At 49.2% G+C, this 66,657-nt stretch overlaps 2 protein-coding genes across 5 annotated transcripts; both read right to left on the minus strand.

The window, feature by feature from the left end:
- Positions 1-3,225: 3,225 nt before the first annotated feature.
- On the minus strand, positions 3,226-40,464 carry ZBTB44 (zinc finger and BTB domain containing 44). 4 transcript variants are annotated; one of them, XR_004550316.1, is made up of 7 exons: positions 40,344-40,464; positions 22,955-24,024; positions 18,633-18,717; positions 13,873-14,036; positions 11,151-11,451; positions 8,384-9,345; positions 3,226-7,941 (listed from the first exon to the last, which is right to left on the minus strand). XR_004550316.1 is itself a non-coding variant. In XM_034069533.1 (6 exons), the coding sequence occupies exons 2-6, from the start codon at positions 23,970-23,972 to the stop codon at positions 9,063-9,065; spliced, it is 1,851 nt and encodes a 616-aa protein (XP_033925424.1). In that variant the 5' UTR covers positions 23,973-24,024; positions 40,344-40,464; the 3' UTR covers positions 3,226-9,062. The 4 variants fall into 4 exon arrangements, 2 of the variants coding, with proteins under 2 accessions (XP_033925424.1, XP_033925425.1); XR_004550315.1 differs by having other exon boundaries at positions 3,226-6,982; positions 7,877-9,345; XM_034069533.1 differs by having other exon boundaries at positions 3,226-9,345.
- Positions 40,465-47,294: 6,830 nt separating this feature from the next.
- ADAMTS8 (ADAM metallopeptidase with thrombospondin type 1 motif 8) lies at positions 47,295-60,087 on the minus strand. The gene is made up of 9 exons (XM_034069521.1): positions 59,482-60,087; positions 53,309-53,548; positions 53,000-53,132; positions 52,504-52,671; positions 51,418-51,716; positions 50,652-50,835; positions 50,236-50,408; positions 49,986-50,161; positions 47,295-48,554 (listed from the first exon to the last, which is right to left on the minus strand). The coding sequence occupies exons 1-9, from the start codon at positions 60,085-60,087 to the stop codon at positions 47,822-47,824; spliced, it is 2,712 nt and encodes a 903-aa protein (XP_033925412.1). The 3' UTR covers positions 47,295-47,821.
- Between the last annotated feature and the right edge of the window lie 6,570 nt (positions 60,088-66,657).

The raw sequence follows: 66,657 nt of genomic DNA on the forward strand, positions 1-66,657 counted from the left end.
TTAGGATGATTTTCACCCTAGGTTTGTGCTCACTTGTGAACTAAAAAGAGCCTGACCTGAGCGTTTTCCTTCGCTCTCAAAACCAGAACAAGGCAACCCAAAGCCATCCCTCGTTGTTCTGTCCCTGTATTAACTTCAACTCAAGCGAGGGGGCAAGTTGCGTAACTGTTGTTTGTAACTGCTGTCACGTCAGCCCTGAAACCGATCCCTGCAACACTGAGGTTATCCAAAAGGGCTTTGTTGTTCTTCTCGTGTAGATCTGGGAAGACGAAGCCCTACCCTGAAGAGATGTTTTGGTTCCCGGAGCTCTGTTGCCTATTAGCCCTGTGCTTGGGTGTCTGTGCTCTCCAGCTTTGTTTCAGGCAGCGCGAGGCTGTTTATGCACAACCGGTTCTGTGCATCCCACTAATACACAGGCTACAAAACACCCTGTGCTGAGGCAGAGGAGTAAACTTGCCCAAGTGGCTACGCTCCTAAGGAGCCATTGAAACACGTTCTTTTGGGAAAGGCAGTTTATTGGAATGCTTTAATGGGCTGGGATTAGAATTTATCTGGCTCTTCTGAAGCGAGGGGACTGTAAGTGATGTAGCACCAAACCCTGAGGGACCATTTCTCCTTATGCCTGCCTCAAACAATGTCTTCTTCACTTACACACACACAAAAGGGATCCTGGAGGTGAGAGTCACCTCCTCCATGAGCCCACAAACACAGAAGTACACTCACCTGGGAGATGTCTTCCCTGTCTCCAAAGGATTCGGGTGATCCATTTCCAATTCCTATTTCCAATGCTTCTAGTCCCTAAAAGGGGCATTAACCATACAAAAGGCAGTTGTACCGGACACCACATCCCCAGTAAGGAAGCAGCAAGGAAAGAGTTGGTCTATTGATGTTTTTGGATGGTTGTTGTCCAAAATTCCTTCGGAATGAGCACATAGATAGCGTGCGTGCGGGCACGTGCGTGTCCAGGCGAACAAGCAGTTCTGTGTGAGAATAATCACTTACCTTCCAAATGATGTATTACAAAGGCAAGGCCTGAGCATTGAGGTTTATGCAGGGATATGAAAACTGGGAATGCAGTTTAGCCAGAAGCAGTGGATGTATTCTCAAGGATAATCCCACATAAATCTCAGCAGTTGTACTGGGGGGGTGGGTGTCTAAGAGTCTAATGAACGTACAGTTGGTAAACACCTCTCTGATGTGATTAACTTCAAACTTGGGCTGGAAGAGCTCAAACTTCAACACTCGGAGGTAAAGCTTCAAGAGAGATACACAAATAGATGCCCCATGAGGTGCTCTTGTCTTTAGCAGGAGACCTTGTGATGGAGCCAAAGGCAACTTGGGATCAAAGGCAGTTAACTGAAGTCTTTGGGGGGGGTTTCAATGCACTTGTGACTAAGAACATCAGGGCTATGAGCAGGAGGTGCAAACCTGTACTGAGAGCACGTGTCTCCTCTGAAAATAGTGTTACCAGGCCCCCATAATGAGGATGAGTGAAAGCCACACATCTCTGAGCTGTAACCAAGGCTCTACCATGTACACACTTACCCTGCTCTGCTCGCTCATGGTCTCACTGCAATCTCTGCTCTAAGATGATGACAGTTAGGCTCGGTACTATGCAGATGCAGCATGCAGCAAGCCCTTTAGACATAATCCAAGCCAGGTTTCTCTTAGCAGCTTCATTTTCACCAGGAAGCCCTTGGAGAACTCTGTTCCCTGCCCTACAATGGCCTCGGTAGCTATGAGTTCAATCTCAGCCTCTGTGCAAAAGAAACAGTACTTCATTACTGTCAGGAATGAAATGCTTCAATGCTATAAGGAAGCCACAGAAAAACCTTCACTTGCTTTGTTAAGGATGTCTAAAAGATGTTTCATACTAAAACCATATGGTTGTGCTTTGCAAAACCCCCTCGAGTCAGAAGCCTGAAGCTTGAGCTCCATCAAAGGTATGAGTCTCAGCGGTGATGATAGTGTAAGTTCATACACAGTCACACAGCTTCACATTTGGAATGCTCTGCTAAGCATCACTGCGTGCTCCTAACAGGCTCTGCCTGCCTTCAAAGCAGCAAAATCCTTGCTTTTGCAGACCAAAAGGCTTAAAACTTTTCCATCTCAACCTTCATTCTCTTTCCAAGCCTTCACCAAACACATTCCCTCTTTCAGCCACACTGTTGATAAAACACTCATCCCTGCACAAGCTCCTCGGGAAAATAACTTGGAATGTCCCACCTTTCCCTGCCCCATTCCCAATCCAAGGTTAATTGTGGCCACTTACTCTGCACCATGGAATGCTTTTCCCTTTTCATTCCTGTGTCAGATGTCAGATTAGACAGAAGGAAGAAGCTCTTTACTGTGAAGGTGCTGAGGCACTGGAACAGGCTGCCCAAAGAAGCAGGGAATGCCCCATCCCTGGCAGTGCTCAAGACCAGGTTGGACGGAGCCTTGGGTGACATGGTCTTAGTGTGAGGTGCCCATGGCAGAGGACTGGAACTGGATCATCCTTTCCAACCCAAACCGTTCTATGGTTCTGTTACTGGAGCATATCCATTATGGCAGCCTGCTGGTTACCCATACAGGCCACTGGGCAGACTTACCATCATTCCAGCCAAGCAATTACCAACCTCCTGTTTTCCTACCTGTGCCCTAGCTATGTGTTGATCCCGACAGCATTCCAGCTCGGACACACAGGTGGGTGTGAAGGCAAATGAACTGCAAGGGTCACCACGAACACCAGAGGTGTGTTTTAAGTCCCATGACCGAGGCTGTTCTGTGCCTATTCTGAAGCTCACGGCTGCGATCACGATGACTCTCTACTGTCCTTATTAACCATCTTCTGCTTTGACTAATGGGATTTGGCTCATTCTTGGCTGGTTTTCCATCACTAAAAGATGGCTGTTGCCTAGAGGAGAACATTAACAAAAGGAAATGTGATAGACCATGCAAAATTAAACAGAAATGAGGACTTTATTCTTAATACTCCTCACTCACATCACTTCTCCAGTCATCTCAATAACACTTCTCTTGGTTTAAGCCACCTTCCTCCTCAATGACAGCTTCAGCACCAGCGAGTCCTCCTCATACTCCTCCCTTTGGAGACCAACTACAAGCAAAAGCTGTAAGAGAACGTAGCTCTAGCACCCGACCTGCACCTTCTCACCCTAGGTCCAAGCTGGTCTGTTGTGCTTCGAGCCAACCTCTGCGGTTAAATAACGACACAAAGCAAAGATATACTCCATAAAACATTAATATTTTAATGAAAAATCTTAGCTTCATGTTTCTATCCAAAGACACTCAAAACTAGTTTTTCTCCCCCCTTAATTTTGACCTATAATGGGACCAGTTTGGCTTTTTTTTTGTATTTTAGACCATTTTTTTTTAAAGATTAAACAACCAGGCTAGCAAAAAGGTACCCAATACATACTTTTCTTATATCAAACAAGCTAGTATTTCAATACAATGTAACTATACAGAATATATACATGACACAGATGATCACAAAGCAAACACTACAGGCTCAGAACAGATTGGAAAACCCATGATATTCACATTGGTTACAAGAACTCTAAAAATGATTTTAACGTTGAAACGGCACTTGGTTTACAAAAGAAGTCACAAAAATAGATATAGCCACCAAGAACTATGGTTCCTGAAAAATACTAATAGCCAGATAGGAGTCTATAAAATGTGAAGTGTATTTAAACATCGTATACATTAAAAAACATAAACCAAACCCAAAAAAAACCCAACTCGGGGAAGTCAATAAACATGCCAAGTAATCTAGCTGTGGCCAGCATCAACAAGAGAAGCTGTACTGGGGATGAGATGACAACGGGATATACGGCTGGTGACCGGAGACTGGCACAAGTTAAAGGGGGTTTCACTGGTACTAAAATGCACAAAGAAGCCCAACAATAATTTAATTCACATTTTTGTTTTCCCTCTTTTCCCTCGTCGGGGTTTCACCATAGGGCAGCACCTTAAAGTGAAGGCACTGCGGGAACAGGGCGAAGAAGCTGTCCAAGGACTTGGTGTAGCCAGGGCTATAGGTCAGGATATCAAAAGCATGCATCAGCTAAAGGAATGGTGAAACAACATCACTCCTCTGGGGACTTCAACAACCCTCAGGAAGACTGTAGGTTAACAGTTGCCACACAGCACCAGGAGCTCAGTTGGCTTCATTTTGTTGTTAGTGCAACCAGGGTTGTAGCTGAGACCTGTGGGACACTGAATTACTGTGATAGCACACATTGAGTTAACAAAAACCCAGAGCAGTAGCACTGTTGCATTAAAGGAATTCACATTTGGTTCTTTTATGGTACGTTTCCTCCAATACTTGGAACTGACTCCATTTCTTAGGGACCTCGGATGGGGCTGAGGTTCCATCTGGCCTTGAACCCTCTTATCTGCCATCGAGATGCTATGGAATTTATGATGTCCATAACTGGAGATGAGAACCCTCCAAAACTGGGGTTCACCTCGGAAGCAAAACTCCAACTTAATGGATCTGAATGAACATTAGCTATTTTCCCATACTCTGATGGTGTGGAAGTTGCAATGGACGCAGGAGCAACGGGCGCTCCTACAGCCCCAGTTTCTCCATCCCTGCAGGGTGCACAAAGCTCCCCTTCTATTTGCATATAGAATGCTTCCTGGTTCCTCTCAGAGAGAGACCAGTAATAGTCTCAGTGCTCTTATGTCCTGGGGCTGGAGGGGAAAGCCAGCAACCAAGAAACGACTGAAGCCCTCATATAAAAACTTGAAACCATAGCTTAAAAACAGTAACATTTTATCCCAGAAGGGACATATAGGGATCATAGTCTTACAAAATATATTTGACTGCATTGGCAGCTATTACTTCTTTTAAAAAGCCTAAATTCACACCTTTTAGACTCAAGATACATGTGAACCCAGAACCATTTCCCATTAAGTTTACTAATCTCTCACTATGAGAGACTTGACCATAGTATCTGCGAGCCTGACAACTGAACTCAAACTCCAACACACGTCTCGTTTAATGCAGTGTTAACAGTGACAAAAGCAGTTCTGACCAGGAGCTTCAGTGGCTACAAGTGTAGGTGTCCCTATGGATTTCCAGTCTCTGCATGGAAAACCAAACCAAACCCTCCCGACTCAGCCAAACCTCTTGCACAGTTAAAACATCACTTCTTTTTCTTCCACTCTTTGTGGGGAAATAAAAAGCTGCTCAGTTTTCCCCCTCTCCCAAAACACCACATTAAATCAGGAACAAAGCCAATCCCTTCCTTTCCCGTTGTTCCCATCAGATGTACTGCTCTACATGATACACAAGGAGTAAAGACCCTGCACAGACTCCGAGGATCCAGGTCCCTGGCTAGTTCTGTGGTAGTGAAGGCACTCTGCTTGCAAAATGAACAGGGGAGGAAAGGGTTTGCTACCGAGTGCAAAGACTGGTGCCACGTGGGAGAAGGACACACAAAAGCAGGACAGAAATCACATTGTGGATGGATTTGGAGACAACTCAATGACAAAGAAATATGCAACAGGTCAGATGTGGAGCTATTTGGGACTAAATCACTTGTAACTTAAAGATGAAGGGATTGGAGGGATAGAGGCTGAGAGTGATCTGGTTTGTCTGTCTTAGCAGTGGTCAGAACCAATGGATGGGAAGGGACAAAGATGGAGCCAGCCCTTTCTCAGTGGGCACAGATTGCAATACAAGCAATGCCACCTAAAGATGCTGACCCCTTTTGAGGGTGAGGGTGGCCAGACACAGGAACAGGCTCCCCACAGAAGCTGGGGAGCATCCACCTTGGCTGATGTTTCTCTGCCTGGACCGAGCAACCTCTTGTGCTGACTCTGTCTGGAGTGCAGTGATTGAAGATCACCTCCAAGTCCCTTCCAGTTCAACGCTTGTGGCATTCAGGGATCCCTGTCAAGCAGCAATATAAATGCATTTCAAATAATGGTTGGGTTTTTTTCTGAGGGGGAAGAAAAAAGGGGAAAAAACCCAGAAAAAAAATAAGCAGAAAATAAGAGAAAGAACAAAAGGGAAAGAAGAAAAAGAAGAGAGAGAAAAGAAGAAAATGCAGCCCAGAGTTCAACTCCCTCTGATAATGGACTGAAAGAAATTTAAGCTTTAGGTTTAAACCCAAGTGTATTTTAAGGCAAGTTTCTTCCAGCTTAGTGAGATCTCCATCTCGCCCAATTTGGAATCTAAGCATATTAGAAACAGGGACTGGTTTAAGACGTCCTATGTTTTACATCTGTCCTGTGAAGAACACCAGCATTTCAAAGAACTGAGCACTTCCAACAAGTTAGGGAGGAGAAATAAAGTGATATTTGTATTTCATGTATGGTTGCTCCAATGGAGAAAAGAGCTGTTGACAAGAAACAATTACACACGGGAATACAGACAAGTGAACCCAAGCCTAAACCAAGCAAACCAAATAAACTCTCTTGTTCCTGCAGTTGAATCAGACTGAAAAGTGAGAATTAAGATGTTACACTGAGACTACAGGGTTGAAAAGATAATGCCAGGTTGGACACAGGGGCTTGGAGCAAGCTGCTCTATTGGAAGGTGTCCCTGCCTGTGGCAGGGCTTGGAACTGGATGAGCTTTAAGGTCCCTTCCAGCCCAGCCCAGTCTGGGATGCTATGATAACTCAGTGCAATGAACAGCGAAACCCATGGCTTGCCTTGTGCCAAGGTGTTAGCAGTTAATGATGCTTTTCAAGGAAGAACATGTTAGAGCTACAAAGTCTTCCCCCCCTCCCCTTCTCTTTGGTATTGGGAAAGCAGTTTGCCTTCTGATACAAGTTTAATCCAAGTATGTCCATGCTGTAGTTGTGCAACTCCTCACCCTGTTTAGCAAAGCACCTAAAGGGTGAAATTACCAGATTCTGACAGAAGATGATGTCCACCTTTGATTCTGGCCTCTGTGCAGGCTGGAAATGCATTTGTGTGTGAAGTACTTTCTACCAGAGGAACCACAAAGGATTCTCATAGACCTGCAAAGTGGAGTAACACGTATCAGACAAAAAGAAATGATGTATTTGAGATCAGTGTCATAGCCCTATAATTCAGGATAAAACTCAGCAAAAGGCATTGGTTTCTCAATGACAGGAATTGGAAGTGGAAGAAGAGAACTGGTCTTCAATTCATCCCATCAACAGACACAGTGCAGCATCCCCAAAAGAGAGTTTCTCCTACAAGCCCTTTTAAGAAGACTTACAAAGGTAGACACACACGACTGGATTGTAGCAGAGAACTTTGCAGCATGTTCCTAAAACACCCTTTGGTGCAGAAACTTCATTCCAGTAACTTGGAAAGGACTTAAAACCCAACTGGTTTTGCTCTGTTTAACTAAAATGTGTGGGTTTTACCTAAAACACAGCAGAGGAAGATTGCTGAAGTCACTGAAACCCTTTAAGCTCGTTCCAAAGGGCAATAAACCTTCTTCCTTACCCAGGTTGGCTATTAGTAGAACCAGCTCGGGGCCACAGAGTATCAGAGCTGCCTAAGCTAACAGAGTACAAAGCTATCTTGCAATAGAACATGATTTTTGTGCCTTCTGTTTTGTCAGGGGCAACCTTTCTCCATCCATTTCATTTCCTCCTCATGTCTGTGCAAACCAAACCCAGAGAGAACACATGATTCGAAACGAAGGGAGTATGTCATGCCTTTGGAATACTTAGTGGTAGGCATTTTGGCATCCAACACTTGAGTTCCCTTCAGAAGCAGTAAGGAAAACCACCAACCTCCTGTTGGATTTTGCTTTCAAAGCAGCTCTAGAGCCTCACCAAAGCAAACCTCCCTGCTCTGAAAAGCCCCCAGCCTCAAATTGCAGCTTTTCCTACCAATGGAAATAAATGAAATGGCAAACCTTTCCATTTATTGCTTACTTGAGCTGGGTGCGGAGCTGGAGTCATGGCCTGTACTAAACCCACTTGGCAAGGATTTCAAACGCCTGGAAACAGGAACAGTTCATCATTGCTCTATAGGCTTTTTGTAAACAACCCCCTGTTGGGTTAGAAAGTCGGCCTCTAAAGAGAATAAACTGCTTGTTTTGTTCAAAACAAGCCTGATAAACCTCTCAGAAGCTATACATGCATATGGATAAACAGAAGATGTGCAACAATGCACAAGAGAGCTCATTTCTCCCTAGCTATAAACTCCCTCTAGTTAGATCAGTCAAAAGTACAGGGGGAAGCGACCAGAACTTCCCTTCCTCATGAAGGAATGCTCTTCCTGAGGACAATCTGGCCATGATTTTGAAGAATTTATTGGGAAAACCTTCATTTTCACACATGGTTCCCCTTCTACAGGGACATACACTCACAAGATACTTGTCAGGCTTGCATGGATGTGTATTTTTCCAGCCTCAATTCATTCCTCACCATTATGCTAACCTTAGATGGGCAAATGTGGTTTGATCAAGCAGTTGCTGAAAGGCCTGGGATATCAGAAGGAGGAATACCTGGCATGACATCACCGGGTTTGTCAAAACTGATTCGTTTTGAGATGGAAAAGGGACAATGTGCGTGGCTGTGAGCTTCAAAACTGCTTACTGCTTCCAAGAGAAGGGTTACAGTAAGTGCTTTGACAACCAGCAGGCACAGAGCTAGGAAGTGTCATTTTTTATGCAGGAGATTAAAGCATCCACTCAAAACTAGTTAGAACCATTCAGGAACGCTTCCCAATGCTTGTCATTTTAAAAAGGCTTCCTCTGATTCCTTTCCCTTCACCAGAGGGTCTGCAGAAGCAAGACAAACGCAATGAGCTGCTCTAACTGTGGAAGAAGAGATAAAGTGATCTGAATCGGTTGTTCTTCTTTAGAGGTGTCTCACAGCTTCCATGGTGTTCTGACAGGATCCTTTTTTGTGCAATCAGTCTTATTCACAGAAGTGAGCGTTCAGTCATGACAAATACCGTAACATCTGGAGCAGTTTTCGGTTTAAAGCGTAGCTTACAAAGGAAAAAGGGAAAATCTCCCCACTTCTCTTAAAAACAAACCCAAAAATTAAATTAAAATGTACAGGACCAAACACAGGCACTTTCCAAAGAACAAAAATGAAACCAAACCATGACTTATTCAATAGTAATGGATGACAGCTCCTGTTTCGGAGGGTCACCTGCGGCTGCCTCAGCAGTGGCGTTAGTCTTTGGCTGCTCTGGCACATCTTCTTCCTTCTCTGCCAACCCACCCAGAGACCCCAAGGGGAAAGTGCTTTCACAATTCTGAGTTGATGACACCTGTGAAATGACAGGCATTTGGACAGAAGAGTTGCTTTCAAAGCCATGCTCCCCTAGCTCATACTGCCCGAGGGTCTCTTCTTGTTCCTGGTTTAAGTAGTCCGGTACTAGGAAGTCACTAGAAGAGGGACAAAGGACAGAAGAGAAATGTCATTTCTCACACAAACACCACAGGTAGCAGTTTATATCACACAAGCTACACAAAGCATTGCACAGAGAACAAGGATATTCATTACACATTGCCCTCAGATCATCACAGTGACATACTTCACTAAGCACTATACCCTGGTTCCCATTTAAACACACACAGAATGTATTCAAAAGCATCCTTATTTCCTATATAGCAACCTCTTCTTACTTAGACTGTACCACCTTGCAGAGAATGAAAGTTAATGTCTGGAACATCACCTGGCACTGAAAACCTCCTTGGAAGAAAGGGAGCACCCAGCTTTTCAAAGCAGAAACAAAACTGAGTTCAGCACTGGCAAAGATGTGGCCTTTGACATAAGATCCACCCCAGAAAGAGCAGCAGCACTCCCCTCACAGAGCACAAGCACAAGGGGAGGGTTCTGCCACCCGCAGTGGTGCTTTGTGCTCTTGACTCCTATCACACGCAGTTACTTCCCATTCCAGCCCTTTCTGGACATCACTTCTGGAACATGCTCTTCCTATGGATGCACCCAAAGAAGATCTACCAAACTCCCAGTAGTATTTTCACATGTCAAGCACCAGACATGAGTGTGCACTTGAGGCAAGTATATATGTATTACATATATACATGTTTGCTTTGGTTCCTCCTTGTACTAAACCATCTAAAAGCAGTCCTGTTCTTAAATGACAGCAGCTTCAAATCCCAACTCACTATACACTAAGCCTCAAACTAAAGGGAGGCCTGTAGGCCCTAAAATCACATTCTTTAATCTGACTTGCATTTGGTGACAACAATCAAGTGCTTTCCACAACAACAGCTCCAGTTTTAGCACAAGTGCTAAGAACAAGACCTGCGTAAAGCCCCAGATCCGAAGCACTTGTACTTTTAAGCAATCTTCTGTTGGAAAAACACTGCCTGGCTTTCCTGCTTTGTTTTGCCATTTTTCTCCTGTTACATCACTGCTGACACAACCAAACACAACAAAATGCTGCAATGTTTTGTAGGGGGAAAAGCATCGTGTTTGGAAACCACGAGGGATGCTGCTGTAGATGCTGTGACAGTTACATTTGTCTTGCTCTGCTCAAGACTGGCACCGAGCTGCACTCTCTCTACAGGTTTAATAGCTGCAGAATCCATCGTTCTCCAAGTTTGTGGTTTCCTATCTCAGATTCCAACAGTTATAAACATTTATTTCGATATGGGAACACAGTGCTTGGCTGAACCTCAGAACCCTTTAATGAAGTGCCTTTGTGAGTCAGGCCAAGTCTTTTGTGCCCTGCTAAGCAAGAAATGCACAACTGGCCCTTACTATTTCAGACCCTGTTTGTCTAATCATTTAGTAACAGGTTACCCAGAAAATGAAAAGAGAGAAGGCATGGAGTCATTCAACCTTTCCACATCGAGCAAGTGCTTAAAATACAGTTGTTGTAAGTCTATTCCCTATGTAAATGACCAGGTTTTGAGTAGCAAATCATTCACTGGACTCCACAGATACTCCAGTACGTAACGCTCTGGTTGAACACCATCAGCCTGTCCAGAGATCCTACTGAAAAGAGAAATGAAGCAACCCAGAAGCAGCCTGCGCATCCTTCAGTGCCCTCCTACACAGCTCAGACGCTGTGACCCAGGACTACACCAGAGAGTGGCTCAAGGATGCTTTGGCTGGCAGCCTGAGGACAGGCACAGCAGGCTGCCCTGCAAGCAGGAAAAGATGATTTAGGAAAAGGAGAGAAAAGCACGTTTCCCTGGTAGGTTTTTGCTGTGCACCTCACCTGCTCTGGAAGTAGTTTGCTAGCTCTGACGCTTCATGGTTCAAGCTCCTCAGGTGAACGATTAAATTCCCAGAGTTGGTGAACATGGCGCCACATGTTTTGCACTCGTAAATCCGAGGCTTGCGGATAATGTGCCGGGAAACCCGCATGTGGTGTTTATATTCCCCGAAGGAAGTGAAAGTGGCACTACATATCTGGCACCGGAAACAGCGTTTACCTTCGTGCTTCAGGCGATGCATCTTGAGCGAGTAAGCGCGGGTGAACTTTTTCCCACAGCGGTCACACTGAAAGGGTTTAATGCCTGTGGAGGAGAGAGCAAAGGAACACTCGGTCACCTGCTGGAAGCAGAGCTCCAGGGGAAGCATCCTTCTGGATTCCCGATGGGAAGAGGGCACACGCACAGCAAAGCGCTGCTTTGGGAAGCAATTCGCTTATAAAAGGCAGGAGCCACAGAATCATGGAATGGTTTGGGTTGGAAAGGACCTTAAAGCTCATCAAGTTCTATGGGCATGGGCAGGGACACCTCCCATTGGAGCAGCTGCTCCAAGCCCCTGTGTCCAACCTGGCCTTGAGCACTGCCAGGGATGGGGCAGCCACAGCTTCTCTCTGCCAACACCTCATCATCCTCACAGGGAAGTGTTTCTTCCTTATATCCAACCTGAATTTCCCCTGGACATATAGAACAGAGCTCCACTTCCTCTGACCCAAGTGCCACTGCATTTCATAGCAGTGACACCTGTCCCTAACACTCACACTGTGCTTCCCCACAGTTTAACACCAACAAAAGCCTCCCTGGATTAAACCATGGTTAAAATCCTCAGCCACAGCCAAAAAGTATCTGCTGCAGCAGTCATCTCAAACCACCTTTGAAGTCCTTTGATCTCAGGAGATTCTTGTGCCAGACTGGTTCCCAACAATGCAATTATCAGCCTGCCCTTAATTGCAATGGGCTTTATTCCTGGCTGCCTTTGGCCTCAGAGAAGTGTTCTGGCAGGGGCACTGTGTGCACAAGGATGCCCCTGTCATGCAGCAGGAATGGTGATAAAAGGGGGCAGGAGCAGCTTTTATGTTGCGTGGGAACCTCTCTGGACAACCATTTTCAGCAGCCCTCCAAGACAGTTCAGGTTCATGCCTTTATGTATTCATGTAGAAACTCTGTTATTGGTTCATTCTGCACTTATTACCCCTTACACATAAGAGCTGTGCAGCATGTGGCAGTGGCCGAGCGCATGGAATCCCACCCCAACACAACTATTACAGCATAAAAGGCTGTAGCACCAAAAAGTTAAGACTGAATAAAAACTCTGAGCTCCACAAAGTGTGGCAATCCAACCACGAGGCCAAGAACCTGGAATCTGCAGCTCTATTCATAATAGGGCTGTCAAGGAAGGAAAAAGGTTCATTCAAAAGGCTGAATGTGCATCAGCCCAGGCTGTTAATTCCACTCTGCTTTTCCTTATGTTCAAAGCAGGAGCTCAACTATTAATTGGGGCTTTTAGACACAGAAAGCTGTAGTTAAGGTTACACTCAAACCCCTTGTTAAGCACATGAAAACAAGTTAATACACCAGGATATTGTCTTGTGGAGCTAAACCCCGTCATGCTCTTGGACTGTCCAAAGGCATCTATTTCCTCTGATAGCTGGAGGAAAATCTCTTCACAGCCATTCTGCTTATGGGAAAACACTGCCAACATGAAACAGATTTGAGGGTTTCTTTTGCATGCTGATTACACTGAAACAGCCATCCAAATCCTTTGCCTACTTGATAGGTTGGCCAAAGATGCTTTGTTGTGTGTCTGTCTGCTGTCAGTTAAGACTTGAGCAGCCAGCTTAGGGATAATTTCACAGCTGATATGCCCACGAAGTTGGGTTTTTAAAGTGCTGAACTCATATTATTATTGCTGGCCTAAACAGGGGATGGTCATTTTGCTTGAAGGAGTAATTGCTGGCAGTGAAATAAATCACCTCTTGACAACTGTGGTTGCTCTGCCCCAAAATGCTACAGCATCTGTGTGCAGGTCAGAGTCAAGCTCAAACCAGAAGGTGCTAAACCAAGTGCTCCAGTGCAATAACCCTTCCATTTCCCCTTCATTCACTACAATTTCAATGCTATTTATTGCCAGATAATGCTGACAAGTGAAAAACACCAAGAGTAAAGACTTTAGGTTTTCATAGCTGTTGCATGAACACAACAATGTGGGGATCAAGACTCCGAGGAGGCATACACCCAAACCTTTTGCTCCATGTACCATCTGTAGGAGCTAAATTGCTGATCAAACCAAACCAGTTGTCCTGCAAACCCTCCAAAAACTGTGAGATCCAAAGGCATACAACATTCTTCAATGTAAGGACATAAAATGGACAACATATTCTTATGGTTGCGAGTCTCCTCTAGAAGACAGCAGACAGCTACAACATGTAAGAGGAGGAATTTCAGTCTACATAATTTCTTTAGGAGAATGAAAAAGCCACGTATACTTTAGAGCATCTCATGGAAATTACTTGTTCTGATGAGTTTCAGGCAATCAGCTTTTCTTCAGTCCACTCAAACACTTGTCATCCATGAGCAGAACTATCAGATCTGATGGATCAGAACAAGCACTCAGTGAGACATACCTCTCTGAAACTGAAATCCTCAAGCACTTGGCAGGGGATTAAAGCACAACTGCATTATTCCATTCTATTGAGCCTATAAAGTAGTAATTCTTGGAAGGTTTCTTACCTGAGTGGATAAGCATGTGTTGTTTTAAGTTCTGAATGCGAGTGAAGCGGACCCCGCAGGTTGGACACTGAAAAGGTCTGTCTGGACCATTGGGGCTGGGTCTCTCTGTGCTGCTGGTAGAAGGAGCAATGTAGAGTTGGTAGGGATACTGAACGTTCTCCAAACTACAAAGAGAAAAGTCATTCGTTTACAAGCAAGCTAGAGGGAAAAGAACAAGCAAAAGGAAAGCTGAGCCTTGAACACAGCTGGGTGAGAAGAAGAAAAAGGCTGGCACATCACACGGCTCTGGAAATCTGCCTCTGACCTGCATCTGAATCCTTACAGTCATCAACTTTGTATACCAGAGAGTCCTAGAATAGCATCACAGACTGGGTTGGGTTAGAAAGGACCTTAAAGTTCATCCAGTTCCAACCTCCCTGCCAAAGGCAGGGAAATAACCTCTGACTTGTGCTCCTTTGAGCACTGTCTTCCAGCATCTCAACCACTTCCCATCAGCAAACAGCCCCTGAGGAGGAATTTCAGGACCTGAGCAAACTGGGAAGCAAAGGGGTATTTTGCAGCTTCAGTGATATGGATGGATGAAGTTAAAGATGATTCTGCTTCATTTCCATCCAAGTTCAATGAATTACATATTTCTAAGTTGAAACTATTCATCTATTGATTAATACTTGCTCCCTGTCTGATTCAATCAGCTCTAAGAGAACAGCTCAAGAATAGCTGCATTTAAATACCAGCACACAAGAAAGGAACAATTTACCTTTCAAAGGAATTTAGCTCAAACTGACTAATTGCTCCTACATAGCCTCGAGCTGCAAAAACTACCCTGGAATAATCCAAGTCCTCTGGCAAGGAATTTGCTTCCCTAAAGGGCACAGTGCAGTGAAAACAAATCTGGTTCAAGCACAACAGCAAGAGGAGTCTGGACTTACCTGGGGTTTCCCTTTCCTAAGCATTAAGGCCTCTATTTTGTATAGAACTACATTTCAGCTTGCTCCCAGCCTGATGGAAGATCAGATGTCACTGGAGCAGGGAATAGCTCTGAGCCTCAACATCCCACAGCCAAAACAACTCCAGTTTAGTTTGACTAAACTCTACTGTCTGAAATGGGATGTGTCTCCTGTTGCATACAAAGTCCCCTTAACTAAACAAATCCTCCTGCTGGTCCCCTTCCACCTCCAGCCCAGGTTGTTGGTTTCAAGATCAGGCTGAATTTGGGGACTTTTACCACTCACATGAATGAGATGTGTACTTTGCACACAGGCATTTCCCTACACAGCAGACACAAAGCCACAGACCAGAGCAGGAGGACAAGAATCACCTCTTTCAATTTGTCTGGACATGGATGTCAATACAGCCAGGAGAGCTGGCATTTGAATTCTGAGCACGTGATGGGTCTCTGCAGCAAAAGCTCCAGCTGTAAGACATACCTGGAGAGAAAGAGAGCACCAGGTACCTCTCGATACACAGCAGATAAAAGGAGCTTAGCAGCAATCAGTCTGTAAACCCCAGAAGGATTTCTGGTCTCACTTGGAACTGGAATAATATTTGCTCTAAGGAAGAAATTTGATTGTCCTTCACTTCTTTCTATACCCAGCAGGGTCCAGGGAGCTGTGGGGAACAGAGATGCTGACAGAACTGTTGATCTTTGCTAAAGGGAATGTTTGCAAGAGGGAAGCCAGAGCTCATATCCTGGGCCTGGCAGAATGCAGCTCACTGCCACTTAGGTGCCTACAAAAGCCAACTGAGGTCTCCCCAGATGTACTTGGTGTAAGTGAAGGGGTTTTAAAAGGAAGGTTCTGATGTGTCTGAGCAAATTCCTGAGCACTCCTGTTCCTCTCTGGGAGCAGCTCACTAGAGAAGGGACAGATTTTACTCTACTCAGATGTGGAAATAGCAGCTTGTGTCTCTGGAGCTGCTATGGTTGTACACTTCCCACTTTACCAATGACAGCTCCATCAACACAGACTGACAAGTCTGCTACCCAAATTGTCTTAGGAAAGGGGAAAGAAAAAGGGAAAGGAAAGAGGAAAAGGGAAAAGAAAGGGGAAAGACTGCAAAAAGAGCCTGAGGTTTAGAATTCCAGCTGCCATAAGAGCCTGATGATCAAACACCCCAAAGTATTTTGGGCCCAAGATGGACAACATGCCCTCATCTGGCACTTGTCAAATCTCACGCAGGCTGGCAAAGGGACAAATCCCTTTGGAAAAGGTTTCCTTGCCCTCAGCTGGGTGGGGAATTCACCATTCCAGCTATGAGCAATGCAGAGGGCAGAAAGGGTTGACTGGCCAGGTACTAAGAACTCCTCCTCATAGATGTACATCCATGTACACACACGTATACCATTCACACTGTGCTCAGATGAGAATGGCTTCAGTAAGAGCTACAGGGACAATCCCCTGGAAGAAATGTAGGATGAAGTTTGCTTTTCCCCTACACAGAAACTTCCTGAGCTTCTACAATGGGAATCATGAGGCTCTCCAGCTACCAATGACTGCTGTGACTCTTTCCATCCTCACACTGCAAGCAGGCTGAAATAACCACTGGGGGACATAACCGTGGCCCTTAGCATAAGGAAGGGACTACATCTGCAACACAAACATGTTTTCTCTTCCCCCTGCTTCTTTTTCCCCATTAATACCCCATTTTACATGACTTGCAAATGGGAGACTTGTGGCATTTGACATTTCCTCTCAGAGCTTTTCTGGAAGAGGCAGATAAAGAGATGGGTTTAAAATGTTTTCCCTCTGACACTGAACTATTCTACTTGCCAGTTTTTCTTCTTTTCACCATGAGACTGTATACATATTGAACTGAACTCTGACAAACAGCAGTGCCAAAATGCTCAGCGAGCCTAAAAGTGTTCTCTAGGTGTAAATAACAATGATTTGAGCTAAGTGGAGGTTCTCATTCTATTGGATCACAGAGACCTTTGATAACTGAGCCTCTGCAGCTCCCGTTTAAATGCAGCCTTTTGAAACACAGACTGTGAAACCAGGCAAGGCTGAATTACAGATGTGTTAGAGCAGTGCATTATACTCCAATGGAATATCAGAGACAGCTTTCACTGGGAAACAGGAGTTTTCATACTTAACAGATTGATGTGTGCCTATTATTACATGAAACACTGATTCAGGAGAAGGATCAATTCCTAATGTGCACATTGAACACAGAAACTCAAGAGAGAAGCAATCTTCAGTGTTTAAATACTTACAATTGTCTCCACTGTGCTAAAGATGTTAACAGTGGAAGAGCTTTAGGTGGCCTCACCTTTTGCTTTGGTTTATGAACAGAAATATAATCCATGCTGACTAAAAACCCCAGTTTTCCATATGGATTTGCATCATCCACCCACAACTGATTGTGACATTGAGAATCTCTCTTAATAAAATGACGTACAACCTGCCCTTCAACTAAAGGTGCATTCAAATGGATTCATGGGGTAAGGAAGGTCTTGGCACTCTCACCTGAGTTTATAAAATGGATCATTTCGCAGGAAAAATTAGGTCTAGAGCCTGAAATTCTCATAAATTCCCACTTTTTAATTACACAATTCCCATATGACTTCCCTTGTATAAATTATATGCAAACTGCAGTCAGCTTTGCTGATGCTTCTGTTCTTTATTTTCAAACCTGGGCAAATATTCCTTCCTCTTCTACACGGAAGAGACTTGGAATGGGAATTTTCAGTGTTTTTAATGGATTTTATGTATCTGGGATTTGGGCTAAAGTGCAACAATTTCCTAAGAAATGTCTGAAATAATCCAGTGCTGAAAACATGTATTCCACTTGACTTCAGAGCTATAGCTTTCACAATGCGGATTAGCTCCAATGCCAACATGTGCTCCTACTGTCAATTCAAATCCTAAGTGCTGGGTATTGTTTTTGCACTGTGGTTTGTTAGCAGATAGATTAAATGTTCTGTTCTCCCTTCAGATTTAATCCTGCAGGGGAACAGGTGTCAGGGGGAAATGGCAGGAAGGGTTTTATGAGCTAGGAAAATGCAGCTCTTGGTACTTCTGTCTACAGGGAGGTTCACTTGACGCCTCCCAAAGGTTCCCACTTGGCTCACAAAACACTATTTAAAGCTAGTTTGGTGCTTAGAAAGGGGGTAATTAACTACAGGACATCCCACTCAAGCAAAGAAATCCATTCAAAGCAGTGGTGTGCACCCTTGTGTGATGCTTGCAGGTACATTGGTTGTAAGAGAACTACATCTTGGACCAAACAGACCCATTTTAGTTTGGTTTTCTCTGCCAGCCTTCCCTTATAAGGGATTCCCTTTATAAATCACTCATCTCAGCCCAGCCAAAGACTGCTAAATATTTACACCAAGTGACACACAGCACCTTGGTGAGAAGCTACATGCAGAAAGCTTGGGAGAGAAGATTTAAGGCTGTTCTGTCTCTTGTGTGGTTTATGGCAATAGCACAGCCTGGTGAAGCCAGGACTGGGGACTTGGTTTTGCGGCTTTATGTCAGCTTTAGCATCCATACAACTGCCACACTTGTTTCACAGTGAAGATTTAGCTTTAATCTATTAATAAAGGGAAAAACACAACTATCTTCACAGGAAATTAAAAGCAACAAGCAAGCAAATCCTGACTTTCATCACCTCCATTCTTCCACTGCATCTGAACCTTCAGGCACTGATTGTACTCTGATGACCTCAGAGAAGTCCATGGAGAACAACTAAACATAGTGGGATTAAGGCTGGAGGGGGTAATTACAGCAGAACAGTTTGCACACCACACTGGTACATACCGATCATCATCATCTGCGTGAGCGTTAGTGCCAGAGGTGCTTTGGAGTGTGGGTAGTCCCTCCGTGACGCCCTCATCTATTGAGCCTAGGCAAAGAAAAAAGGGGGATTCAATGCAAATAAGTGTTCAAAAGGGGCAGGTGAATGCACATTTGTTTCCCCAAATAGTGTAAGATACTAAAATTGTCTTGGGAAATCATTTAGGAACCTCAGAGGCAACATGTTCCAAATACACTTCTCCACACAGATTATATAGGACATGGACAACTCAAAGAGCAAATACTTGGCACACCTAGAGAAGAAGCTATGTTAAATAGAGCCAGAGTTTTGCAAACACATCCAGTGTTAGCACTGCAAAGCAGGAATTTCATCAGTATTCAAGGCTTCTTGAGCAATAAAGTTCAATCCTGCTACACTACACTGTGTTCCAGACCTTCCATATGTATATCTGTTGATAATGCCTTCATTTATTGATAAGATGCTTAGAGAGAAAGAGCCCCATGAGACATTAGAAATGCAACACAAAAGAGACCAAACATCTGTTTGCAAGAGAAATGTACACACAAAACCATTCCAGGGCATTGCTCAGGGCACCAGCAGTCAAGCAAATGCAGCTCGAGTAGGTTTTGGAAATGGAATCTAAGGTAAATGTAGCACTAAACCAAAGCTACCTCATTCATCTGAAGAAGCTGTGGCTCAGATGGGCCTCTCTCCGGTGCTGAATCCTTGTTTAGGTGTATTAAGCAAGGTTGGTTTGGCCTGATGCCACCACCCTGCAATCATACCCATTAAGTAAAAGAATTCTCTGGGCTGCATCTCAAGCAGCGTGAGGTGATGCTCTGCTCTGGGGAGACCCAACTTGCAGCACTAAGAGCAGGTCTGGGTGTCCTCAGCATCAGAAGGACATGGAGCTGTTGGAGCAAGGCCAGAGGAGGCCATGAGGATGCTCAGGGGCTGGAGCAGCTCCTGTATGGAGCCAGGCTGAGAACATTGGGGCTGTTCAGGCTGGAGAAGAGAAGCAGCTTGGAGACCTCAGAGCAGCTTCCAGTGTCTGAAGGGGGCTACAAGGATGCTGGAAAGGGGATGTGCATCAGCAATAGAACAAGGGGTGATGGGCTCAAACTGAAACAGGGCAAGTTCAGGATGGATCTAAGGCAGAAGCTCCTCCCTGTGAGGGTGCTGAGGTGCTGGCACAGGGTGCCCAGAGAAGTGGTACAGACTCCCAGAGAGCTGTCCCTCTTAAGGACAGCGTGTTCTATAAAACCTTCCTAAACTGAACTACCATTGCCCTTAAATTATGGGCTGGTGATGGGAGGAAACTGCATCTCCAGCAGAGATTTCTACTCAGAATAACATCAGCAGCATCAAAATGCTTAATTCTGGCATGAGTTAACAAACTGTATTTGGGGAATTCAGCACCTATGCAATCTATAACATTACAAAACCCAATCCCATTCTGCTTTATCCTTCTTGCTCTTGCAATACTTCACTGAAGAACACACCAAATTGCTCTTAGGATTAATTTCATGCCTTCCCTTCTCAAATGGAAACAGTGTTAATGAGTTAGGAATATCTCTTCTCAGACATATCTATTGTTGCAACCACAATGACTTATTTATCAGGGCCTTGCTTCATGTCTCCTTCCATCTTAGAAAGTGCTTCCAAACAGAATAAATTGCAAATGAACAATCCTTGAAATGGCCCAAATTGTGAATAAGAGCTTTTTGCCCCATCAGAAGGAGAGGCAGGAATGCTTTTGTAAATGCACTATAAAACACTGAGATAAATACATGCAATTATAGGAGGAAAATATGTTCAGGGAAGAGAAAGCTGTACTTGAATGTATCTTGCTGCCTGCATTTACTGTTCTTCTGTTGCTGCATAAGGAAATACATCTTTGGGAGGTAAAAAGTGCTTTCTAGCTACATCATATATTAGGTACATCAGAACTGTGCTAATAAGAGCCTTGTTTCTCTTTGTAGCTAAACGTGAATAAAGACTATGTTGAGGATGGTTAACAGTGTTATGCAAAGAGCATTAAAAGGAATTCAAACACAAGACAAAGACAAAACCAGATCTGTGCTTTGGAGACTTTGGCCTAACACATTTCTTCTCTCTGCAGCCATTCTAAGGGAGAACACGGTGTAATAACACACTCAGTAACAGATTTAGGTTTACACATTATCATCACTACAGCCAAGATCCTCTGCCCTGTGCCATACAAGTGGTCAGGTACGTGACCATAGTGACATAAAATCTACAAACATAGAAACACAGAACCCCAGACTGGTTTGTGTTGGAAGGGACCTTAAAGCTCATCCAGTTCCATGGCCACAGGCAGGGACACTTCCCACTATAGCAGCTTGCTCCAAGCCCCTGTGTCCAACCTGGCCTTGAGCACTGCCAGGGATGGGGCACCCACAGCTTCTCTGGGCACCCTGTGCCAGTGCCTCTCCAGGCTGAACAGCCCCAGTGTTCTCAGCCTGTCTCCATATGGGAAGTGCTCCAGCCCCTCCTCATCCTCGTGGCCTCCTCTGGCCTTGCTCCAACAGCTTCATGTCCTTCTGACGCTGGGGACACCAGAACTGCACCCAGTGCTGCAAGTGGGGTCTCACCAGAGCAGGCTAGGAAAAAGAAGATGGCAAACTTCATCCCAAGCAACATGTGCCCTCAAAAGAGATGCCTGTTGAGTTCAGGTGTGATGTGCAGAGTCACTTGCCAACCGAAATCATCTCAGGCCCTTCCAAAGTTCCAGCTCTAAGGAGTTAAAACCTATTCCTGACCAAGGACCACTTTTCCTGGAGACTTCCCAGCAGAGTTTTTAATCTATGTACTATTTTGGCAACCTACTTCAAGAGTTATATTTAAACTGATATTAAGTTTGCTTGGCAGAAAGAAAGAGCCTTATCTCCAGCAAATAAAACATTTTCCATTTAAATACCAGCACATGAGCTATACAAACTGAGGAACAAACCCAATGCCATAAAGTCCTCAATGGAAAATACTTGCATTACTTTTTAAGGTCTATTACTTGAGCAGTTTACCAACACTGATTCTAGAGTGCAACCCTGGAATAGTCACACTGATGGCTTTATTTCCTTTAGAGCAGGCCCAGCGTTATGCTGACCAAACTAAACATGTAATAACATTGGCTGTATTTATGTGCTTTGTTGTCCTTTATTTATTTACCTAACTGAAGCAGCCTTTCATGTATACATTATTTGAATGAAGCAGCCTAGTATATGTGCCATTCTTGCCTTCTTCAAACAAACCAAGCTTTATTAAACATCTCAGAGCAAACAAACTACCAAGCGCAGGTCAAGCCACTGAACTGAAAGCAAAAGAGCTGATTTGGGCCAAATTTGGGTAATTAAATGAGAAATAGTGTAAAACTTCTGACTTCCTAAAAGCCATTCAATGTATTCTGTGCAGAGGAAAGAAAGGGGTTGTTACAGTATCCTTGCAGTATTAGCTATTAATACAGAGCTGGAAGAACCCAAAACTGGCTTAAAATTGTCTTTCATGGAAAAAGGTTTCTCTCAGCAGTTGGCAGTATCTGAAGAAGCAACTTGAGACCCAAATCCCACAGAAATGGAAAGAGTCTCAGGATTAAGACTGTGGTTTTGTTTCTGTCTGGGGCATTAAGATGACATTTCCATCACTCACACTGCAGATCTTCTTACAAAGGCTCTCGCTGTCATGATTAGACAAGATGTCATGTCCCATTCTATCCCTCTGTGGATACACCCACAAGTCTCTCAGATTTGGTGTGGCAGCTCAGTTGAGATCATGCCTTTTAGAATCCCACACTGGTTTGGGTTGGAAGGGTCCTTAAAGCTCACCCAGTTCCAGCCCCCTGCCATGGGCAGGGACACCTTCCACTAGAGCAGGGTGCTCCAAGCCTTGTACTTGAACACTGCCAGGGATGGGGCAGCCACAAGTTCTCTGGGCGCCTTCTTCCTTACATCTAACCTAAATCTCCCCTGTTGAGTTTAAACCCATCACTCCTTGTCCTATTGCTACAGTCCCCAATTTGATACTAATAAAACAAGAATCATTTTCCTCCACTTGACCAACTAGAAGTGAGAAGGGGGTCTCAATCTCTACTGAGTAAGATCAACAGGCTTCCCTTTTATATATGTCTTTTGCAAAGTTAAAGAGCTTCAAATCCCATCCCCACATCAGGGTTTATATGGAACATTTCATAAAACAGGGAAAAAACAGGCAGTTTCCCATATGTAAAGCAGGAAAAAAATACAAAGCAGTGTTATTAAGTGCACATGTGCCTATTTGTACATGTATCTAACCCCAGAGATGCTCATACCTATAGAGGAAGACTGTGGGCTGATCAGAAGATCCTCCTGCACTTGTTCACTTCCTGGGACTGTCTGTTGATCGCTTAGGGAGCTCTGGGACGCGCTAACAGGCTGTGATACTTCCTCATGAACCTCCTCATCACTTAACCTTTCCACTTTGACACGTACGTCTTCCTCAATGACCAGGGGAGAACTGGCTTTTGTGCTCTCACAAGTCACATAATCTGTAATCCTCCTGTTGGCCTCAGAGGGCCCAGGCATTTCCAAAGTCCTCGAGTTCTCCGCCTGCTTCACCTTCTCAGACTGGAGTCTTCGATCAATTCCAAAAGGAAAAGTCCAGGGAAAAGCTAGGGATGAGTCCACGGGCTGATTTCTGGACTCCGGGTAAGAAGTTGAAGGATTCAGCACTTGGGGGGAACTTGTTTGTGTGTTACACTTAATGGGGCTCTCTGGGGACATCACGATGTAGCTTTTGCGCTTCCTCCGCGACTCGCGGCACACAGGGATGGTCCTTTCCACCACGCTGCACTCGGAGGACACAGGAGAAAGGCTTCCATCCCGAGAGGTGAAATTGCAGTTTGCACTGTTCTCCTGCCCCGCATCCAGCACCTTCTCCTGCTGGCTGTTGGGAGTGTTCCAGAGGATGCTGGACTTCATGAACTCCGAGCACGTGCTAGCCACGCTGAACATCTGCATGTAGCTGGCTGCAGCCAGCACGTCGATGATGTTTTCCGTGTTAATAGACAGCGTTGCCGTGTAAGCGTATTCCAGGAGAGGGATAAATCCAGTCACCGTCACGTGGTGCAGGTCTAACACACTCTTGCTCTCATCTTCTGCTTGGCCAACGAGTTTGGAGCGGAAGAAGTCACTGCAGGCTGCCAAAACCACCTTGTGAGCCCGGAAGATCTTGTCCTGCACGCGGATGGTGATGTCGCAGAAGTGGCCGTCGTTGCGGAGCATGTTGAGCTTGCCCAGCATCTCCTGGCTGTGCGCAGGGGAGTTGTGAGTGAAGGTTTTCACACCCATCTTTCCACCGCTCTGCTAGAGGTCTTGCCGCATATGAGAGACCACAGGTATCCTGGAACAAAGAGGAGAGGAGTCATTTTCATCGCTGCAAGCACAAGGGGCTTCAGGGTTATAAGAATCCATGAAGCAAATCCACTGAGGTCAGGGTTTTCTAGGATCTACACACTGTGCAATGGAATATCTCTACAGAAACACAACGACACACGTGTCATTTCCAAAACCACAGAGCAAATCTACCTATTTTAGCACAGAATCAATCAGGGAAAGACCTTTAAGATCGAGTCTAACCATCGCCCCACTAATAGCATCCTTCCCATTTCTGCTATTGCCCACTGAAAACACAGTTTAAGGAAACAAAAATGCTAAAAAAGCCTTTCTGAAGCTATTAGCTGTGTAAAAAACCTGTATTTTTATTTTCTGGGCCCAGGAATGGTTCTTAAACCTGACAGATTTTGCTGAATGATTCCTTAAAGTGGAAAAGACAACAGGTTGGGGGCACTTCCAAGCGTGCAGGAGCAGGCCAAGCTCCCAGAGAAGGTATTTCATAGCAGAAAAGCTTGAGAAACTACAGCATGAATCTGCTGAGGGCAGAGTTCAAGCTGCTAAACATAAAATAACAGTTGCCAGGAGCTCTGCTTTGCTGCTGTAGTGCAGGTACCGCTTGCCTAAAGCTGCTTTTATTAACTAGTTTTGGACTAGGATGAGAAGTCATTGAATGTTCCTTCCAAAACACACTGGATTATAGGCCTCCAAGGGAAGTTTAAATCAAATACACACAAATTGATTTGATATAGGTGATGAATAAGACAAGGAGGGCAACTGCTTTCTCCTGAAAAATACATAGCTGCCTTCTTGTGGGAGCAAACCTGTTTTGTGTGCTGCTGCAGCATCTGAACTAAATGTCTCTGGTTTGAGGAGGATGAAGCTGATCCACAGCTCCCTCCCTCTGCAACATGGTGCCAAGCTCAGACATGCCCTGCCCCTGCATGGAACCTCTGCTGTCACCAAGGCTGTCTCTACTTGCGGAGAGCAGAGCATCTCCCCACAAGGAGAATCAGCTCCTGGGTTTCCTCCAGTTATTTCTGGCTTATTTCCCTGTAAAGGAAACAAAAGCCATCAGGTTTCACCTTCTTAAGCCCCCTGCCAAGCTGCCATGAAGAGTCTCCTGTGCTCCACATGACTCCCACAGCTAACATGCTATAGAAACATCATCTCAGGCAAGCTGGTGGTTAAACATCAGCAACGGAGTTGGATGTGATTATATCCAGGAGACAGCCAACTGCTTCACATCATCCTTCTCCTTTCCCTTACACATACACAGACACACACCACGCTTGCAAATGGAGCTTCACAGATACAAAGAGCACTGCAAGTTTGGAACAACTCACCCGAATCTCCCAAGTCTTAGCACAGATTTAAATGGCAGCTGTCAGAGCCTACCCTTGTTCTACAGACATCACTTGGCTGCTTCTGGTTCCTACGATTTCACTTTGATACTGCAAACCCTTTCAGAGGAAAAACATCTCTTGAAGAGAACAGATTAACCAGGAGTTAATACATGTAAAGTCTGAGTGAAACTATAAGGGCCATTTAGATTTAAAATGCAGTTTCAGCCTCCTGCAGAGGAACAAGTTAAGAACAAGCAAAACACTCCCTTTGGTGAAAGAAAATACATCAACCTCAAGAGGCAGCTGAAGATCCAGCCTGTTTGTTCTGCAGCATGAATCAAATGAGAAGCATATTTCATTGATCTCAGAGCAAAAACCCTATGGTAAAACCTTAAACAGCATATTCCAAACTGGCCTTGGGATACCCTTCCTTTTGAATTCCCAGCTGCTGCAGCAGCTCCTTGGCACATCAGAAGTGCAGAGAACTTTGTAGCAACCAGCTACAAAAAGAATAATACATTTGCAAGGATTATCTGTATATCTGGTATTTAGATCTAGTACCAACACTTAGTTATAAACAAGGAGAAAAGTCTAAGCTTATAAGTCTTATATGCCCAGAAGACAAACCCATCTTCCTTCTCTCTCCATCTGAATGAGTAATGCTCATCCTTCTGAGTGTGACAGCTCTATCCTGCTACCCTGCTCTGAACCATCCCTTGTTTTGCTTCCTTCCTGCCCGCCTCTCCTGGCTTCCTTTCCCCTGCTTTCATCTTTTGCTTCCTTGCCCTTGATCTGGTTACAGAATTTAACATAAAGTAGCAGATGTCAGTGATGTGCAATAAATGGATGTAGATTTATTACGGGAGCAGTGAGCCTGCCACCAATGTGGGACATGGCTCTGTACAGCAGCCTTGCCCTCACTGCATTGACACCATTCAAACAAGGGGCTTCTGCACAGGTTTTGGTGTGGACAGAGAAGTCCATAGGGAGGGCTGAGGAGGGGGAACAGGATCAGTTCTTCACAGTTAGCGAGGTACTAAGCACACCCAGTGTTTTTAGAAGGCGATTTCAACAATATGAATGCATTTCCCACATGGAAGATGAGCCTGCTAAAGCTCAGGCAGGTTATAAAATGGTTCAATTCTCTTTGTTAATCTTTAAGGGCATTTTACAGCTGGGCTAAGTCACAGTGACCGAAGAGGGTAAAGGGCTGGAAGGTTCCAACTTCACCTTGAGTCCTCTGAATCATCACCAGTTTGAACTGATGTTTTGTCACGTCTCATTACCAGTTATGAGCTAGGCCATGACAGCAGCTCTTAGACCGTAAGATACAGGGTGAAAGAGGAGTGGTTGAAGAACCATAAACCAGAACTAAATATACACAGTAGCTTGGGGTGTGGAGACCAAGGTGCATGCATAAACTAAGCGATAAGTGGCCTGGAGCTGGAAAAGCTGTTCACAAACCATCAGTGATTCCCTAAGCAGGGACTGGGGTCAGGATCAAAGAGGCAGTCACTTGCTTTCCCTTCCCAGCTGCTGGAAGCACACTCCTCCTTGCACAGTCCACACACGTATATACAATTCATCAGAACAGGTCAAGGTAACTCAGCTCATTCTTCCTGGGTTTGAATCATGGTCCCTTTGATAAACTTGGGGTTCTCCTTTGGAAGAGCCAGTGAATCAAACTCCCAGAGCTGTTTCTCACTTGGTTATAATCATTTTACATCAGGAGTGAGGGAAGTTTTAGCACCACAAAATTGCCACCACACCTTAGGCTCTGTATCCTCATCTGTGGCAACTTACATCATGAAAACACTCACTTTTCTGAATACTAAACCCAACACACTTCAGATACATAAATACCACATTGGCTTTAGTGCCCTGTGAAACCACGGTGTATATCACATCACCAACTATCTTTTTTAACCCAGAGCAGTCACTGGGCACCGGTTACAGCACCTATCAGGGTGCTGAGGCACTGGAACACCCAGAGAAGCTGTGGCTGCCTCATCCATGGCAGTGTTCAATGCCAGGTTGGACACAGGGGCTTGGACCAAGCTGCTCCAGTGGAAGGTGTCCCTGCCCGTGGAACTGGATGAGCTTTAAGGTCCCTTCGAACCCAAACAAGAGCAGCAGCCTGGGCACAGACAAGTATTCCATAGGGATAAATGTGTGACTTTATTAGCTGGCCTAATAAAAGGTCCAATCTCACCCTACAAATCTTGCCTGGTTTCACTTGGTGCAACTGCTGGTGGGAGCTGCCATGCTGCTGTCACTTCAAACGACTCAGCAGCGCCTTCTAAACTCTGTTTCAACCCATGTTTTAAGTCAGGTCAGTAAACCTGGTTTGAACTCAGCCCCCCACTGCCAAGCCTGACAGTAGGATTCTGGGATTTACAAAGAAGAGAAGGCAAACAGGAGGTTTCTGGGCTCAACATGACGTCAATGGGCAGCCTTCGCTTTGGTGTGGTGGCATCTGTGGAATGCAAACCTGTAACCTTTAACTGCAGTGGGTGGCTGGCCCAGGGGAATGAAGCATCCAGATAAGCATGCAGGGTTTCAGCACCTCAGTTTCCTCTAGGACAGTGTACTTCCCACTGCAAGTGTACAAAGGAGCTTGTGTTACCTTAGGGTAAAACCTCAAGTTGATGCTGCGCTGCAGTCTATAAAAGGAGGCTGAGGTGATGCTACACAGGAGAGCATTCAGTACTGGGGCTGGTGTGGGGCTGTTGCTTTAGGAACCAGTGTTCCAAGACACTGAACTTGCTTCCATGGTACCTTCCCTGCAAGCTTCTCAAAAGAGGACAATATTCAGGCATTTTCTGCTTTAAAGAGTTTAAGGGGGGGTTTGTTCTTGGACAGCCCTCCAAGAAGGCCTCTGTCTGCCCAGCAAAGAATCCCTGGTAAGTAACTGGAGAACTGCACTTGGGAGCTGTAGCAGTAGAGCAATTTCATGTAGCAAGCTGAGGACTTGGAATGCCGCAATCCATCTATTCCTTGCGAGCAGCAATATTCCCTTTCACAGCAGAAGCCATATAAATGTGTGTGGTGTGCTTCCCCCCTGTACTCCAGACGTTCTGCACTGGATAAGGCCATTTCTTGTGTTAAAACTGGGGATTTGGCACTTCCCATCTGCCAGAGCTTTTGAGGCTGCTGCCTGCATCTACCAGTAGTGGTGCTTGCAAATAGCATTTAACACCTTGGTAGCCAGGCCTCTGGTTCATATTCCTAGCACACCTCTTAAATTGTCCCAAAACTAAACCCTATTGATAACAGAAAGCAAAAGTTTTAACTAATATGCCATGAGAGAAAGGAAGATGTGTGAGGGCATGGCCGAGTCCTAGGATGCAGTTACAGCACTCACATTAGCACTGCAACCCAAAACATCAATCTTTAATGGGGACAGGAGAAGAATGACTCAGATGATGGAAAAGGGAATTGACATGCTGCAGATCTGGAAGGTGCAGTCGGATCTCAGAGCTGGTGAAAGCATTGAGACAAGCAGTGGGGTGCCAAAACCAGCAATTTCCTCTACCAAATGCTTTTATTGTCAGTGGAGATGGTCAGCTGCAACAGGGAGGAGAGAATGAGAAAATATTTACATATACATTAGAAAGGAAGGTTCAGGGCAAATTTTGCAGACCTATTACCCCTCACATAAGAGTATTGATTATCTTATACTGCTTTTCAGCTGTGTGTCGAATATAGAGGGAGCTGATACCCCCCCCCCCTTGAAATGCCACTCACCACCCCTGCAGTACATCATTAATCATCTGTTCTGGCTTTCTGCTTTAACTCTACCTAGCACCAAGGTGTAAGCTTTGGTCAGAAACCAACCTGAATGTACCAGACTTGAGCTCTCCACATGCTGGAACGTGTTGGTTGCTCAATGGTGAGGAGAAGTCATATGCACCAGGTATGAGGCTAATGAAAAGAGCTCCAATTCCTGTGCAAAACCTAAGAACAGTTACACAAAGATGACAAATATCTGCTCAGCTTTTGCCAGGATGAGCCCAGGGTCTGCTCAGTAAGTCATCCTCATGCATCACCTGGAAGTAGGGTCCCAAGTTTTGACTGAGTACAGCGTGCTCCTGGCTCTTCCAGGCTCCAGTAGCACGTCCCTCAACTGCCACTTGCCCTCCTGGTACACAGGGTGAGACACATCCACTCTCTTGACTCAGAGCTGATCTGAGAAGAACTAAAGGGACCTGTGCGAGAAGCCAAAGCAGCTTGTTAGAGACCCATACTACCAAATCCCCACTGTGAGGATGGGAAAGGTGCTGTCCTTGCAATCCACTTCTGCATGTTCCTGTCACTTGAATTCAGAGAATCATAGAATCCCAGACTGGTTTGGGTTGGAGAGACCTTAAAGTTCATCCAGTTCCAACCCCTGCCACGGGCAGGGACCCCTTCCACTGGAGCAGCTGCTCCAAGCCCCTGTGTCCAACCTGGCCTTGAGCACTGCCAGGGATGGGGCAGCCACAGGTCCTCTGGGCACCCTGTGCCAGCGCCTCAGCACCCTCATAGGGAAGAGCTTCTCCCTAAGAGCTCAGCTCAGTCTCCCCTCTGGCAGCTACTACATGTCTACTACACTTATTTTAGGCTATTAAAACCAACCCAAACCATACCACAGAGCTGCTGAACTGTGAGACCATCAGAAAGACAGACTCGTAAACCATCAGTTAAACCATCACTGGTTTCCAGGAGCTGTTGTTTCACACATTTAATGTGAAGCTCAACGTGTCTTATAGGGATTTTGGGGCTGTTTTCCTGATTAGCCATTTGCATGGAAATGAAGAGGTAAAAATTCAGCAGTCATGTTCTGACAGCATGGCAGGAGGTTTTAAAGAGAGCCTGGAAGTATTACAGCATGAAGAGGAGCTTATGTTGGAGCACAGCACACAGCACAGGATGGATATTTGTGCCCCCAAACCAAACTGGATCCACAAACCTGCCAAAACTCCCCAGTGCTGGAACAGAACAAGACACAGCACTCACCTATTTGGGTCAACACATCTTCCAGCATGTCCTGTGTCTGTTTGAAATCCCCAAACATGTTCTGGAACTCAGAAACCAGCTCTTCCAACCCCCGCATCTGGCTGAATGCACAAGTCATCTGCCTGAGTGTAATAGATTACAGATGCCAAGGCCACATGCAGTAACTGCACCAGCAGCCACATCCTTGCAGCAGACTCTTGTGCAGCTCTGGCTTGTCATTTCCTCATCAAAGTGACACTTCCAGATTTATTCTTGTCCCGTTTATATGGCCAACAGATGTGACTGAACTCATAGTGGCAAGAGAATTGAATCCTGATGTAAACCCTTCTTTTCAATTCCAGTTGCAGGAGGTGTCTTAGGGCTGGAATTCCAGTCACACACAGTGAAATCTAACCTGTTAAACAGTTACATTGGCTCCTGGGCAACCCCAGTAGTCTGCACAGTGTTGGAAATAGCTGTGGCCAACAGCAGGCCCTGCTGAGTGATGGGAGAAGCTGAGAGCTGACAACAGCTTGTGCCCAAAAATGCCTGGGAACCACTGGCAGACAACAGAGAGCTCTGTATGAAGGCACGGAGTGTGCTAGATGAATTCAGCAAGATTAAAGCATAGCTACAACACCCAGCCTAGATAAAACTTGCAGATTAAAATCATGCTGTAGGCATGTAAAACATGTTACCACTCCTTTCATTGGGAGTCAATCTAAAGCTGTTTCCATTGCTCTGCTGTGATTACAACCCAGCTTTCATCCTCAAGGTGCTGGTGTACCAGGAGAAGAAGCACGAGTGTTCAAAGATTGTCTCCTTTTGGGGGTAGGCACCTGCCAGCAAGCTTGGCAACATCAACACTGTGTTATTTCCATCACTCAAATATTGAGTGCAGGAGCTCTGATTGTTTAAATATATAGATGCTTTCATCTCTCCAAGATAGATGATTATAGGTGTTGGTACCCAAGTGCAGCAATGTGGCTAAGTGAAAACAAGCTAAAGAAAAGAAGAGGAAAACAAACAGACAATGGGCCAGCACCTGTGTTTACTGAACATTAAGGGTGTAAAGCTGCCTGGAGAATGTGTTTTTGAGGGAAGCAAAAGCAAAGCCACCTATGATGAGAACTTCATTACAGTGTTTGAGGAACAGAGATGCAGTTAGTGACAACAAGTAGATGAACAGACAAAGTGAAGCTGAGGAGCTGGCTGAAAGGAAGTCATTTGTGTACTCGAAATAATTTGAAGCATTTACCTCTCAAGTGCCATGAGGATTTGTCTTAGCAATGATCTCCCAATGCTTCCATAGAGACCCTGGCTCAGGAAATGCTGATGGAAAGGTTAAGATGTATTGTCAGCACAATGCAGAGACAAATGATTGAGAACTGCAGGCCTAGGAACAGAATGAAATTCATGGGAAAGCCAAGAGTATGAAATTAAAGCCTCACTATTATAGATCAGGGAGCAAATAACAGATTTGAACTAGAATCTGGAAGCTAAATGAGTTAAAAGTGACACTGGAGTAAGATCTCCACATGATTAAATTCAACCTGAGAGGCCCCCAGACAACCCCACTATTTGAACACCCCATGTTTTGGTCAGGGAGTTGTCAATATTCATTTTAACCTCCTGAAAGGCTCTTAAGAGAGCTGCTTCTCTATGCAGCTCCCTCTTAACGTGTCTCTAACGTGAAGTACACTCAGACATTTGCAGAGCAGCTGACTTCACCAGGTGATGGTGGGAACATGTACCAGCTCGAAGCGATAGGGCACACATTAAGTGTGCTGATCAGCAAGACAGCACCTCTTAATCTTGGGATCTAATTAAAAGATTACAATAATCAGGGCAGCTCAGCAGTGTGCAACATATGTAAATGGTTGCTCTGACACCACTGATGGCTTCTAATGCAACAGCCAGAAGACAAGATACTTCTTGAAACCAGTTACAGATATATAAAGGAGAGAGATTATTTTATTAAGACTCTCTATACTTAACTGAGGTTCAAGGCTCAAATTCCACGTTTCATGCAGCAACTCATCTCTTAAATAAGATTTCTTCCAGTACCTAAAGGGGCTGCAGGAAACCTGGAGAGGGGCTTGGGACAAGGGATGTAGGGACAGGACAATGGGAATGGCTTTAACCTGCCCAAGGGGAGACTGAGCTGAGCTCTGAGGCAGAAGCTCTTCCCTGTGAGGGTGCTGAGGCGCTGGCACAGGGTGCCCAGAGCAGCTGTGGCTGCCCCTTCCCTGCCAGTGCTCAAGGCCAGGTTGGACACAGGGGCTTGGAGCAGCTGCTCCAGTGGAAGGGGTCCCTGCCCATGGCAGGGGTTGGAACTGGATGAGCTTTAGGGTCCCTTCAACCCAAACCAGGCTGCGATTCTATGGTTTATCTGGGAGGAATTTAAACAGTAACTTTGCACCATTCCGATGCAAAGACCTTCAGGAACACTATCAGGTACAATATTCTGGCTCCTGTACCCCTAATGACATGAAAGGAACTCTCCTCATTGCCACAGCCTTCCGCCTGCCCCAAGCCCTGTTTTCCCAAGAGCTCTCCAAGTTTCAGTGTGATGATTTGCAGCCAGCTCTTTCAGACAACACAATGTTACCACTCGCTGCTTCAAAGGCCCCAGATTTAACTTGTTGCCTTTTAGAAGCTGTTGTGTGAAGTACAAACCTTATGTGCCTAATATAGCTTTCACACGCTTGAATAAGCAAACCAGATAAACACCACCTTCACTTCAAGCTTCTTATCGTAGCAACCTCACATCAGTGTTCAGATACTGCAGAGGCTCTAACACCACGAGCTGTAACTGCTAAAAGGTCTTTTAGAGACTGAATTATGTTTCTTCTCATAATACAAATTAGTGTGAACTTCACTAGGCAGAATGCATTGAGATGCTTCGCAGCCGATTCGCTGCCCTGCAATCTGGGTTATTCACAAGGTCTCTGGAACAGCACATGATCCAACTATTAGTGGCATTATCACAGCACTCTGGAGGTGTTTGTGCCATCAAGACAGAAGCAAATCTCACTTCTTTCAAGTTGTTTTAGTTCCTAGAACAAAAGGAACAGGCAAATTCATAGTCTCCTTCATATCCTCACACAGGCAAGTGCCACAGAACATAATCAGGTTATGGATTGATGCGTTACCTCCCTGAGGCACACATCCAAATTTAACCACTCTTTCCATGACAGTGCTCATGCATAGTCTTTATGGGATCCTCACGGCTCCTTTGCACTTGCAAAGCCAGGTTAAATCTTTCCCAGATTTCTCAGTGTGGAAAAGCCATTACACGAGTGTTTCCCTCACTATAAAGTGAGGCTTTGGGTTCGTAGCCTTTGGTCTTTCACAGCAGTACAAACAACACAAAACCAAACCAAGCTGAACATTAAATTCTTTCAAGTACTGCAAATTGCCAAAAAATATCCATAAAGTGCTTTCATTTGTCACATGGCAGCAACTTTCTAGATTAAACCAACTCCAGAAAGCTGTTCCTTCCCGTTTTACCATGGCTACCCAGAGCATTTCAGTGCTCCCTTTCAGCTCTGCAAGTGTAGCAACACAGATGAATGAACAATACGCATCAAAACCACTCCTCAAGCCCACTTCAAACATCAGTAACAGCAGCAAAACCTCTAAGCCCTTTTTGATGGGACCACGTGAAAGAAATCTCAAGGAAGGGTTTGTATCTGCAGACCAAATTATACAAGATTTTCCTAGTAGCATCACTTCATTAGAGCCATGAAAGGCAGAAAACTTCACCTGTGCTTCCTCACACCTGTATTTCTTCATTTCCTCCAAGACAAAACCAGGGCCTAAACGCCCCAACAGCAACCAAAGTGAAGGATCCCTCCTCTCTGCTGTGCCTCCTACCTTATGTGCACAAGGCTTTCATTTTTGTCACCTGGAAATGACAAACCTGTCTCCTCATTTTCCAGAAACAAACGACTGTAACTGCATATCACCATCATTAGGTTGGTGACAGCCACATTTGGCTAAGTGCTAGTTTTTACTAGTTCAGCACAAAGCTTACCTGTCAACCCATACATTGTTTGAAGGATTCGGGTTTATGACAGAAAAAAACCTGACAGCTTCCCTTCTCTCACTTTCATTTTGGATGAGCAAGGCAGTATTATACATCAGTGAAATCCACAGTAAATGAGTTTCCCCCAAGTCCAAAGCAATTCTTCCATCTCCCTAAAGCACACTGTTAGTCTCATTAACACCCGAAGGGCTGGAAGCCTGCACTGCCAAGCAACACCAGCGCAAAACCTGTGCAAAGAGCAAAGGGGAGAGATCAAGGCAAAGTCACACATCCTGTACAATGTGAAGAGGAGGAAAGGCAGTGCTGCTCCAGACAGTGTGGATGGCAGCCAGCTCAAGGTGTCACAGACACATAAACAAGCAGTCACCTTTCCAACGGAAGCAGCTACAAAGCATCCTGAGCAAGTTGAAGCAAGGCAGGAATGTGGTTGTGTCATCACCCTTTTAGCCCTTTATGTTGCTAATGACTTCTGCAGATAAACATCAGGGCCTAAAAGGAGCTATTCCAGGCCCTGAAAACCCAAAATCCTTGTATTTACCCACAAACCACCTTAGCAGGTGAGCAGCAACTACCTGATTCTCCCCTTGTATGGCCAAACCTGGACTGGCAGAGTTATATCCATGGATCAGGCTGCAGTTCTGGACAGTTTAATGGGTTTTCTTTCAACCTTTAGTGTCTTCACTAACACTGCACAGAAACTTCCCAAAGTCAATCTTTCTTTCCAGGGTATTCATCCACTTCAAAAAGGCACTGAAAGAAAACTGCTGAAACTCTTCAACCTGCAGAGCTTCAATAGTATATAAACATCTGTCCCCAGCACCCACTAACCCACCAGTGATTTCCAATCACACTCGTGGTTTCTAAAGCTCTTGGATCTCCACTTTCATGCTACCAAAACCTTCCAGGAGGCTGGCAAGAACACACCATAACTTCTTCCACAAAGCAGTCTTGGTAACATCCAAATACATATCAACCACCATCTGTAACTAGACTTATAAACCAAGATCACCTTCAGCATCTGTACTGCCACTAAAACAGCTCTCACTGCAATGACCACATTTATTTGTGCTTCTGAATGAGTTACACACAGTAAGTGTTTATAATGCTATCACAGATGAGCTACAAAGTGTCCCTTTATTAGAAAGCATCTCTGCCCTGACAAAACCCACCTGCATACAGTGTTCCTGGGTAAAGCAAGCAAACAATCGTGGTCAAATCACGTCAGAACAATACAGCAGAGCTCAAAGAGATAAAAAAGAAGTGATGCAGAACAGCCTCCACAGATGTGCTAAACAGGCTGGGATGATACAGCTTGGAAAAGGACTGAAAACCAACCCAAAGAAAGAACACTGAAGTACAAAACTGCAAATCAGGTGGGGACTGGAAAAAGGGTCTTTCTTCTTTCTCATACACGTCTTTCTCACACAAAAACCAGGAGGCACTCAATGAGGTTCCTATTCACTGGGTCTAAAGAAACAAACCCAGGAGTTCTTTTTGCACAACTAGTGGGATTTATTGCAGAAGCTACGGGTATGAAGTGCTCTAAGGGTCTTGGCAAACCCAACAGGTCAAACAGGCACTATCAAACACGACTGGCAGCACCTACGCTCTAGCTTGGGCCACCTCCAAACCCTTCACCTCAAAGAGGAATGATTTCTGTGCTATGTGTGCTCCTCTGTTTGCCCTCTACTTGGAACATAAGGGTTAAATGTATTCCTCCTTCCCATCCCATACATGTGAATTCCATTTCACTGGGTTTGCCATTCATGTCCCACCACCCCCATTTCATTTTGGCACCCTGCACAAAGCAGGGCTGGACGTTTGTTTTAATCCAGTGAAACCATTAGAAGAACCAGTGGGACCTCCAAGGCAAGTTAAGAGAAATGGACCCCTACGTTTACCTTGCAATAAGTACACAACTCTTTAAGCAGCTCTATATGGTACAACAGCATCTTTCAAAGCAACAGCACCAGCCACAAGCGTGAAGTGTTTGATTTTCTGACATAAATCAATGTTTCCAGTATTATTTTTCTCTGCTTATAACTGCCGAAGTGTTAACACCCACTTCCACATCAAAACGCTACTACAGGTAGAGGCACATCTCCCACCCAGCTCTGTTCCTGCCATCTTACACAACACTGTTTCAAAGGAAGAAGCAATTGAAGCTGCTGCCCCTTTGCAGCCATCCCCAGATTGATGCCGTATTTCAAGCGACAGACTGTGAACACGCTCTGCAACCGCGGCATTTCATTTAGAAGTCAGCACTTGACACGTTGAAGTATTTGGAATTCCTCAAGTCTGGCTGTCTGCACAGTTGCATAATTTGAGCAGGGATAACCTACTTCTAACCAGGCGAGAGGGAAGAATGTCAACAGACAATCCCTTCTACGTCAGGGGACATCTCCTTCCTCGTCACGTGCCAGCAGAAGCAGCACTGCTTTGTCAGTCTGACTTTCTCCTCGTTTAAGCTGGTGGATTACAGTGCTTAAAAGGAGTGACGTTAGGCAGACAGGAATATACTCCAGTGTTCCCAAAGGCCTCTGAGAAAGAAGTTTACACTATGCCACACCACTGAAATGCTAGATGCAAACACCAAGGTCTTCTCTGTCTCAACCACCATTCACCTCTCAGCACAGGCATCACACATCCACTCCCAAGAAGGGCATGAAACTAAAAAGCCTCCTTTGGGCATTTGGGTACAACGCAATATATTAAGCTCCACGCAGGGTGAAGGGGGGGGGGGGGAAAGAAAGCTCCTTGTGATGCTCTTCACAAAGAGCTGCCCTGACCTTTTGCTGCACACATTTGCTACAGACACCACAGAACAAACCCATCCCCTTTAAAAGTTGCCAGGGTTTATGATTAACCTCCTGTTGCAACAAACATGGCAGGGATTCAGTTTCACTTGCTGAGTGCCTCTTACACAAATACATAAGGGGACACACACACACACACACACACACACTGCTCACCAAACCTCACAGTCACAAAAGGAGTTCTCTCACCCCATAAACACAACCAGCACAAAACCTTCTGCATGGGAAAGCGAGTGCAATCCTCCCTCCTGACAAGTCAGCATCCACCTGGGGAGACCAAAGCAAGGCTGGAAATTCCCTTCCCCTGGAAAGGGACTGCTTGGAGTGTTCACACCAATTAAAGTTTCGGATTAAAACCAGCTGTTTAAATAGAAGTAGTCCTCAGGGAGAGACGCTGTGTCACATGGAGACATCAAGCTGCAGGAAGAGACCCTGATGGCAGGAGGATGATAGAATCACAGAATGGTTTGGGTTGGAAAGGGCCTTAAGATCATGCAGTTCCAACCCCCTGTCATGGGCAAGGATGCCTCACATTAGGCCATGTCATGCAAAGCTCTGTCCAACCTGGCCTTGAACACTGCCAGGATGGAGCATTTACCAAAAGCACATTGCACTTGGAATACCCTAAAGATTCCTGGATGTTAGACTGTGCCAAAGCCATTCCCACCCAGTGTGACTCTGCAGGGTCCCCCACACGTGATGGACAACACGTCACCCAGCCTACAACATGCAGCTAGAAGCTGAGGAGCTCACCCACTCCACCTCTCTGGTTCCCCTGCTCAGTGGGAGAGCTCCAGCTAAGTAAAAGCTAGGATAAATAGAATGAAAATTAATGAAGGGGAAAAGGAAAGCCTCACATCAGGCACACAATCAGGAGGACAGCGGGGGCAGACGTGGAACTGAGAACCTCCCCATGTATGGCAAACCAAGGACCTTGAGCAAGGAAAGCAGGAGCCTTCTAGAAACATCAGAAGGGGCTGGAAAATGGTGTATATGGCTGGAAAAGGAAGAGTGAATGCACTTCAGACCTGTGATTTCCAACTGGAGAGCTCCAAATACTAAAGGAGCTTGCAGACTGTTTAGTTTTACTCTCATGGAACACTCAGCAAAGAGACCCCAGAAGTCAAAGCAGAACCCAAGGCAGGGCTAAGCTGAGTGTGTCACCCTGCAGCATCAGCAGGACACATGAAGAAGGGTTGAAAGTCTCAGTCGTGAGCTGTGTAACAGGCAGCCACGAAGCAGAGCCAAGAAGAGATAAGAAACGGGTAAGATCGGGTGACCTCAAGCACGTGTAGTGAGGAAGTGCCACGGGCTGGGGGCAGGCCCCAAAACAGCTGCTGCTGGGTGCCGGTGGCAATGTGCAAGACATGAAAGGACAGTGGAAAACCTTTCCCCTGGAAGGGTGTGAGGAGGAATTCTGGCCTGCCTCCCAAAGGCCACTGGTGACACCCTGCCTGTCCTTCCTGATGTGCACAGCAGGGGACACAGCGCCTTCCGGTCAGCAGTCAGAGGGAATACCCTGGTGTGTGTTTATATCGAATCAGAGAATCAGCCAGGTTGGAAAAGGCCTTTAAGATCATTGCTTCCAACCATTCCCCAGCACTGCCAAGGCCACCACTGCCCCATGGCACATGAACACTTGCAGGGCTAGTGCCTGCAGCCCTGCCCTGGGCAGCCTGTTCCAATGCCTGAGCACTCTCTGGGGCAGGAATTGTTCCTCAGCTCCATCTAAACCTGCCCTGGTGCAGCTTGAGGCCGTTTCCTCTTGTCCCATCCCTTGTTCCTTGGGAGCAGACCTGGCTCCATCCTCCCTCAACTGTTCCCCATCACACTTGGGCTCCATTGCCCTTCAGCACCTCAATGTCTCTCTTGCAGTGAGGGGCCCAGAGCTCACAGCCTCACCAGTGTTCATTGCAGGGGCACAATCACTGCCCTGGTCCTGTGGTGACACCATTGCTGATGCAGGCCAGGATGCTGTTGGCCTCCTTGGCTACCTGGGCACAAGGTGCTCAGTGTGTGGGTAGGAAGAGACAGACCCTTCCTCATCAGCAGGCACAACAAGCTCCACAATGCAAACAGAAGTCACCCCTTAAGCTTTGGTTAAGGACATGAGCATGTCTATTTGGGTGAGGAAGAAACACAATCTCGACAGCTTCTGCAGATGCTGAGGTGCATTGAGGAGGCTGTGGTGGTCAAGCTTTGCATGGGAAGAAGCACAGCAGGGTTTATAAGGCAGCATCACCCTTGCCCCATGTGTATGAAGTGAGGCAACAGGCTCTTGGCAAGCAACAAACAGACTATATATCCCCCCCCCCAGCATCTGTCAATGTTTATGTTTGCATATAAGGAAATAAGCCCAAATACATGGAAGGAGAGCAGGAAAACATGGAACAGACCTTGGTGAAGGATATCCTCGCTGTGCCTGGCCATGGGCACACAGAGGCAGCACAGCCGGCAGATGGGCAGCAGAGAACAGGCAGAAGGGGGGGGAAACACAACAACCACAACAACAACAACAACAACAAAGGGGCAGCGAGCACTGCCTAACAGCCAGCGGGAATCCCTCTTTCCCCTCCATAAGCCTGCAATGGGAAGCAGCAGGTATCCCGCTGGGATGCGGGAAGCAACACAAATCCCTCCTTTCCCCCTTGGAAACCAGACCCCAGGCAGCGCAGCTCCCTGGGGATGCACATAAACACCAGCATTCCCTATGGATGTGTGCGTGTGTGTGTCCGGAACGCTCCGGGGAGGCTCGGGGGTCACCCGGCCCCTCGAGGGAGAGGGACACGGGTGGAACGAGCACCAAACACCCCCTCCCAACCCCAAAGCAGCTGGTGGGGATCCCGGTAGATCCCAATCCCGGTAGATCCCGATAGATCCCGGTAGGTCCCCCCCCCTCTCCCCACACGCACCCATCCATCCCTATGGCAAACGTGGGTGCACGGAGGGGGGGCCGAAGGGGCCGGACCGCAGCATGCAGCAGCCAAAGCCCTCCCCGGGGTGGGCGCCCGCCTGCGCGCTCAGGGCCGCGGTCCCCCGCCCCCTGAGGGGGAACCACGGCCCCAACGACCACCATCATCATCATCATCACCTTCATCACCACCATCATTACCACATAACCCCCCCCATGCCCGGTTACCTGCGCTCGGCGGGGTGCGCTGCGGAGAGGCCGAGCCCACCTTATCTAGGGCCGCGGCGTGGCCTCGCCATGGCGGCGGATGGCGACGATGGTGATGGTGGGGATGAAGGTGACGATGATGATGGTGATGATGAAGCCAAAGCCGCCGCCTCCCCCTCAGGCGAGCGGAAAAAGGCGGGAAAGGAGGAGGTGGGGGGGGGGGTGAGGAGGAGGAGGAGGAAGGGGGGGGAGGGGGGGGGAGTGAGGCGCGCGCGACCCCCCCGCGAGGGAGGGGGGGGGGGGGGGGGGGGGGGTTCCCGGCGGGGTCCCCGAGCTCCCGCGCGCGCCGCGCCGCCCGGCCGGGCACTTTGTTTGTGTCCCACAATGCACCGCGGCGAGGTGGGGGGGGCCGGGAGGGGAGGAGGTTGGGGGGGGGGGAAGGAGATGGGAAGGGAACGGATGGGAGAGGGAAGGGCGCATGCGCAGTGAGAGGCAATGGGACCGGACGGCGCTGGCACCCCGCGGAGGGCAGTGCTGCGGACAGAGGGTTCCGGGGAGGGAGTGGGCCTACCGGAGAGCGGGGCCTGTCCCATGGAGAGGGGTGGGTCCTGCCCCATAGAGCAGGGTGAGTCCGGTCCTACCCCAGAGACCGGGTCCTGCCCCATAGAGCGGGGTGGGCACGGTCCTGCCCCAGAGACCGGGTTCTGCCCCATAGAGCAGGGTGGGTCCGGTCCTACCCCAGAGACCGGGTCCTGCCCCATAGAGCGGGGTGAGCACGGTCCTGCCCCAGAGACCGGGTCCTGCCCCATAGAGCGGGGTGGGTCTGGTCCTGCCCCAGAGACCGGGTCCTGCCCCATAGAGCGGGGTGGGTCTGGTCCTGCCCCAGAGACCGGGTCCTGCCCCATAGAGCGGGGTGGGTCCGGTCCTACCCCAGAGACCGGGGTGTGTGCATGCCCTCCATAGGGACTCCGTCCATCGGCACTGGGGTGCGCAGTGCCCGGGGAACCGGGATGCTCAGGTCCCCCGGGATAGGACCGTGCGCACCGGGCATCCCAAATCCTGGTACATGGATCCACTGGGATCAGGACTGTGCACACCCCACATCCCATCTCCATCGGTGCTATGCTGCGTGCATCCCTGGGACTAGGACCATGCACTGCGGGCATCCCAAACCCTGATACATGCATCCCCCAGGACCAGAGCTGTGCACACAGTGCATCCCCATTGATGCTATGGTGTGTGCATCCCTGGGACCAGAACCATGCACCTCGGGCATCCCAAATCCCAGTACATGCATCCCCTGGGACCAGGACTCTGCTCACCGTGCATCCCCATTGATACTATTGTGCGTGCATCCCTGGGACCAGGACCATGCACACAGTGCATCCCATCCCTGCATGCAGCCCCAGTGCCCATGCCCCTGCAACCCCTTTAAGTTTAGAGTCAAGGGGCCTCTAATGAACCCACCCCTATAATATGGTCCAAATCTGGGCTAGCTCATTGTAAGCTTGGCTTACTGTAATGTGACTAGTACAACCGTGGCTTGTTGTACCTTGTGCTGGGGGTTGTTTCTTGTCATTGAGCTGATGAGATTGCAGTAAACTGCAGCAGGAAACAGATTGAGAGGCAAAGGTCCAACAATGCTCATCAGCCCTAAACTATTTCAACCCAGGCCTGGAAAACACTGCAGGAACAACAGGGATGAGGCCAAACTCCTGCTTGTGCTGTCATAAACACCCTGGGACCATTTCAGATGATTCCTGGCTAAAGTGGGATGAGACACAGAGCTCCAGCCATCACCAGGCCTGGGTGTTTGATTCTCCTTTGGTTTAATAACCTATTGTGCAGGTCTTGCCTTCAAAATGCTGCTGCATTGGAGGTGTCTGATAGTGAAATGCTTGTAAATGGAGTGGGGTTTGTCAACCAAGAGCCAGCACCGTTACCTGAAGATGCTGAATCCGATTTGTCTCCATGCCGCAGTTATCCTTGTGGAATGGCTTCAGAATGCTCATCCATAGTAATAAGAATCATTGAATTCCAGCCTGGTTTAGGCTGGAAAGGACCTCAAAGCTCATCCAGTTCCATGGGCAGGGACCCCTTCCACTGCAGCAGCTGCTCCAAGCCCCTGTGTCCAACCTGGCCTTGAGCACTGCCAGGGATGGGGCAGCCACAGCTTCTCCATTCAACTCATCCCAGTGTCCCATCATCCTCATAGGGAAGAGCTTCTGCCTAAGAGCTCATCTCAGTCTCCCCTTGGGCAGGTTCAAGCCATTCCCCTTGTCCTGTCCCTACATCCCTTGTCCCAAGCCCCTCTCCAGGTTTCCTGCAGCCCCTTTAGGCCCTGGAGCTGCTCTCAGGTCTCCCCTTCTCTCCTCCAGCCCAGCTCTCTCAGCCTCAGAGCTGCTTGCTCATTGCTGAGGGTTTACATCCTGCTTGAGGCTTACCTGTGGGCTTTGCACAGGAGGGAAATAGGGTCCAACCCATCCAACACCCCCATCCATATCAGGAAGACAGTGAAGTCCAGCATGGTTCTGTTCTCACCATGCTTCCATGTGATAACAGAGTAAAGCAGTTAAACCAACTGTGAACCTGCCCAGAATAAAGCCATAAAACCACACAGTGAAACACCACCTTGGCTTAGGTTTTAAGGAATGAATCCATTATATAGAAACCCCATGAGAATAAAGCATGGATAGGATACCCAGGCATGAGCACAGATCAGCTTAGAGGCCTTGGATTTGCCTCCAAATCAATGGCGTTTTCCCAATGGCAAAGCAAGCTGCCTTGGTTCTCCAGCAATTCCTGGAGCTGTGTCATCAGCTGGAATAACTCAGGGAGGGAGCTGGGATGATTTATTCCTGCCTGGGTTTCCTGACTTGCTGGGTCATCCTTTACTGCTGCTTGCAATGAATTCCCCAAGTTCTCCTGGTCTTCCCCTGGGAAGGGGATTTGCTCCTATGTGCATCGTACAACACCACGGCCTCCATTCGTGGGCACAGATGGACATAAGCACTGAGTAAATCAGTGCTAAATCTGGTCTCTGCATCTACTGCTCACTTACAGGGATGTCTTGGCTGGAATTGGATGGATATAAAACATCAGTGGGAAAACAAGGAGAATGCTTCCCAGGGTTTCCTCCTGGCTGGAAGCTGGTTTACCCTCTTTTAGCACCATGTGGGATACATCTTCCTTCACTTCAGCAGCTCTTGGAGCAGATCCCATGCTGTTAGGAGCCTGTTTTCCCTCTCCTGGTGGGATGCATCCATTAACACCGAAAGCAAATGGTACTTTCCCTGCACATCCATCCTGAATTGCATCAGCCCCTCCGAACTGCCATTACCCACGAGCTCTGGAACCACTTGCATGGGTGACTGAGGATGGATTGAGCAGCTCTCTCGATGGAGAAAGAGGGATCTGGAAGACCAGGAGCAGCCAAGAGACTGGGATGGATGAGCTGAGCAGAGGATAACGGCAGAAAAGGGATGTTATGGTCTTAGCACATGGCAGGCAGGATGCTTCCATCAGGAATAAGGATGGATCTGTGGCTGGAGCACCAGGTGCTGGTGTGACCTTGCTGGGACACTGTGGTCATGGCTGTCCATAATAAATGCAGCCCAGAGCTGAGGAGGGTGTTTGATGAGCTGGGCTGGAGCAAAGTGAGGCTGGAAAAGGGTACAAATCCCATCTACAAACACCTGGAAGGGGAGGGATAAACCAAGGAGACAGGAATGCTGTTAAAGGACAGCATTAGCACAAGGACAAGGGGGAGCAAGGATCCAGTGATAACTGGGGTTGGAGATCAGGAAAGCCCAGCCCTTAGAGGGGAACAAAGGAGCAAACCACCATTTCAACATGTTCCTGGTGATTCCCTGATCCTATATCCCCTGAAACTGCCTTATGAGAGGATAAGATGTGATTATTCCTGCTTTGGGAGCAGCAGCATTTGCAGCATGAGGTGGGGGTGGATCTGATGGGGCTGTAGAACTGGATCTCTGCACTTTGTCTCTGGGATACCATCATGGATACGGTGAAAGGTCCCATATGGTTTATCCCTTATCCCACTGTTCTTTTTCAGAAGCCAACTGAGGATGGTTACACTGCTATGATTAATTAAGGTCTTTTTCCTACCCGGTAATATCCCAAAGCCTTTGGCATCGCTTGGAATTCCAGTTATTGAGCTCAAGGCCAGCGATGACAACAAGACAACAGAAAGGAAAGGTGGGAGGACAAGGCTGCTGCCCTAATGAGCCAGAACGGGTGCCAAGGGAAGTCATGTAACACGAGTGTCACACCTGGTTATAAATAGGGTGGCATCTCTGTGCCCATTAACGTGGTGACACATCCCACAGCAATGGGTTAACCCTTTCCCTTGCCCTTCCATGGGGCTGAATCCAGTCAGCCTCTGCCCAGCCATGGCAGCATCCATTTCCCCCTCCATCAGAGGATGGAAATCACCAATGCATAGGAGATAATCCATTGGTGCTGTTCAGCAAGAGGCTGTGCCTTCACCCAGGACATGTAGCAGCAGAGCCTGCTTGACCCAAGTGAAGATACCCAAATTACCTTGTCATGAGCCTGTGCTTATTCCAGCGAGGTAGCTCCAAATCCTGCCTTGCCATATACCAGATTCCAGCCATCCTGCGTTTCAGAGGGCCTAGAGAGACAACACCAAGTTCCTACTCCCTGTGGTTATTGTATAGTTAAGGGAAGGAGGCAGAAACCCCTCTGGTTTAGCTCTGTTTAGGCTTTATGTCCTCTTAGTAGAAGAATTATCTGTATGTATGTACATACAGAGTGGAGGTTGGTGCTCATCACCAGGCTGCAAACCAGGCACAATGCAAGGTATCCAGGGAATCATTTTTGCCTCCTCTGTCACATAATGCTTTGGTTTGGCATCTTAAAAGCAAACTAACCCTTTACTGAAGGCTGGATAAGCTACAGGAAAGGGAGATTTGAGATATTCCCCTTGGGATGGAGACACAGAAACATCTGTCCTGAGAGAAGTGTAACTACAGACAAACACAGGGAGATCAGAGGCAGGGAATCCTTTATTGAAGGGGTAAAGGCAGAGTCACAAACAGACTGGTTCCAAAGGTAACCCAACTACAAACAAAAGGCTAAAACCTGGAAAATCACCTTTTTTTCCCCCCTTCCCTTAAACATGAAAGTCCAAAGCTTCCTTTTGGTTGGGTTTGTTACACTGTCCGCAGCAAGGTGGGCAATGGCACCCTGATATGGATGCAGCAGGGAGGAGGGAGACACCAGTCATGGACCACAGTGGGTAAAGGAGGAGCAAAGCCTTCCCCTCTCTGATGCTGCTGGGGAGTGGGGATGTAGGAGCAGCATCTTAAAACACTGTACAAACCAAACAGGGACTCATAATAAATACCTAACACAAGAGGCTCAGTACATTGCTACAATCCTTCACTGAAGGGAAACATATATGTACATATATATATATATCCTAATATATAACCTCTTTGTCTTAAATCAGCTTAAAGGCTACGTGTTTCTATTGGAAGGCAAGGGCAGGAATCCCACTAACCATCACCCGGACCCCAAACCTCAACCAAGCATCGCTGTCTGCAGTCCCCCTGCTCCCAGCGGGGTCCCCATCCTCTTCCCTGCTGGATTTGCCCACAGCAGGGGGGGGATTAGGAAGCTCCAGCTATGTGACCATGCAGGGAATATAGAGAACAACAAGACTGGAAGAGCCCCTTGGCGTGCATGACTCCTGTGGGATAAATACAGACGTTTTCCTTGGCACCATCGCAGGCTGAAACTCCTGACCCATCCTAAACACTGGAGAGGAAACACGCTGGCCTTGGAGTTAAAACCCTCGCAGACTCCAAGGGGAGCAGGAAAATAACCCTACAAGGCTACATGACTTGAGCATCCAGCTATGTGGGCTTCCATCCCTGAAGATTGATTAGCAGGCACAGAACATTGCCCTAAGGTGGCTCTGAACGCAGCCCAAACAGCTCGGCATCCAAGCGCTGCAGCTGGACAGCATGTGTTCCTCTTCCCTTAAAGACCCAAGCCTTGCTGTAGGGTTTCTATAGGAAACCCCTATGGGAGATAACAGCTGAATAGTTGGGGTTTCAAATAGGTGGTGGGGTTTCTGGTAGGGTTTTGGGAAGCGGCTCCCCCCAGTCCCATCAGGAACATGCCTGGGTCTCCCATGAGCTGAGCTCAGGCAAAGGAGGCAAGAGAAAGGATTCCCTTACACATGGGGAAGCTCAGACACTGCACATTCAAGTCCTCTCCTTCAGCCCTTCTTCCTATGAGAAAAAGGCTGATCCAACTGGATATTCAATGGGAGCCAAGGCAGGGTTACAGGTGAGGGGCATTGAGAGAGGAGCCCGGGATATCGAATCGCTCATGCAGAGCTCATCCCTACTGCAAGCCAGGTTAGCAAATACCTCCAAAATCAAAGCCAGCTGAGGAAATGAGCATGCAGGGGGTTGGAAACCACGGATGGGAGAGCCTGGGGCATCACGATGGGCATTTCACATCAAAGCACTGCAGAATTAACCCTCTGGACGGCCCTGCAAGCCAGATCAGTGTCACTAAGCCTTGGTTTTATAGCTGGGGAAGTCGAGGCACAGGCTCACAGCTCTAGGAACAGCTCTGCAGATGGCATTGGGGCTGTTCAGCCTGGAGAAGGGAAGCTGAGTGGAGACCTTGGGGCAGCTCCCAGTGTCTGAAGGGGGCTACAAGGATGCTGGAGAAGGGCTCTGCATCAGGGACTGCAGTGATAGGACAAGGGGTGATGGGTTCAAACTGAAACAGGGCAAGTTCAGGTTGGATCTAAGGCAGAAGCTCTTCCCTGTGAGGGAACTGGATGAGCTTTAGGGTCCCTTCTAACCCAACCCATTCCATGATCCTACAATGATGGGGGTATCTAGAGACAAAGCTTTGTCGCCTTTAGGCTATAAACCCAACAGAAACCACCCCCCCCCCCCACCACGTCCCATGTCCTGTCTAATGCACACCAGGATCTTTCCCTCAGCTCCCTCCTGCTCCCAGCCAAGTGAGTTATCTCCCAGATAAACCCGGAGCTGACAGAATGCTCCTCGTGCTCAAGGACACCCACACTGCTGCAGGGAGGGGACAGCAACCCCATCCAACCCTTTGGCAAAGGGATCCCAACCTTATCAGCAAAGCCGCCCACCCTGGACCTCTTCGACCTGCAGCTGGGATGGGGCGATGGCAAAGCCGGATTCCACATTCTTTTCCAACAACAAATCCTTACAAACAAGTGCTTAACAAAAGCTCTTTGGAAAAATCCCTATGGATACACCTATTTTCCCTTTAAATGACAACTTTCCTGCAAGCAGCCAGCTGGGAGGAAAAGAGAAAGGAAAACAAGTGATTCCTCCCCACTCTGCTGCTGTTATTTCCCCGCTCTGAGGTAGACGTGGATGGGATGGGGATGAACCTCTGGGAAGTGGTTAACCAAGCTCACAGCACCCTCACTGGTGGTGCTGGTGCGGTGCTCAGCACTGCTGCAGCACACAGGCAGCAGTGACCGGTGCTGGCCCCGGTGAGCTGCATCTCTCCGGGGCAGTGATTGTGCCGGTGTAGTCGATGCAGGAAGCATTGCGCATCCGGATGCCCTCCCCACAGGTGTGGGAGCAGGGGGACCAGGGACCCATGCGCCAGAGCGGGCAGGGGATGTCACCACAGGGCTTGATGTCCTCAGGCTTGAGGGCTCTGTCGCATGTAGAGGAGGTTTGACCCTCCATATCCCGGCAATCCACCGTCCGCCTCTGCCAGCCGGAGCCGCACGTCTTGGAGCACTCGGACCAGTCGCCCAGGACCCATTGGGAGGTCAGCATGGGGCGGATGACGTTGGCCGACTTCTTCTCTTTGCCTTTCTGCTTGCTGAAAGGGACGTCCTTGGGGATGAAGAAGGTGTATTTGACTTTGGGTGGGAAGACCTCGCTGGCGATGGTCAGCAGCTGGACCGTGAGCGGCTCCGGGAGCTGTCGGAAGCTCTGCAGCCTCTCCAGGGTCGTCATGGAGCCGCTGTACTTCAGGATGGTTCCCTTGACCAGGATGTCCTGCTCCATGGCTGAGATGGCAAAGTCTCCGTTCAGCAGGTACTTGCCCTCCAGGGTCCTCAGGGCCAGGTAGTTCCCATCGTGGCGCACCCCTCGGTGGCTGCGCTGTTTGATGTCGATGTTGGTTGCCCCCGCGGGGATGGTGACGATGTCGTTGTAGCCGTATCTGCATGGGGCAAAGGGACATGGTTAATTCCCTGGGTTTACTAAGAGGAGAGCCAGCTCTTGGTAACCCCTCTGTAACCCTGAGCTCTCAGGAGCTGACATCATTGTAGGATCATGGAATGGTTTGGGTTGGAAGGGAGCTTAAAGCTCATCCAGTTCCATGGGCAGGGACACCTTCCATTAGAGCAGGATGCTCCAAGCCCCTGTGTCCAACCTGGCCTTGAGCACTGCCAGGGATGGGGCAGCCACAGCTTCTCTGTTCACCCTGTGCCAGCGCCTCAGCACCCTCATAGGGAAGAGCTTGTGCCTAAGAGCTCATCTCAATCTCCCCTCTGTCAGTTCTATGCCATCAAAAGTGAGTGATGCCATCCAACAACAGCCCCATGGTTACCAGTTGCCTTATTCCCTTTCTTCTGAAATGGGTGAAGTGTTTGGAACTAAAAGCCTGTCTCTCCAGTGATTCCATCACTATTGACACTGAAGGACAGCATCAGATAGTGATACAGCTATAGATACAACAGATAGAGCACAGCACCAGGAAGGCTTTGGCACTCAAGCCCTTGGCACCCCATGCTATGGTCGTCACTTGCTCCTACAATAAAGCATCACCCTGGTGTGACTGAGCCCGTGGGGCTGTTGGGATGGTTTTCCATACATCCCCGTGGTTGATGCTGTGGTCAGGAATTGGGTTTGGAGCATTCCGGAATAAAGCCTTCGGGTCAAACTCTGCTCTCAGTCATCCTGACCCTGATCTTAATGGGATCTCTTCTTGGCTGGAGCTACGGCACTAATCTCGCTTTAGTCAACCACAAACAATTCCTAGGCGAGTGGAAGCCCCGTTTCAGCTGGTTCCCTGGAAGGAAACCATTCAGGAAGTGTAATTGGACTGCGTGAGTCACCTCACCACATGGAATTGGACGTGTTGGGCTTTTGTTACCATCTTTTCAACAAAAGCCTTCAATTCAGCTCTTTGGCAAAGCAATGGGGACCTTGGGCACGGAAAGCGGCTGCTTCCATGCCTGGGATTCACACCAGAGCCCAGGGAGAAGCTATTGAACTATTTATATCCCACATCAGCCCTTGAATATGCATCCAAATCACTGCATTGGGGTGAGATACACATAAACTCCTCAGGGCAGCAGATTGATAGCAAGCCCATTGCCAGGGCCGTTGCCCATCATGGTCATAGCCCATCACCATTGTAGGAAATAAGCTCTGTTTGGCTTGCATAATGCTGCTCCAAAATGAACTTAATGTTAGCCCTAAAGCCTGGGGAGGAGAGTAGGGTGTTTGCATGTTAACCCAGTTAACAGCACGGAGGGGAAGCCAAGCACTGCTGCCAACAAGCTCTGCAGCAAGGTGCAAACTGGCTTTGCATGACCTAGGAAGAGCTCTGCTGTCCCTATCCAAGCACTTTTGGTAGGGAACTGACTTGGATCGGTTGAGCGAGCCGGATATTTTCCTGCACGTTGAGCCATTGCCACCGCACACCCCACATTTATCCAGCTTCTTGGAGGACCCAACGATGTGATCACAGCCGGCCTTGATGCACTGCCCATGGACGCAGATGGAGAGGGTCTCTGGTCCACACAGCGTCCCGTCGATCACCTAGGCAAGATGCAGGGAGAGCATTGAGGGTGTTTGGTCTAAAACGGGTTGAAAGCAGGTGGTTATCATCTTACTTTGGCCTCAAAGACTTTGAATTCACTCCTCCCTCTGGCTCGGCAGAAGAGCTTGCATCGGTCTCGGGGTGAGACCCCCGCGTACTTGGGTACCCACTCCAGGCGGTTCCCTTCCAGATCCGTCAAGTTGTAGCTGTTGTACTTCTCACACTGCTGCTCCCGAAAGCTCTTCCCTGTAAGGGAAGGGCAAACATGGCCCTTGTGGGAAGCCTGCAGGAGCTGCTGCCCTCATTGCAGAGATACAGGAGCACAGCAGCATCAGAGCGATGCCGCACACCGTGCACCCCTCTGGAATGGCTCACAACCCCAGCAGAAGGGGATGCCCACCCCAGGTATATGAATACTTAAGGGAGAAGGGAGCAGTGATGGGTTCTGGAGGAGCAGGGATGGGATGTGTTGGGAATCAGTGTCCTTACCATCCGCCGGGCACTCATCGGTGTGGCAGGACTGGTACTTGGCACGCTGGCCCTCGCAGTACCTGCCGCCGTGCTGGGGCTTGGGGCTGTCGCAGTGCCGGTAGGAGAACTGCACCCCACCACCACAGCTCCGGGAGCAGGAGCCCCACGGGCTCCACGGGCCCCAGCCGCCGTCCACCACTGGCTGCAAGAGACAAGGAGGAGATGCTGGGTCCATCCCTGTGCCCATCCATCCCTATGGAGCATCACTGAAATCCCTCCCGGTGTCACCAGGCAAAGCCTGATGCAGCAAAGCACTTCACATGAAGCTCAGGCTCTCAGGGACATGGGTTAGGGGTGGACTTGGGGTTGGTAATGGGTTGATGACCTTAAAGGTCTTTTTGGGCCTGGTTGATCCTATGAAGCTGTTGCTGCATCCCACCAGTCCATTCATGTGCTCGGAGTTAAGCCTGGGTTGAAGTGCTTTGCTGACTGACTCAGGAATCACTGCTAATTCCCCTGGCAGGGCAAAAAGTGATGATTTCATTGCAGAGCTGCATCTGCTTGCTCTTGGTTCGGACCAGCCTTGGCAAAAGGCATGGAAGCCTTTAATAGGCTTGCCAGTAATACAGGCTGCCAGTAAAAAGGATTAATGATAGGTGCTGTTGAAGGAGAGATATCCAGAAAACAATGCCAGCAAATCCAAAGCCAGTCCAGGACATGGCAGGTTTGAGGTCTGGGAATCCCAAAGGGTCAAGCCTGTCCATCCCAAATCCCATCCCATTACCTGAGGTTTCAGGGCATCCTGCGGCACACAGCGTCCATCCCAGCACATCCCAGTGGCTTTGCATGGAGTGCCATCGGCCCAGGGCAAGCTGCCGTTCTTGGTGTGGCAGAGGGGCTCCCCAGTGCCGGTCCTGCACCAGAGCTGGGCGCAGATGTCCTCGTCTGTGGTGTTGGGGCAGTGCTGGAAGCCCTTGCCGAAGATCTGCTGGCACTGCTGGTCCAGGCTGTACAGGGCTCCTTGGCCAGGCAGCTCCATAGGCAGGGGCAGGGGCTCTGCTGGGGCATCCAGCAAGCAGTCACCTGGGTGAGACACAAGATTCAGGCTGGGGATGCATCAGGGTTTGATGTTATGGCTTGCTCTGAGCAGGGCACATAGAGTGGTTTGGGTTGGAAGGGACCTTAAAGCTCATCCGGTTCCATGAGCACGGATGCCTTCCACTGGAGCAGCTGCTCCAAGCCCCTGTTTCCAACCTGGCCTTGAGTACTGCCAGGGATGGGGCAGCCACAGCTTCTCTGGGCACCATGTGCCAGCGCCTCAGCACCCTCACAGGAAAGAGCCTGTGCCTTAGATCCAAGCTAAACTTCCCCTGTTTCAGTCTGAACCCATCACCCCTTGTCCTATCGCTACAGTCCCTGATGCAGAGCCCCTCTCCAGCATCCTTGGAGCCCCCTTCAGACACTGGAAGCTGCTCTGAGGTCCCCACACAGCTTCTCTTCTCCAGCCTGAACAGCCCCAATGTTCTCAGCCTGGCTCCATACAGGAGCTGCTCCAGCCCCTGCTCATCCTCGTGGCCTCCTCTGGCCTTGCTCCAACAGCTCCATGTCCTTCTGATGCTGAGGACACCAGAACTGCTCTCAGTGGGCTCTCGTGAGAGCAGAGCAGAGGGGCAGCATCACCTCCTTGGGATGCAGCCCTGTGCTGCATCTGGGACACGTTCAGTTCCTCACAATCAAGTGACATCAAGCCTCTGTCTGTGTCTGATTTGCCCCCCCCTTCACCCCACACACCCCTCCAGGCAATGGAAAGAGCCCCAGCAGTTAAGCAAGAGGCTGTTTTGAGCAATGAGGCTGCTAAACCCATCCTTACCATGCCCTCCATCCAGGAACTCAGTGAGGTACATGGCGCTGCAAGGAGACCAGGGCTGGGTCTTGTTCAAGGCGATGAAAAGAGGGGCCATCATATGGTGCTTGCCAAGGGGCCCAAAGAGCCGCTCGCAGGTCTTGGAGTCATCATGGGGCATGCTGAGAACATGGCCTAAGGAGCAGAGAGCAGCAGTGAGACCAAACCAGCCCTGCTCTGCTGCAGGAGGTGAATGGGCATCTGAGAGCATCTTCAACAAGCAGCTCCTATTGGCTCCAGAGCAGAGCTGCTCCAGCCCTCACAGCATCTCCATGGCCTCCTATGGACTCACTCCAACAGCTCCACGTCCTTCTTGTGCTGGGACCCCAGAGCACCAAACTGGACCAATTTGGGCCCTTCTAAGTGCTTTTACTGGTGCAACTTGGCTGGTGGTACCCAGTGGGGTGATGCTACATCCCCCCCAGCAGACCCCACACACACACATTGGGAAGGGATGCATTACCCAGTTCATGGGCCAGGGTGTAAGCTGCCTGCAGCCCCTCATCCTCGATCACGGAGCAGCTTTTGTTGCGGTCACACATGGTGCCGATATCCGCCACTCCCAGCGTGTCACAGCTTTGGTGTCCACAGAAGTCCTGTTTGGAGCATCACCAGAGGGATAAGGCAGGAAGAAGCTGTCCCCCCTCCATCAACCCCATCATATCCAGGTCTGCACCCAGACACAACCACCCCCCGATTGCTGCGGGCTTGGAATGGGGATCCCTCCTTCTCCTCCTCATCCCACCCCAACCGGAGCATCCCAAGGGATGACCTGTCTGGTCAGCAGGATGGCAGTGTCATAGTGCTCCGGGTGCCGGTCGCTCGGGGGGTTGAACCTCTGCTGCCAGCTGCAGAAGTTGCGCAGGGTGAGCCCACCGTTGTCGGACACCTCGGGCCCTGCTGCCTCCTCATCCACCACCAGCACCTTCACCACCACCAGGTTAATGGAGTTCTTCAGGCTGGGGTGTTTGTAGATGCGAGCTGCCATGGACATCAGCGTCAGGACGTGGTTCTGGGGGGATAGAATGGGGTGAAAATGCTGCTGTGGGGCCATGGTTTTGGTTAGGAGGAAACATAGCATCATAGAATCAACCAGGTTGGAAAAGACCTTGAAGATCGTCAAGTCCAACCTTTAGCCCAGTAAACCATGCCTGCATAAAGAACACCACAGTCCTTTACTATGGTGATGTTAAGGCACCATTCATTATGCTCTATCAATCCCATTCCACAGTAATTCATATCCACATAAGACAGAGAAGAATGAAACAACCTCATTCCTCAATCAGGGAGCCTCCTGGGTTGATGGATGAAGTGCTGCCTGGAATGCTCCATGATGCCAGTGGGAAGGACAGGCAGGACGAGCCCACACCTGCATCCCATTCCCAGCCACTGTTTCACCTGCAATGAACCCTTTGCACCCATCAATCCCTCAGGAAATCCTCACATTCATGCTCTTGCATATTCCCAAAGCATTAACCTTGCCTCACACCACCATAAAACTCCCTGATCCCGACCTCCCCGCTGACAAATGGGGCTGAAACCCTTGGCCATGTCCAAGCCTTGTCCCAGCAGCATCCCCTGCTCAGGCCATTGGGATGACCAGCGATTACTTAATATGTCAAACGCGCCAGTGATGTTTAGGCTGATGTAAACATCTTATCAGAGCATCGACATTCCTCCTCTGCTTGGCACCCATTCCCAGCCTTGGAGTCAGGAGAAAGAAATGCAGCTATTACACAATGCGGTATTGGGAAAGAGAAAGTGTCTCCTCTCCTCCCCAGACCCCGTGCTCCCACTGCTTAAATGGGAAGCCCTCTGCTATGGGGTTACCCCCACAATGCACATTCCCTGCTCTGTGCAGCATCCATCGTGATGCTGCTGGGCACCAAATGCCCTTTCCTTAGCACACAAGGAGGGTTTTAGGGAGAAGCCCCATAAGCGATAATGTCTTTGCTGCACCAGGGCCCTGGGGGCTCTTTTAGACCCTTCGGCCACGCTTGATCCCGTTGCTGGCAGCTCCATGCAAACAGATGTTTCGCTTCAGCAGGATGCATCCCAGTCCTCCCCGGCTCATTATCCGAGGGCAGGGAGCACTGGATAGACGGGTTTATTTAGACTGGCCCCATGTCCATGATGTGACTCACATCCCAGCCCAAATGTCAGGGAGAAGTCACCACCGAGGCAAGAAACCCAGGCGAGATCCCCAGGACTGGTTGCTCTGAGGGAACTGTTTACCCCATGGGGAGAATCCATTGGGAATCTCCCTAAAAACATCACAAAGCCTTCTTAAAATCGCATCCTAGAGGGATGCTCTGGGCCAGAGCTGTGCATCACGGAACGGTTTGGGTTGGAAAAGACCTTAAGGATCATCATATTCCAACCCCCTTCCCAAAACACAAACTGATTTGTGCTTCATCAGCACTGCATGGGACACTCACACGGGATCATCCCTCATTCCCGAGGGAGCAAATCCTGCCGCATCCTTTCCTAACCCATTACAGGTGTCTCTCCCTCCCAGCAGTTTTGCCCTGGGAGCTTTCAGTCCCTACCCCAAATTCCCTGGGATATCCTCAGTGTTAGATCCAGCAGGAATGAAGGGACTTGGAAAACATCCATTTGCCTTCCCTTCATCTGGAAAGCAAACCGAACAAACAGCTCTTTAGTGTGGATTTAAAAGGTCAGATTCACTTGTTCCACCATCTGCTCTCTATTCATACCCAGTCCCAGGCCGTGCAGGACCTGGTTGGGGTTTGGATGGACCCTGATGCCTCTGGGAAGAGCAGCAATCCACCTGCATTGCCTTGGCTTGGCCAAGGGCTTGGAGCTGGAGCCAAAGTAAAGTACAGCATTCCCAAGGCTCAGGGGAGGCTTCGGGCCAACAACGGAGTTGAATCCCACTTGTCCCATCCTCCTTTGGCTTGGTGAACCACCCAGGAAGGAACGCTGCCTTATCCAGGGTGTCCCTCCAGCATCAGGGATGTGGGTATCAGGATCAGTTGTGGGGCAGCCAAGGGGTCAGGTCTGGGGAGCCCAATGGACTAGTTCCTGCTCAAGGTGCTTCTGTGCCATTTCCAACCAACATCCCAGGAGATCTTGGCAGGATTCCTGTCCAGCTGGTAAATACAGCTGGAAAAGCAGCTCCTTACCTGCTCTGGGAGGGACAAGGCACCAAGAAAGGATTCAGGAGCATCCCTCCTCTGCTCTGTGTGCTGCTTCCATAGCCAGGGATAAGCATCACCTCTTTTCTCCATAAGCATCACCTCTTTTCTCCCCAGCTGCAATCCTTGGCTCCCTATGGTCTCAAGAAGAGCAAATTCCACCCATTCCCCCCCATTAAAGGAAAGAGAAGGGATGCCTTCAGTGCACCAACTGCATTACAGAGCTCCAATATCCCCCTTCCATGAGGCTGCCAGCAGCAAACAGCACATGCAGAGGGTCAGTGGAACACAGGAGCATAAATCAGAGCCTGGGGAACGGATGTGGTTGGTTTTAGCCTGGGGATGGTGAAGGGTTTTGCTTTGTGGTACAAGTGCTTGCAACACCTCTGCTTACGTTCTGCTTCATGGGAAGCACTTGGGGCTGAAGTCTGCAACTGTTTTGTTGGGAGAGGGTTAAACTTGAATGGTTATGGGGGGGAGAAACTGCTCTGACACAGACACTACCTATTATTGTGGTATATATACATGTGTATGTATATATATATGTCGTATAATGGTCTAATATCCAGTGCAGGGCAGCAGGGAGCACCCATGCAACATCCCAGAGCATCTCAACCCCCTCCAATACACTTGTGGAGATGGATGCTCAACCCGATGCTGTAGCTTTATCTGTTCACAGGGTTGTTGGCTCTATGGGGTTGGGATTTTCCCCTCCTATCCTCCTAGAAGCCAGAATTCCCATAGAGGCTCCAAACCAACCTCAATATGAGAGGAACACTGAGATTTCTGGAGCAGGGATGGATGGAAGCAGGAAAACACAGGGTCAGATGTGAGGGCTCCTAGCAAACAACTGGTCAAAACACATCCCAGCCTGTCCTGGATACCCACAGCGGCAGCAGCCTCCTCCTGTGCTTTGGAGCCCAAGCCAAGAATTCCCTTACAAACACCATGGGCAGCAGCCAAGGGAAAAGGGGGGATGAGGGCTTTACTTCCAAAGTCACTTTGATGGCCAGTCTGGGTTTGGGATTGCTGGCAGCAGGACCCCAGCACCCATCTGGTCCTAGAGGGAAGGGGCAACAACAACCAACCTAAACCCTCATAAATCTGCCTGGAAAACACAGAATTCCAGTGAGGAATCCCAGTTTAATCAGACCCATCAGGTTTTGCCCTGGTCCTGAGTCATTATTAGCTCCTGGGGCAAGGAATTGCAGACTCCTTGCTCACAAGTACAAGGGGGAACAGAAGAGGGATCGGAGCCATCATGTTTGCAGAGGAAAGCTTGGAAACTCATCGCATCCACACCCAAGAGACTGGAGAAATCCCACCACAGGAATCCCATTCCGCTGCCAACTGGCCGGGAATGCCGATGTCTCAGCAAACATCCCTGGAACCTCGCAGAGCATCCCTGCAAGTGCAGCCTGTGCTGCAGGTGCTCAGCCCGGCCGCCCTTTCTGCAGCATTCCAAAGGGATTATCCCCTGCACCGTGTCCTGCTGCAGCTTCCCGCACTCAGACCCACATTAACTCTGCTGGGGATGCTCACAATCCCTTTCTCTTCCCCCTCAAGCACCTTTGGATCCTCCACAAGTTATCCCTTGTATCCAGCCTGGGGCCTCGCACCCGTCTCCATATAAAGAGGCTTTTCCCAATCACTGCAGGTCTGCACACAGGTCCTATTGCTCAGCACCATCCTGCTGCTAATTCCACCCCATCTCCTGCAGGCATCAAGGCAGAAGGATGATTAAACCCCCCCCAGTTTCAAGTGTGGGTCTTCATCCTTCTGGTTTACATGGGTACCAATGGGGATAGAATTAAGCTCTTGTTATCTCAATTAGATGAGCTATGAGGCTCAGATTGAGTAGAATGAAAGCATGAATAGCCTTTTGCTAACAGCATGGCATTGATTATGGCTCGTAGTGCTTGAACACATCATCTCCTTGAGCCATTCCAGCTTAAAGCAAGGAAATAACTGGGAATACAAAGAATGTTTGTGGCTTTGAATGGATGCTTATGGGAAGATAAGTCTCTATATAAATACACTTCCTTCTGATTCAACCTTGCTGCTCCTTGGCCACCCCTTTATCAGCTCTCTAGGGGCAAACCACCAGCAAGAACAAGCCAGCAGTGCTTATAGCCCCCCAAAAGGGGGTATTTGGGGAGAAGGGAGACAGCTTTTGGTCTCCTGGGTTAAAAGGAACCAGCTTCTCCCTGCATTTGTGTGGCAGGAACAAAAGATGCACAAACACAGCGGGTGGCTTGTATTGGTTTGCTGCTGGTTGAAGTTTGCTCCTTACTGCTTAAACAGGCTCTTGCTCCCATCCCAAACCAGATCTTTGATGGGAAGTAAGCCTTTAAGAGGTAACACAAAGATACTGCTCCTGGGGACAGAGAAATGATGGCAAAGTGGGAGCCAAGAGGACTGGAAACTGCTGGATAACTGTCATGCACCTACCCCAACCATAGCACCTTGTTTATAGCAGGAGGTAGACCATGGGGTGCTGCTTTAGAACATGGGGGTGCACAAGATGCTGGTTGAAGAAGATGCAATACACTCTTTCCCCTGTCCTTTTGGGGTATCAGAGACCAGCTTCATGCTACAGGGAGAGCAATTCCCACCTCCCTTTACATGCCTGGGGCTTAAAAACCCGGATTGCTCCATTGCAAACTGAGCTTCTGACTGCTGTGAGCTCTGGAGGGCTGCATCCCAGTGCAGCATCCAGCACTCCTTAACCCTTTGCCAGCCTGGCAAGTGAAACCAAGCAAGGGATGAAACAGGAGTGATGCTGAGCAGTTGGAGCTCCAAGGCTGAGCAATTCCCAAGGTCCAGCCCCATCTGAGCAGGGCTGGAATTGGGAGCGGAGAAGCTGGATGAAGCCCCCAGGGAAAGGATAAAGGAGGCTGAGATGGCAAAGCCAAAGCCCAATTGCTCCCCAGCTTCAAGGGCTCCTCAAACAGCCTTGTACCCAACCAACCACTGCTGAGGATGAGCGACTTCAGTGCCGTTATCCCCATCGGACCTGAATTTGGACCCAAAGAATCTATCACTGCAGCACTGGAATCAGTGCTGGGGAGCTGGGAAACAACTCCATGCAATGGAAGTGGGTGGTCCACAGCCCTGGAGATGGATGTGGGGGGCTGAGACCCCAACACATCCACTCCCTGGGGTCTCCACAGTTGAAGCATGATGAAGGAATGGGACCCATTTGGTGCTGATGGCCGAGGGAAAGGGATGCTCCTGCATCTGCTGAGCTGCTACAGGTGGCTCTGGAGCAGGACTACTTATTACTCAGCTCCTGGATTATTTACTGTCCAGAAGGGAGTTAAACCCATTACTCTTTCCTCATAGGAAGAAAGGCATTAACCTCTTTGGGACATCTTTCCATTGGGACATTTTGATGCCCCGTCTTTGGGACCCCAAACTGATGGGACATGCCCATGTCCAGCCTGTGCAGACACAGAATCCCAGGGCTGGGAAAGGGTCCCCAAACACTGACCAAACCCCATAGATCAACCCCACAGCCTTTGCACTAGGGATTTACAGCCCCTACCCAGCTACAGAGGGAAGGGGGGACAAAGCCAAGGTCCCCATCCCTGTCCCCAGCCTGGTGGGAGAACAGAGGGATTGAAGGAGAACTGGGGGGACACACAGAGAGGGATGCAGGGATAAATGGGGGTGACACACAGAGAGGGATGCAGGGGCAACTGAGAGTGGTGGGAATGAAGGGATAAGGGGGCAATCATGGGATGGAGCAACGGCAGGGCACGGGGGGGACACCGCCAGCCCTTACCTCCACATCCTCCCCGTAGAACCGCACCATGGAGGCATCCGCCACCAGCAGCGTCTCCACGTACCGCGCCTGGGAAACGAAGCGCTTGGAGCGGAGGAGCCGCTCCCGAGGACCGGGAACACCGGGAACACCGGGAGCACCGGGAGCAGCGCGGCGCCGGAGCCGATGCGGCCGCCTCCAGGGCGGCCCCGGCCAGCGCTGCCCGAGCGGCTGGAGCTCATAAGCATCCCCATCGAGGAGGAAAGCGGCTCGGAGCCCGGCCCCAGAGCACCGGCTGAGCACGGCGGCCCCATCGGGGCTCCCGTCGACGGTCCCCGCGTAGAAGCATCCCCTTCGGGGCGCGCTGCGTGCGGCCGCCCTGCGGCTCCCCAAGCGCTGCAGGCGGTAGCGGGGAGCCAGGAAAGCGGCGTCGGGGCGCAGGCGGAGCACCACGGCCCTGCCGAAGGCCGCCAGCCGCAGGGCCAGCTGCCCCGACGGGGCGGGCAGGCGGGCGGGCAGCACCGGCTGCGCCTGCCGCGGCGGCGGCGGCGGAGGCAGCGCCCAGGCGTGGCACAGCAGCAGAAGGTGGAGCGGAGCCCGGCCCCCCAGCAGCGCTCGCCGCCCCATCGCAGGGCCCCCCCCGCCCGCAGCTCCGAGCCGGCCGCAGAGCCGCCGTATTTATACTTTCGGCCCCCCTCCGGCTTTGACATAAGAGGTTTATTTTTGCTGTCTCGCTGGGTCCCGTCCCCCCCCCCCCTCCCCCCCCTCCCATTTTTCCCCTCCCCCACACGGGGGGGGTGGGGGGAGGAGAAAAGAAAGGGGAAAAAAAAAGGAAAAGAAAGAAGAAGCAAAGGAAAGAAAAAAAAACAAGCCCCGAACCAGCCCACTTTTGGATGCGATGCGAGGCCAATCAGGCGCCCGCAGCCCCGCCTGCCTCCCAAGTGTCAACTCCAACCCTGCTTAACCCCTTCAGGCCAGGCTCTGCCGCAGCCCTCCTTGGGGTGGGTTTGCTCCTTGGGGTGGGTTTGCCCTCTGGGGCTGCCCCATCAGTGTCCAAGGCCAGGATGCGCTTGGAGCAGCCTGGTCCCTGCCCATGGAACCAGACAGAGCTTTAGGTCCCTTCCAACCCAAACCACACCGTGATTCCCCCTCCCCATTTCCCCCCCGCATCCATCCACCGCTGGGAAGCACCGGGGCTTTGCCAGCTGGAAAGCATCTCATTCCAGCCTGGAAGGCAGAAGGTGCCTCCGGAGGTTCCCCCCCTTCCTGGTTCCCATGTCCTTTGCTTAGCCAAGGGCACAGAGGGCTGTGGGCCCCAGGGAATGCTCCAGCACTGACATGGACAAGGAGGTTTCCATGCCCTGAGCAAACAGCTGGGTCCATATGGGGTTTGCTCCGGCTGGAAGCAGACCATAGGCTCAGCCAGGCTGTGGCAACCCGGCTGTCCCCTTGCAATGGGGTTTTGCCTTGTGTCCATGCTCCCTTTTATCCCCCTCCAGGACTGGGAGAGCCTCAGGCTGTAAAACACAAACATCAGGAGATGGGCAGGAGCCTGCTCAGCACCAGGGAATAACCAGCTCTAATGGAGAAAGGGAGATCACTCTTTACATATTACTCCTTCTTTCCTTTTAAGCCTCATTAGTTCATGAGATTCCTGGCCTCTGGAATGCCCTTTGTGCCCAGGAGATACCCCAGGGTACCCTTGAAGGAGTTCATCCTGCTCCATCCCCTCATTTTCTAACCCTTTCCAAGGAGCAGCAGACACTCAGGACTGGGTTTGGGTTCCTTTAACCTTGCTGTGGGTGCCAGCCCCAGGACCAGCTCCCCTAAACCCTCGTTTTCCTTCTCTTCCCCTAATCCTAAGGAGATCCAAAAGGATAAAGCAGCATTTGGCACCTCAGGATTCCTGGGAAACCAGACCCCAGCCGCAGCTGAGCAGCAGGGCGCAGGGATAAAGGCTGCTCTCCCTTTACTCCAGCATGGATTTACATCTGCCTCTCTATTATTATCTCCACTTAAAAGCCACATCCCTACCTATGTAGTAAACACAGCCCTGGCTCTAAATAGCAGCACTGCCCGGGGCCAGGGCTCTGGTTACTTTGCTTTTTAAAGCGTGGTTTGTGACCATGTGAGGGGGGGAAATGGGGAGATTAATAGGAATAAAGGTAAAAACCAGCCCTATGCACAGTGCAGCAGGGTCTGTGTAGTGAAAGGGGGATGGCTTCAAGCTGAAACAGGGGAGATTGAGATGGGATATAAGGGAGCTCTTCCCTGTGAGGGTGCATAGGGTACCCAGAGAAGCTGTGGCTGCCCCATCCCTGCCAGTGTCCAAGGTATCCCTGCCCATGGCACCAGGTGAGCTTCAGGGTCCCTTCCAACCCATGGTGCCCCTGCTGTGACCTAGGACAGGTGAAGGCTGCAGGCGGCACAGGGCCTGTCTCTCCAACAGGATGCAGTTTATTCCCGGCTTTCCGCTCTCGGAGCTGCCCCTTTGATCCCGCAGGATCCTGGCTTCAAGGCGCTGCTGGTTCCCATTAGCGGCTCTGCTCCGCACACAGGAGCTGGAATTGGTTGTGGCCTCGCTGGGCTCTTCAGAAACCAGCTCAAAGGGATGCGGGGAGGCAATAACATCCAAAGCATCCCGAGGCTTTTTGAGGGGTTCCTGCTTAGAACATTGAATGGGTTGGAAGGGACCTTAAAGCTCATCCAGTTCCAACCCCTTCCACTAGAGCGGGTTGCTCCAAGCCCCATCCAACCTGGTTTATCCACCCCCTTGCGGGACACGCTGCCACCAAACCCCACTTCCAGCTCGGGATGTGCTCCTCTCATTCCTAAGGGGCTCTCTGAGCATGTGGAAGCCATTACCTCCCCACTCGCTGTGATTTAAAGTCCCTTTTGATCACCCAGCTTCCCCATTCCCGGCCCTACAGATCCATGCGGTGAGCATCCTTCCGCATCCTTCCCAGAGCACTGAGCCTGGCACCCCTTTCCCAGGGAATTTTGGCTCCCAGGATGAGCCCCATGCTGTGTTCACTGTTCCTGCCCTGCAGCATTGAGATTGCCCCGTTCCAGGGCTCTGTGTGATGCTTTGCTGTGCCCTCCTTGCCTTGGGAATGGCATCACATCCCCATCTGCAGCGCCAGGCTGATGGTGCAGCCATTCCCTTCTTTGTTTTAGCTATTCCCCCCTTTGAGCCCCCGGAAAACATTTGGGATAACCATTTCTCAGCAGCTACAAGCTCAATGAACGTTACCACTAGATGTCATTGCCTCCCTATGGAGGAAATCCTACATCCACCCCTGCGAGTTGGCTGCCCTGGAGCAGATCCTGCAGCAGCAACAGGAGAGTGAACCCACCTGATGGCAAAAAAGAAGGGCATAATTCCATTAGTTTTCCCTTTTGAAGGCACCAAGTGGAAAGAAATCTCTGCCAGGAAAGCATCCCGGCTTCAAATCGCATCCCTGACCTTGCGTGCTTCCAATGTCCCTTCCATAGAACCCTCTGAGCTGCAAGGATGGCAAGTGAGGCTCGAGGAAAGGGTTTCTTGCCTTATATTTGCATGAGATTTGGGGCTTGACTGGGAGCAGGTGAGAACTGGGAAGTGAATTCCATGGCAAAACCCCAGGATCGATCAGGGATCACTGCGCTGCTGCAGCCACAAGAGGGCCTCCCTGCCTTACAAGTGATGGTTGATAAGCCTTTGGTACCCCAAGCCCCCTTAAATAAATGGGTTTTCCTTCCTCTTAATGCAGTCTATGAGCTTCCCCAAGTGCAGCATCCCATCCTTGGGGATGTGCATCAACAGCACAAGAGGACTGGCAGCTGAGAGTGATGCTGGGAGGAAGCCGTAATTCCCACTGGATCCTTTAAATGTGGGGAAATCAGACTTTAAGGCTTAGGAAAGAGCAGGGATAGCTCTTTCCTAAGGCAGGGTCTCGATTTAGCAGCTGAATGTGCCACCTCCAAACCCTCTTGGTGCTGTAGGCAAGCTTATGTACACACCATAGGCCGGGTGCATCGAGAGTGAAGGGCTGTGATTTGATTTGCCTTGATTTTAAAGGATTCTACCTCTGTTTTCCAAACCCTCTTAAGGCACTTCCATATGGATCCTCTATTAACCTCGTTTGGATGTGTAACACAAGCAGTCGCATCCCATTCCCTTTCATGCCTCTATCTTGCAGAGCAATGAAGCCTCAGCAGAGGGCAGCCTTGCTTCAGGGTGGGTTTGGAGCTCCGCTGCAGGTGTGTCTGTTAAGCAAAGCTGGTTTATGGCTTTCCCCAAATCCAGGCTTAAATCCCATCTCCAAATCCCCCTCCAAGGCTTTGTGCTCCTTGGGGAGCTGCTTCTCCGCATCATTTGACACTTACCCAGATCCGCAGCTTCACCCTTGCTGTCTCCCTGCATCTTTTGCTTTATGCATCCCCAAAATGAGCATCCCATCAAGTGAATCAATGAAGGATGGACCCTGTCTCAGACAGATGATGGGAAAGAGGAATCTGGGATGATTTCTGTGTCATAGAATCATAGAATCACAGGCTGGTTTGGGTTGGAAACAGCCTTAAAGCTCATCTACTTACTGCATTCCTTGCTATTCCCATATCGAAGCCTTGATGCCAGAGGGAATGTTATGTGTTGGGACCATGAGAGAAGGCAGCAGAGATGCTCCTGCCACAGGAGCAGTGAGATGAGGCACAGGGATCCTTCTGTGCATCACCTCTGCATGGGGGGAATGGACTGATTCGGTTCCTGTTGTGCTGCAGGTGTGCTTGGAGATGTTTAAATCACAGCTCCCCTCTCACAGGGCAGGTAAAGCTCTGCTGCATAGGACACCCAAGGCAGGGCATCCAGTCCCCATCATCAGATCCAGCCTGACTCTAATGAAACTCAGCATCCTCTTGGACCAAGGATGGGGCATGGTTCTGGTTACAAAGCCCTGACGTGCTGGGTTCCTTGCCCTCACTGACCCTATCCGGACCCAGCCAGCTTTCATTCTCCAAGCCTTTCCCTCCTGGAAAGCTGCCCTAACAACTCGCTTTGACTCATCCGCACTCCCTGGAGAGGATCCTGCTTCCTTGCCCATATGGTTCGGAGCTGGGAGAGCACAGCCTGAACCTTTGGGTGAGAGCCCAGGCCTCGATCTGCAGACAAGTGAAGGGCTTGCAGCGCCAGCTTTCCTCTGCCTGCAGCCTTCCCCCTCTGCCTCTGGCCTGGAGATGTGGTCTATTTAACGCTGTTTCTTTAGTGATCTGGAATATCCAGGAGCTAAGTGAGGGTTTGGGGGTGGCTTTTTGCTCCTCTCTTATGTCCACATGGCATGGCAATGGTGATGGAAGAGAAGGGCTTGTCATCATGCCCCAGAGGTGAAGCAGGAGGAAGGGGGGAGAAGGAGCATCCATGCTGCAGATCACCTCACACTGGCCTTGCAGGATCAGGATATGCTATAGGTTAGACCTGGCTGAGATGGGGTTGACCTTAAAGTGGTTGCTAGGCAAAAACCAAAGTAGAAGCCAAATTGCCCTTATATACCTTCATCCATAGCTGTTCGGTGAGGTCCAAAGGCATCTTCCATCTCCATTCCCCGCTTCCTATGTGCTTCCCTTTAGGTCACCTGCATCCATCCCATTCCCATCAGATCCAGGCAAACTACAGGGAGCTGAAGAGCATCCAGCTTCATCCCCAAGCACCTGGAAAGATGCAAAGTGAGACCAAGGTGTTCTCTTTGTGCCAATGGAAAAGGCTGCGGAGACCCCTAAAGAAGGGACCTTCCTGCCCCTGCCTGTCCCTCACCCTCCTCTGGTGCTGGTTCCTGTGGTCTCCCCTTTGTGTTGCAGAAGACACAACAGAGCTGTCCCCTTTGCCCACCCTGGTTTGGGAGGGATGGGCCATGGAGATGCCACAACCCTGGGACAGCTCCAGGGCTTGGTCTGGGTCCTTTCCCATTGGGAAAATCACACCATGTTCTTGAGCTAGAGGATAAATGGAACACAAATGTGCCTCCCTTCTTGTCTGCTAAAGGGTGAGCCCTAAGGGCAATACGTGCCCCATAGGCACAGCAGGTTTCCTGCTCCCTACAGGCAGCACAGTCTGGTTTGCAATCAGAGCTCTGTCTTTGGGTAGGTGATTCCCACTTGATCCAGGACAAATTCCCTCCTGGCACCTCAGGATGCTCGAGGCTGTGTCCTCTCCATGTGCTGCCTGTTTCCTCTGTGGTCCTATCGGCATCCCTGGGCACCGGGATCCAAACAAAACCCTGGATTCACTGAGCCCAGTGCACCCTGATGATGATCTTGGGTCACAGGATGAGCTGCAGGGCACACGACCAAGCAAAGCACAGCATGGGGAAGTATTGACACTGCTTATTGCTGTTCATCAGCCTATTCCTCAGCCACAGTTACTGAGGGCTCTTCATTGCTCTCCTTTTAGGGGTCCTGCTCCACAAACCCCATCATCTTTCTACCTCCCCATAGCCTCTGCTGCCCCTGCATCCTTCCTGGTCCCAAGCACTGTTCTGATGGACACATCTGGAAGCACAGAAGATGGGGCTGCAATGAACTGTCCCAGACCAGCACGGAGCAGGGGGTTCCAGCTTCCCTGCACACCCCTGTCCTGACCACAGCCTCCTCCATGCTGAGGGGACACACACGGAGCTTCATCCCATTCTTTTGCCTGGAGCATGAGTGGGGAGCAGCAGGAGGGAGCCTGGCAGATGGGAGCATCCCTGCGGGCTGCAGGGTCCCCTTTGGCACCGGAAGAATACGAGTGAAGAGGGTCCCCAACTCACCCCACATCCCTGTCCCATCCCACATCCCCATCCCACTCCTCTGACCCATTCTATTTCATTCCATCCCATTCCACACCCTTGTCCCATCCCACAGCCCTTCCCATGCCACGCTATGCCATCCTATCCCATTCCCCTTATCCCCTGTCATCCCCCCATTCCATCCCATGCTATCTCATCCTACCTCCCCAGGTCATCCCATCCCCTCATCCTATCCTATTTCATCCCATCCCATTCCCCCCATCCCATCCCACCCTACACTCCCATCCCACCCTACCCTCCCATCCCATTTCACTTCAGCCCATTGCATCCCCTCCATCCCACCCCATCCCATCCCATTCCCCCCATCCATCCCACCCTACCCTCCCATCCCATTTCACTTTAGCCCATCCCATCCCCTCCATCCCACCCAATCCCA

Source organism: Melopsittacus undulatus, chromosome 15 (assembly GCF_012275295.1).
Source record: "Melopsittacus undulatus isolate bMelUnd1 chromosome 15, bMelUnd1.mat.Z, whole genome shotgun sequence".
In the NCBI taxonomy this organism is placed as follows: domain Eukaryota; kingdom Metazoa; phylum Chordata; class Aves; order Psittaciformes; family Psittaculidae; genus Melopsittacus; species Melopsittacus undulatus.

Bases quoted from the DNA above. Each gene is read 5' to 3' on its own strand.
- ADAMTS8 (XM_034069521.1), bottom strand. From the start codon at position 60,087: ATGGGGCGGCGAGCGCTGCTGGGGGGCCGGGCTCCGCTCCACCTTCTG. The intron at 52,672-52,999 runs GTAATGCATCCC...TCTGCTCCTTAG, and splicing joins CACCCTGGCCCATGAACTGG to GCCATGTTCTCAGCATGCCC. The intron at 50,162-50,235 runs GTAAGATGATAA...CATCTTGCCTAG, and splicing joins TCAAAGTCTTTGAGGCCAAA to GTGATCGACGGGACGCTGTG.
- ZBTB44 (XM_034069533.1), bottom strand. From the start codon at position 23,972: ATGGGTGTGAAAACCTTCACTCACAACTCCCCTGCGCACAGCCAGGAG. The intron at 11,452-13,872 runs GTAAGAAACCTT...TCTCCTCCACAG, and splicing joins ACACATGCTTATCCACTCAG to GCATTAAACCCTTTCAGTGT. The intron at 9,346-11,150 runs GTGAGGTGCACA...TCCCTCTTCTAG, and splicing joins GCAAACTACTTCCAGAGCAG to TGACTTCCTAGTACCGGACT.